The sequence below is a fragment of the Gambusia affinis genome, linkage group LG16 (assembly GCF_019740435.1).
Source record: "Gambusia affinis linkage group LG16, SWU_Gaff_1.0, whole genome shotgun sequence".
Classification (NCBI taxonomy): domain Eukaryota; kingdom Metazoa; phylum Chordata; class Actinopteri; order Cyprinodontiformes; family Poeciliidae; genus Gambusia; species Gambusia affinis.
In genome coordinates, this window is record NC_057883.1 from 8,597,460 (window position 1) to 8,669,548 (window position 72,089).

At 38.8% G+C, this 72,089-nt stretch overlaps 4 protein-coding genes across 21 annotated transcripts in view; all 4 read right to left on the minus strand.

Moving 5' to 3' along the window:
* Nucleotides 1–636: 636 nt before the first annotated feature.
* slc7a14a (solute carrier family 7 member 14a) lies at nucleotides 637–29,777 on the minus strand. Of its 2 annotated transcripts, none has more exons than XM_044143849.1 (10): nucleotides 29,631–29,777; nucleotides 15,973–16,504; nucleotides 15,417–15,653; nucleotides 13,246–13,463; nucleotides 12,364–12,510; nucleotides 8,831–9,039; nucleotides 8,596–8,743; nucleotides 7,525–8,020; nucleotides 7,207–7,443; nucleotides 637–5,873 (listed from the first exon to the last, which is right to left on the minus strand). In XM_044143849.1, exons 2-10 carry the CDS (start codon nucleotides 16,277–16,279, stop codon nucleotides 5,575–5,577), a joined length of 2,298 nt encoding a protein of 765 aa, XP_043999784.1. In that variant the 5' UTR covers nucleotides 16,280–16,504; nucleotides 29,631–29,777; the 3' UTR covers nucleotides 637–5,574. The 2 variants fall into 2 exon arrangements, with proteins under 2 accessions (XP_043999784.1, XP_043999786.1); XM_044143851.1 differs by lacking the exon at nucleotides 29,631–29,777 and adding an exon at nucleotides 29,319–29,534.
* Nucleotides 29,778–58,074: 28,297 nt separating this feature from the next.
* eif5a2 (eukaryotic translation initiation factor 5A2) lies at nucleotides 58,075–61,774 on the minus strand. The gene is made up of 5 exons (XM_044143515.1): nucleotides 61,654–61,774; nucleotides 59,898–60,072; nucleotides 59,613–59,717; nucleotides 58,902–59,033; nucleotides 58,075–58,522 (listed from the first exon to the last, which is right to left on the minus strand). The coding sequence occupies exons 2-5, from the start codon at nucleotides 60,057–60,059 to the stop codon at nucleotides 58,457–58,459; spliced, it is 465 nt and encodes a 154-aa protein (XP_043999450.1). The 5' UTR covers nucleotides 60,060–60,072; nucleotides 61,654–61,774; the 3' UTR covers nucleotides 58,075–58,456.
* Nucleotides 61,775–62,361: 587 nt separating this feature from the next.
* slc2a2 (solute carrier family 2 member 2) lies at nucleotides 62,362–70,771 on the minus strand. The gene is made up of 12 exons (XM_044143538.1): nucleotides 70,686–70,771; nucleotides 70,428–70,523; nucleotides 69,459–69,664; nucleotides 69,248–69,372; nucleotides 69,044–69,159; nucleotides 68,780–68,942; nucleotides 67,132–67,238; nucleotides 66,017–66,097; nucleotides 65,747–65,851; nucleotides 65,560–65,661; nucleotides 65,081–65,284; nucleotides 62,362–64,962 (listed from the first exon to the last, which is right to left on the minus strand). The coding sequence occupies exons 1-12, from the start codon at nucleotides 70,698–70,700 to the stop codon at nucleotides 64,771–64,773; spliced, it is 1,512 nt and encodes a 503-aa protein (XP_043999473.1). The 5' UTR covers nucleotides 70,701–70,771; the 3' UTR covers nucleotides 62,362–64,770.
* A 468-nt stretch (nucleotides 70,772–71,239) lies between these two features.
* Nucleotides 71,240–72,089, minus strand: part of tnika (TRAF2 and NCK interacting kinase a) — a 63,526-nt gene continuing 62,676 nt past the window's right edge. For all 17 annotated transcript variants that reach the window (XM_044142015.1, XM_044142019.1, XM_044142017.1 and 14 more), the window contains one exon: nucleotides 71,240–72,089. This exon is cut by the window's right edge and continues 1,994 nt beyond it. The gene's annotated coding sequence lies outside the window, so the exon portion shown is untranslated.

Here is a 72,089-nt window from a genome sequence, read left to right on the forward strand (position 1 = left end):
ACTGTATTTGTGTCCGGATCTTAGCTTTTGCTTGTAGCTGGTGACTTACGGAAAAACGCTGCATTTTCTCTCGTGATTCTCTAATAACATAAATTTTGAGTGTTGTAAAATAGCTTATAAACTGATCATACTAAGGAAGTCGGCACTACTGCAGATAAAGATGTGAGATTTCTGTAAATTAAAAGTGAAAAAAAAACCTCATACTTTGGCTTAGTTGTGTTTGAGAGGAGAAAATTCACAAAAAAAAAAGAAAGAAAAAGAAAAACTGCTTGGTTGTTTCTTTAATCAGAATGCTAGAATAAAACAAACTGGTGGCCCAGTTTTTTTTTTGGGTGAGAGAAGTTCTGAACTACACAAAGAACTGATCAAAACTTCTTCAACAGGACGGAATAAAAGCTACAAACATGTGACTAGTTTTTTTCTATGTGTCTGAGCCAAATGAATGACAGACTGTGAATCCATAGTTTGACTTTCCTTCCAGTCACCACATCTACAGCATCAGTTCAAGGTGACGTTTAGAGCCCAAAAAAATTTATCATGTGCAAAAATGTGAGCTACGTCCATTCTCTAGCACATTGTTTTACACAACCTCTACAACGCCAACCCAGTATGGTGAAAACCCACAACCAGATTGTGGTGAGTTGGTCCATGTTTTTTTTTTTTTTTTTTTTTTTTACCATAATTGACTTGGCAAATTAACCCTAATTGGTCTGTTTTTAAACCCAGCAGGTTTTAGTGTGTTAGGCATTTTATAGATGAATGAGAAAGGGTGTGAAGGAAGTCAGTCAGGAAATCAGACTGTTTGCTAAAATCTGTCAAATGGAGACATAATTTCCATGCATAGTGGAGTGAATGAATTTTAGGTTGGAATAAATCTAAATATATATTTAAAAAGAGAGAGATTATTAGAATGAACAAGAGAAACATCCTAGGCAGTGCTTTTGGTAGCGAAATAAAAAAAAAATTAAATAAACAAAACAAACTCCAATAAAAACTACCTATTTCATCCCCTGAATTAAACAAACCAGGGCTCCAAGGTAGAGAAGAACTAAGCCTGAATTTGGTTTTGCCAAATCTCTATCATGTCCTGTTGAGATCCATAACCACATGCAAGTACAATATTTAGAAACTGAACCTTGTGCACAAAAAACATGCTGGACATTCACCAGACAGTCACATTTAGGCGCAGGCGTGGACCATGAGCGGACGTCAGAACACAGTTACATACGTCTGCACTGCACATGTGTTCACAAAGTCTTTGATTCAAATATACAGACCAAAAAATAAATAAATGAAGAAAAAAGATGACTGTACAGTCCAGAATCTGAGACACGGAATCAAATGAATCTGCATGTTTGTTTTGGCTGGGCTGTGACTATAAAGCTTTTGAAAGTTTTGAACAGAGACGGGAGGAAACTGATATGGTCATGTAAGATATTCCAGCTGAGCAAAGGGCTGGATGATATAGTCAAAATGTCATACGATTTTTTAATAGTAAAATCAAGAGGAAAGATTTTCCACGCAAATGCAGTTAAAGAAAAACAAAACATTTAGACAAGAGAACATTACTACAAAGATATTTTTCAGTTTACCATAAAACTTAATTTCAAAGACAAAAGCGACACCACTGAAATAAAAAAGCACTTTTTCTACTCAGTTGTGATGTAGTGGTACACAAATATTATATCATGATTAGTGGGTTCGGTCTGAACACAAACTGAATCGGGTTCAGATTATTCACAATTCATCACATTACCAATTTCATGTAATCTAACATTATCAAAATCTATATATTCTCAAATGGCTCCTGGCAAAATGCATATTATCCCGGCAGCCCAGAAGATCAAAACAGAAAATGAGGCAGATATTAAAACATACACGCGTCCTTTGAACTGTTTTCTGAGTAAAGCTGTGTTTTAGTGACGGTTTTATTTTTTTATTTTATTTTATTTTTTTTACATGTGCTCTGTTTCATCCAGGTTTTCTTTCCATTAACCTTGAGATGTAAGCTGAAGAAGCTGAAGACAGTATAAAAGATGAACAGTATCAAGCGGGCAACGGGCAATTATTTTTGAGAGATTGTTTGGCTTTTGACCGCTGCAGACCACCGCTCAGACGTTTCTTCTTTCAAACTTCGAAGTCTTTAATGTCAATGTTACCACCACCTGTTCGTGAAGCACACCTATTAATTTCTATTGGTTTTTTTCCTGATAGTTTAATAAACTGTAGACATTCGCTTTTTTCCAACAATATAGAACAAAAGCCTCTAGAAGTGACGCTTTTGGTACTACAATGCTAAATTCTAATTCTTCACAATTTGACATTGTTATATCACCACCTCTAGCTTAGAGATATAAAAGACAAGAAACTGCATGTTTCAATGTGTGCAAATGCCAACACTTGCAGAACAGGGATAGTTGCTAACTCTTCATGATTTTTGAATATGTTCATTTCTGACGCAAACTTGCTTAAAGCTAGATAACTGGTGGTATTTTACAGCTATATACAGCTTTGACTGCTAAATTTTAATTTTCTTTGAAAAGGAAAATGGTTGAGAACATTCAGTCCTTGCGATAAACCAGATCATTGTGATGTTCAAGCCCTGGCCCTAAATATGACAGTAAGTTCATGAAACACAAAGATGTCTTCATTTGCATAAGTACGTTACTTTAACATTTCCAAAACCGCAAAGAAATTATTTTTGTTTTTCAAGCTTTCGATGATTACGGTAAGGGGAGGGGGAGGGCAGGTGGGAGGGATTTAGCGTGGCATCCTTAGATTTAGTGCATTAGACAAATAAGGCTTCCCTGAAAGGGACCAATGCAGCAACAGGGGCGCGCAAGGAAAATGTAGAGGGGCAACAATCGGGGCAGACAGCAGCACCAGAAGCAATTGAAGGAGCATCCCCTACCCCCAGTCTCATAGCATAACAGTGTGCTATTTGGTTGTTTGTAAAAATCCCACTTACTGTATAAAGAAATATCTCTGCATATGTTTCTCAATGCCTTTTTCTTTTTTTTCTTTTTTTTCCATATAAAGCTCTTTCTCCAACAAGTGCTTGTCTTTTATTTTTTAACTGCAACAACAAGCCCACATTTTGAATGCAATAATTAAATCTCTTTGGGACGTTGAGACAATTGTCTGTATATGCAACATACATAAAAATTGAAAAAGCACAGGAGTAAAAGTGTAGTCCATTTACTGTAGTCTGGGACAACACTAGAGCTGAACCGCCAGCAGCAAAATAAGTGCTGGTTACGAATCAGATGACAGATAGCAGAGACTATTAAATCAAAACGTAGCGAGCGAATCGACAGACCATAAGCAGATTGCTGTTACATTTCCAGAGTGCAAACCAATCTTTGGTGGCCTATTACTCGCGACTCGGAGAGGTTACTTTCTGCTGACGTGGCCCGATTGATATCAAGAGGGGAGTAAGATAGTAAATGAAAGATGAAAGAGCTGGGCTGGAGAAGAAAACGTCAGATGGAAATTTGCAAAGATAAAGCAAAGGAGAGAAGAGATTGTATAAATAGGAAGGATTCGATTTCAGTTTCTCTTTTCTCCTCACCAATAGAAAAGTTAGCCAAAAGAGAGAATGAATTACTTACAGGTCTGACATAGAGAAAGAACCTCATACGCTCGAATACAAAAGCACACGGAAAACACTGCAAGTTGCCAACTAGGATTCAACCTATTCTCTAATCTCTACAACTTGATTGGCAATTCACGTTGCACATTTTGTTTTTGGTAGCAGGTGGGTTGATTTCACTTCCATGCGAGGGAATAATAAAACGTATTTTGAAAATTAAAATTCTGAAGAGCCCACTGAGTGCAAACACAGAGAAATTCACATAAAACTCAAGTTTGAGTGCACTTACTGTACAATGCCTTGTAAAAGTATGTACACTTTTCTTTTTTAACATTTTGTAAACTTCCACCTTCTGTATTGTATTGAGAATTTGAATGATAGACAAATACAAAGCAGTACGTCATCAGGAAACATTAGAGAACAAACAGCATCATGAAGAGCAAGAAAAATGCCAGGCAGGGCAGAAATGAAGTTGTAGGAATGACTTAAGCATTTAAAGATTACACAAAGATTCCATTGTTCAAAAATGGGAAGAATGACACAAATGCAAACATTTGAAGACTTGGCCACAAACCTAACCTAGCAGGGGAGTATTATCAGAGAAGCAGCCAAGAGGCCCATGGCAAAAATGAAGGAGTTGCAGAGACCCACACCTCAGGAATAAGAATCTGCTCAAATGACAACTATTAGCTGAGAAGTCCACAAATCTGGCCTTTAGGGAAAAGTGGCGAGAAGTACTAAGCACTAGGAAGTCCCATTTGCAGTTTGCCATCAGCCTTAGGAGACACACCAAACATGTGGAAGATGGCTTGGTCAGATGAGGTCAAAATGTGTGAACACCCCTCTGCCGCTCCACCCGCCCATGGTGAATAATGTTGGTGGCAGCAAAAATGATTTTCTTTAGCGGAGCACATAAGCTAGAAAGAGTTGAAGGGCAGTGGGTGGAGTTAAAAAAGGAAACCTGAAAGTGAACCTGTTGAAGGATTCCAAAAACATAAAACAGAGGGGAAAGACTCCCCAGCAATCCCAGATTTTCCAACAATCCCAGCCAGAGCTGCAGTAGATTGGTTTGACAACAAATTCTCTGTCACTTAAAATCCAAATGAAATAGGGTGAAGCCTGTAATTGGAACATATCAAAGTATGGAAAGTTCAGGGTTTGTGAATACTTTTGCAAGGCACAGTACAACAGAACGCACACTTACACAGGCCAGAAAAGAAAAAAAAAAGTCAAAGTAGAGAACTGACACGACCAGAAAAACACACATAGTTGATGAAGGCACTATTACAAGCAAAGTCCAAGTACTAGTCGTCACAGAAAACATCGACACCCTTTGCCCCAAATCCCCGGAGGAAACCCCTCAGGCTAGATGTTCAATTTAGGACTAAGAATGTGTTTTAGACAAATTATTCAGGTTTTTCTACAAAAGCTGAAAACAGATAAATTCAGACTTTGCCATCGGAAGGCCTTTGTGTTGATTCTACTGCCATTATAGTTTCCTGTCTGTCTGCCTGTGCTGGAACAGGAAGACAGTTGCTGACTCATCTTACGACCCTCTCATCACCCTTCTTTTCTCTTCTGTGCCAAAGTTCTTGGCTAAACAGTTAAGTTGCTCAGTACAGTATGTCAATTCTGCACTTTGTCAGCAAAGCACAAATCTCTCACTTTGTTCACACTTTTCTCACATGCCCTCCTTTGTTTGGGAAGTTGACTAAAGAGTCTGGATCTGTGAAAGCGTGAAGACATTTATGTCCACATTTGTGTGGGGGCAGCATCCCAAGCGAAGTCGACTAAGGTAAAAGACAAACCGTTCTACTAACCAAAAACCATCTAGCCCGGGGGGTTTGACACATAAAACAAATACAAGCATGCAAACACACTGGCACGCCCGCAATCAGTCATGCACTCACACACGGCTCCCTCCCCCTCCCCCAGGCAGCAGACAAGGCAGTACATTCAATGTAACACAGAAGTCAGTCCCTTCAGAAGTCCATGGGATCCTCCTCCGCAAGGCCATTGTTAGCAATGGTTCTGCCTCCACCCTTTGATGAAAGCCCATCACTTTCGGGTTTCGCCTTTGGAGGTGGAGTCGCCTCTAAATCCCCACCGGGTGCGCCCCAGGCGTCAGTGGTGGGCGGGTAGAAATCGTCGTCAAAGCCGCAGAAGCCTTCGTCCACGCCTTGATCGTAGCGCTGGTAGGTGGAGGCATGCACCTCGTTTTCTCTGGCCGTGATCTCCAGAGTGCTGTTCCACATGCCGTAGCCGAAGTAGATAAGCACACCTGAAAGGATACATGGAAACATCTCGCTGAACATAAAAGAAACAAAGTAATACCCCATATGAAAGAGTGTGTGTTTTCCACTGATGTCTAAAATGCTCGAGTATAAAATTTTGCACACAAAAACAATCTGCGATCGTCAAGCAAATCTAGGTTTCATGCACAATGAGGAGGTGTTCATTTTTACTGAACGCAAGATCAGTTTTTGTGATCTGCTATGACCACAAAAACTGAAAGGCAAATTAAAATCAATCTAATTATTATTTTTAGGTTTTTTTTACATTCCTTTGAACAATGCAGTAAGACACTTGTAAAGAAGGATGTGACAGTTTAAACAAGTTGCATATTTAACACTTTGTTGTAGCTTTTCTTACATCTGTAGGAAGCTTGTGATTAGCACTCCACCACCTTTGGTCACATTACAATCACAAACTTCAATGTGTTTTAATGGGATCTTATGTTGCAACACAAAGGACATCAAAGTGTGCGGTTTGCTACGAACCAGATTGACTGCACAACAAACAAGTGCAACAAGAAGGTTTGGTAAAACATAAATTTACTTTTTTGTCCTTAACGCATAATTTGCACTGCACATTGTCCGGAGCAACCACTTTGTGTTTGTATGAAACAACATGAAGTGGGGAGGCATTTCTTCAGCACAAACTGGAAAGCTGGCGTAAACTGATACAAAGTTGGACTGAATGAAATACAAGGTAATCCTGAAAGAAAGCTTGGAAAAAGTTGCTAAATTATTGTGATTTGGGCAGTGAGCAGGACAACGACCTCAAACATACAGTTATATAATGGAATTGCTTAGATCAAATCATCACCTTTGTTGAGATGGTCTAGTTAAAGTCCAGGACAACATCCTATCAAGACTATGTGGCAAGACTTAAACATTTCTGTTCACAGGTGGTCCCAGTAAATCTAAGTGAGCTCAACGTGCCACTGGGTTGTGTACACTGCCAATAAAATACAATTGAGTTTACGGCTAGAACATGATCAAATTTGAGAAAACAAGAAGACTAGAGAAAACTACGACTTTTATTCAATAATATTAATCGAGGAATTGCACAGTTTAAAAAATTAGCTTACAACTGAGGAAGAAATGAAAAGAAAACCTGATACGCCTTTGTTCCGGCTAAAAAAATATAAATGTTTGGGTTTCTTGGCAAATTGAACCATTAAATGAATAATTCTGTTATTGGAAGTAATCTGAGAAGAGTTATTGCTTGAAACCAAAACATTGCTCTTATCTGTCCTGGATAATACCTGGATTCTCTCCGCATTGAACCTTTTTCTGGCAAACAAAGTATTTGGGAAAGTGTCTGCTTACCAATGAGGCACCAGATTGAAAATCGAATCCAGGTGATGGCAGATAGCTTAAGCATGAGGTAGATGTTGACCAGCATGGCTGAAGCAGGTACGAACGGCACGCAGGGTGCCATGTAAGGCAGCCGCTTAGGGTTTTCTGGCTGCTGGAGGATAATGACGATCAGCAGGGCAATGAAGATGATGAGGAAGATAAGTAGCAGCAAGGCCCACCAATGACCCTCTGTGATAAAGTTTGCTCCTGAAACAGACGGAACAAATAGTGATTGGATGTTGCAGTACCCTTGTACCTTGGACTACAGCATTGCTGATTTGTTCTTACCAAAAATGATGAAGGAGCAGAAAGCGAAGAACAAGACGAACAGCAGTAGCACACACACGGTGACGGTTTTCCCCGTGACCGGAGTTGGCCTGTCCATTTTTCCAGGGAGGCCTAGACGGATTCGCAAGGTGTAGTAGTGAGGTCCGATCAGCTTCTTGAGCCGTCGAGACATCCCTCCTTCTGACTCCTCTGCTTCGATGCCGGTAGTCATATCCACTGTGCCGTAGTTGGGATGGCTGGCGCTGTACGTATTTTTATCCGGTTTCCCAATCAGCATCTCGTTGTCGCCAAGCGATGGCAGGTTTTTGGCCCCGCAGGTGTTGGTGGTCTGCCCTCCGTACTCGTCGGCCTCGCTGGTCGGCGAGCAAGCGTCTTTCTCGCACTCAGCCAGAATGCCTTCCTTTTTCTTCTTGTTCTGCTCCTCAGAGAGAAAGTTTACAAAGCCGTGGATGTCGCCCTCGGGTTGGTAACGCAAGAGGAGCACGCAAAGGCTCACCTGTGCAGAGAGAGGGAGAGAGAGAAGTTTGTTTCTTTCATAGACAGAAATCAAAATCAAAGACTGTTTTGTGCGGTTGTGTTACACTAAAACCCAAGTTTTTTTATATTATTACCTCTTAAGTTAACATACACATACAAAAGCAATCCTGCATTTGTTTTAAATTATTACAGCTGATTTTTGCTGATATTTTATTGGCCCCACACAGATCAAAATGTTCCCATTGCTAAACTCAGTTCAATTTGCATACCATATTTGTATACTGTTATTGTGTCTTGTACCTTTATACATTTCAGCATTTAAAAATGACAAACTTCTGTTGTTTTGATTGGGATTTTATGTCTTAGACAAACACAGAGTAGAACATTATTGTGAAGAGGAAGCAAAATAACGCACTTATTTGAAGGTGCTTTGAGTTGGCTTATCACAAGAAATTTTCAATAAAATACAATAAAATTTGAGTCTGTGGTGTGATTAAAAAAGTGAGGACAAAAGCAGAAAAAGAATGCATCCTCTTTTGTGGTTAGATATTGCACATATAAAACATGTTCCCAGCACTGGCACTTGTCACTCACTAGAGTGTAGGCCAGCAAGGTGCCAATTGACATCATCTCTATCAGGTCTCTGAGGCTGACCAGAAGGGACAGAAGGGCAGCCAGAAACCCAGACACTACACAGGCCACAGCAGGGGTCTCCGTGTATGAAGAAACGTTGGCCAAGAACCTACACACAGAGTGGTAAAGATACAGAAGATATGTCATTTCTCCAGACACGAAAATTAAACAACATACAGTAAGAGCTTAGACTTACTTAAACAGAAGACCATCCCCTGCCATAGCATAGATGACCCTTGGCATGGGGAACAGGGACCCCAGGAGGGACACAGTGAGTCCAGCTATGGACCCCACAGCAACTATGTATTTTGCAAACATGCAGCCATGCAGGGAAAACATCTCCATCAGCGGGGCATCTGTGTCGATTTCATTGTATGGGACCATAAGCGTCAGTATCACAGAGACCTGAAGGAAAGGCACAAATATGGTGTTGCCATTTCATGAGAATGCTACAGCCTTTAGCTTTTGACAAAGATGAGGACGTTTAGCCATTTTATATGCATAAAATACACAAAAGTAGAGCGACAAACCATCAAATTCTTACTGAAATATGAAGCAAAAACTTTTCATGAAAGAGAAAATGTTGCAAGGTCCTGTCTTGACTCAGTCGAAGGACATTTTATCAGGCTCTGGCTGCTGCTGAATGAAAACTACAGACTTACAGTTTGGCTTTACAGTAATATCGTGCTCAGCTCTCCCCATCGCATGCAAATTGCTCATTAGTCATTATTCGGTCTCTTTCTGTGTGTGTGTCTGTATGTTTTTGTCCTTGCATCTGATGTGTGAAATCACGCAGGGCCATCTGTCACAGTTGCTGTGCTGCAAAAAGGCTGGATTTGCATAGCTGCTCCAGAAAAGAAAAAGAGTGATTAAAAAGACGAACCCCACACAGCTGAAATAAAGAAATGTTGTTTCAGTTAGAGATTTAGCCCCTTGGCAGGAAATGCCATTAGCAAATTTTTCACCACTGCTCTTTCTGGAAACTACTAATAGCTCAGTGAGAATGCATGTTGGATTCTAAATGACAGCACTGTGCACATTCATCCGTACCTCTGATAAAAATGTTAGACAAATTGACAGGTATAATCTCACCCTGAAATTATTTTTATTTTTTTAATTCTTTTTGTTTCAGGGCATTTATTTAAACATGACAAAAAACAGGAAACAAGTATTCTTTTGGTAAAAAAAACTCACTTGCTAGCATTTATTACATGTTCTCATTTACTTTTTTTTTATATTACTTAACTATTTAAGTTGATTAAAGTAATAAATAGGTGCTTTCTGTTTCTCTGGAGTTTAAATATTGTGTAGGAGAAAGGCAAGTTGTTTTTTTAAACAACTCTCCAAAACAGGAAACATAAAAGAACAATAAGGAAGATCTATGATGCCCATAGTAAATCAGAAACTGGTGGTTTAACAATAGGTGCTGTTTTAATCTTGCCTACATCCACAGCCAGAGCAATAATAAAAAAAAAAGTTTAAAACAACCAGAACACCGGCATGTTTACCTCATCACCACACAAGTCAAGGTGGTTCAAATGAAATACATGAATAATGTTAGAATAAAAATGTAGAAAAGCGGTTTATGCCTTATCAGGTGTTATGACATGCATGGCTGTGCAAAATATTAACAGCTGGGGTGATGCATTTAATTTTATGACTGAAAATTACATCAGAAATGTACTTCAAAGTAAAAATTTCCAGAATTTTCAGTGTGACGTTATTCTACTGTAATAAAACCTGCTGAGTCTTTAGCAGAGTGTCAGTAAGTCTGGCGACACAATTATTACTGATTGATTTATTGTATTCTTAGGTTTGGCACCACAATTGAACATAGTAAATATTAGCAAAAAAGACTTCCATCTCCTGTTTTACATTAGATGCATATGTAATAGCTAAAAATATAGTTGCTAAAGATAACTGCAACTGATTGGAAGGACAATTGGGGATAATGCTCTGGAGCTGTGCACTTTATGACCGTTCTTAAAAAAATAATTACTCTTATAATATAAACCTTCAGACAAGCTGGGGTTCAATCTTTGGATTTTTTTTTTTTTCTCAGCAATGACGTCCTCACCAGTAAACAAAGATTACATAGGATCTTACTTCCCCTAGCAAATGCAATCGACTTTCTAAAGCATAAAATCGTCATAGTTATTCCCTAAAATCAAGATTCATTCTAAAAACCTTCAGTCATAAGAAAACGCATCGACCCATCATGTTATGCTATGATTGTTTCAGTAGATATTATCCATAAGCCAATTAATTTTTACAAAACAACCAATATTAGAAAGTATTTACTATAATACAGCCTTCTTTTTTTTTCACGAAAAAGTTTAAAGAAGACCTCAGCTGTCAAGCTTAAACTCAAATTGGATTCATTGTTTTGTAAAAGAACAGTTTGTCCCTGACTACCTTGATGAGTTATTTAATAACAACAACCAAAGAATATGATTCTGAAAAAGTATACCTGGAATACTCATCTGAGAAAAAACTGAAAAGTAAGAGTTTCTACCATTGTTAATGAAAAAGTTAGCTACAGTCTGTAACTCAAGCATATTTCAGAATATCTGTCTCTAGGGAAATGAGTTAATAGCTTTACTCTAGATCTACAGTAACCATCATGGGAGCAGGAAAGTTTCTCCCAGATACCGACAGCGTGAGGCAGATCAAAGAAAGGCAAAGGTTAAAAATAGGGGAAAATCATTTTTCGAGCTCATGGCAGGGGTAATGTGTGGAAGCTGATGTGACAGTGAGACATGATCTAAAGCTGATGTAATCTTTGCTTCAGGTAAAATTTGAAAAAAAGAAAAAAAGAAATCTTGTGTTATAATTGGTCGATATTCCCCGGAACCCACAGCAACATCCACTCACTGTACAAAAGGCAACACTAAGCTGTCTGAGCTGAATACATGATTGTGGTGGAGATGCGCACTCCCACATTCAGCGTGCAGTGAGAGGCTCTCTTCTTCTCTCTGTCAGGAATACAACATTCTGGAGAACCGTCAAAGTTTGTATCCATGGGACGACCAACAGGAACTCAAAGTAAAAGTTGAAACTTTAGTGTGAAGATCAGGAATAAACATGAATTTATTACTGGAAATAAAACATTGCTTTGTATATAAAAATATATTTTTTTTAAAACGTAGGACACCCATACACCTATGTTTTCCTATAATATTTAGACGTATTAATGTTGTACTGAGACATACAAGTAAGGTTAAAGTGACATAAGTAAGCAGTAAAAATAAAGACTATTCTTTTCTTCTAACAACTGTACAGTATGTCTGTTGTGGGAAAAAGTTAGAATAACACATTTTGATTTCATTTAAAATTACACACTAACATAACACCATAAGTGGGGATGATTAGAACATCCGTACTTAAACTTCTTAGTTGAACTTGGCGTACTCATTCCTATTGAAATGGGAATGGCAAACTTGGTGATATTACGGTTTTCAGAAGAAAACTTTGAAGGGAATAATATTTTTTTTTTTAAATTCACTGCATAGAAAATCCTCAAGTGGAAGAAATAGAAAACTACATCATATTGTGCCATATTATCATAGGTAAATCATATTGACATCTATTTATAGCAAAGTCTTATACGAAAACTCTTTAAACTCACAGTAAGAAAAGAGTTTGACTGCAGCAGTGATGCTCGATAAAGAAAAGAAAAAAAGTTGAGTCCAAACTACTCTTAGAGAATTACAAATTGAAGTAACTCACAGAGACATAGGCAGTGAGGCAGGTGATGAGTGAGGCAGTGATGGCGTAGGGGATGGAGGTGTTGGGGCTTTTGGCCTCTTCTCCTGTTGTAGCGATGATGTCAAACCCAATGAAGGCATAGAAGCAGGTGGCTGCACCCTGCATCACCTGTAACCAAACAAAAACAAAGCGTAGCTCATAAAAAGATGACTGGCCCTGCATGTACTTGGACATTTCGGATTGTATACACATTGTCACTCGCATCCATGAGCACCCGTGGTAAACATTGTTAAAAAAGATCTTATGATGAAATCGGGTTTTTACTGCAGAATCAAAATCTCACGCAGAAAAGATTTTTCACACACGTGAGCCAACATTACTTTCCAATGGATGTAAGTTACTTTACTGCTAAACCAACCTGCAGTATTTGTTGCTGGAAAAGTCTGCAATGTTGTGATGGACAGAAAATGTCCAAGAATCTCTTCCAAAGAATCAAATTTGAAATAGTCTCATGCTAATTATGGAAACTTGGTTACAAAAAAAAAAAAGCCACTCTTTGCTGAAGTTCTCTAACACAAAGCTTTGACAATTTGGTACCATCCTTGACTGTGTTCACACAATGTAAAATTAAATAAATGGCTCTTTTCCATTAAAACACTTGTTGTGGGTACCAGTAATCATGCTTTGGATGATTTTGTCAAAACAATTTTGAAATCCAACAAGAAATGTCCCCAACTGATCAAATTCACTCAAATTACAGATATGACTTTTTTTATTTTACAATTCTTTCTCTTTGAAATTATACCACTGTATTACAAAATACATGTACAGTAAGGCTTCTTACACATGTTTACCAGTGTTGCCGTGATGCAGATAAGTGTGGCTGCGAGTGTGCATGCATACCCCTGACCAGCCAAAGGGTAGGAATCTCCCTTCATCCCAGTTCTCTCCGTTGACAAAGAACAGCCCAGCAATCATCATGAGAACCCACACGATCAGGTTGATGATGTTCAGTGCATTGTTGAAGCCAACAGAGTTCTTCACTCCCAAAGCCACGATCACTGTCACCAGCAAGGCTATCAGAAGGGCCAGCAGATCTGGGTATGACTGCTCCCCTTTACCTAGAAATAACACACACACACATGCACCCCAAAGCATTATGATGTATCAATGTATTTCATTAGGCAGCTGTGGTAACAACTAGAATAAGGACTCCATATAAAAAACAAAAAGATGGACATGATTTTTTTTTTCATATAAGGGCTGTAGCAATGTGCTAGCACTGTTGTGCGGCAGCATAAACGTCCTGCGTTCAAATCCAGGGCCTTTCTCGATGAAGAAAACTTTTTCTACATCCTCTAAGTTCCTCCTAACATCCTAAAGTATGTATGGTGAGCAAACTGCTTCCTGTAAGTTCTCCTTTGGTATGTGCGTGTGCAGGTGTGTGTGGTTTGTCTCGTGTGCTCCTGTGTTACCCTGATATAGACTGGCAACGTGTAAAGACAGCAGATACTGTGTGAGGATATGTTATCCTGAATAATAAATAAAATACAGTTGATGCAATTCTAAGAGTAGAATTTTCCAGAGGTAGACTTCTAAAATTATAAAAAGACATTTTGAGTGGAATAAATGTGCTGTTTTATCCTAGCCTCTAAATTTGTTTTTAACTAATTAGCAATGCAATAAAATTAAGAAATTGCAAAATTGACAGTGAAAGATTATATTAGGCACTGTATGTTGTCAAGAAGTTAACAAAATCTGCTATAATATGTCACAACATTTACTTTATTATATTTGGCAATAAAACAAATCCATAATGTTTTAATTGAAAGGCATAAAGAGAATTGTTATTTTGACACAACTTTTTTGAGTGCATTACAAAAAAAAAAAAAGCAGCAAACAAAATTTTATCTTGTAATTACTTCATGTGTAACACAAATCTTTATATTTGTGTTGGACAGACATTTTAAAAACCCCAAATTAAGAGTACATTCTCAAACATGATGAGTCTGTTCACACGTTTCTCCAGAACTATTTATTTTTAGCAAAATTCCACAACTTCCCCAGGGCGGGGAGGAACAATTCACCAGCTGGAAAGGGAAACAACACTTTTCAAATAAACCATGGAACAGCTGGCCATGCTGCAAGCCATGTGATCACTCCCACCATGTTCTCAGTGTCCACTGGTAAATTCAACTGGGCCTACCAGAGGCATGTGCAAAGGGAAGGGCACTTCATGGTTTAGCTGTTGAGCTAAGGTTACTTTGGGTCAGATGGTGGAACTGCTTTTGTCTGGCTGTGCTCATCGTCAAAGTAAGAATCTGATAAGTCAGTGACAGTGAGGCTGACAGAGCAATGGTTCAGAAACAAAGTTGTTTGCACCAAAGAGAGCAGCCTTCTTCACATGGCTTCAAACTGGAGCCATGTGGAAAGCTATGTTTGAGGATTTATTTTCATAATTCAAGATGGAGCAGCAGATGCTATTTTTCATTAGGTCTTGGCTTCTATGAGTGGCAGTAAGATGCCATAAAACTACTCCTGCCAAAATTTATGTTTAAAAAAAAAAAAAAAATCTCAGCTTGTATAGTTTTGTTTTTTATCATCAGGATCCAAAATATTTAATTTGGACAAATCCAACCAAGAAATTTCTGCTTTTAAGTACACAAATAGCACCAAGGGAGAGACTTTCCTAAACCTATCCAACCAGGACTGTTTTATCTGCCATTCCAAGGACTTGTTTTCTGATTCCCTGACAAAAAAATGCCATATCTTTGATAAACATTTTATAAACCAAGCCTGTTGTTTCAAATGAACACTGGGCTGGATCAGTCTGTGTCTTTTTCAGAACTGGGTTAGCAAAGATAACAAGCATAAGGTGGAACCTTGAAACATCTGACGTCAACCGACAAACTGTGTGTTATGATTGCCCTGCTTCTATATTTCCCAAATATGGCAAAACTAAAAACTGAACCAGTCCCTATCATTTCCATTTCATGAAATTCATGAAACAGCCAACATAAAATAAAACCAATGAAAACAAAAAAAATAAATCGCAGTCAAAAAGAGCCTCTCACCCAAGCCGTTGAGTGTGCCAATATGTGAAATCATGAAGTTGCTGATGCTGTGATTGGCCAGAGAGTCCGCCATGCTGCTGAGAGCCGACGCCCCCGCCGCCGTGCCGATCAGATACTCCAGGATTAAGTTCCAGCCGATGAAAAAAGCCACGCACTCTCCCACGGTTACGTAGCTGTATGTGTAGGCAGAACCTGTGGTCTTAGGCACACGCACTCCAAACTCAGCATAACACACTCCTTCAGTAAAGAGAAGAAGACACACACACACACACACACACACACACACAGACACTCTCTCTGATATATTGCAAGGAGTAAAAGGCTGAGTTAAGGGAACTGATTAGAGCTGTAGTGTTATGTTGAAGCATCCCTTGAGGAGCTATAAAATTAAAACTATAATGGCGTTGACCTTGTAATAATATGCACACTTACTGAAGGCTCTTCATGAATCAGAGAGGTTTAATAATGGCATAAATGTCTGCATTGTATTGCTGCTTTGATCACCCAAGTGTATGTAAAAGACAGAGATGGCAAAAGACTGCTTATCCTCTCTCACCTGAAAGTATGGATGCCACAGCTGCGATAATGAAGGACACAATGACCCCAGGGCCAGCCATCTCCTTGGCAACAAGCCCCGAGACCACATACATCCCCGTCCCGACGCAGCTGCCCACACCGAGCGACACCAGATCCACCGTGGACAACACCCGGGCCAGTCTGGTGCCGTGTGAGCTGGTGCCAGACACGGCCGAATCCAGCATGGACTCCACGGGTTTGGTCCTCAGCACGCGCGACGTGAAGGTGTTCCATGCTGCGCCCCACTGTATCCTGCGAGGGTCCAGCTTCCCCGCCAGTCCGCTCATAGCGAGGGCGTGACGTCGAACAGTGGAAGGCTTATGAGGAAGACTGCGAGACGGTTGTTGGCTGATGCTTCAGTTCAAGTTCTGGAAATTCTCTGTAGACGGTGACGTTATTCTTCATCCATGTGGTGGAAGAGGATCGGATTTTCTACCGCTTTCTGCGGCTTTCTTAGCAGTCTAGCGGAAGGCCTAGTTTGGTTCTACCCACATGACGACAGAGAAAGTTACCTGAAAGACAAAAGAGAGACCGTTTACTTTCACACATAGCTTCTGTTACTGTGTGAGAGGTGCTTATATTTTCACAACACGAGCCTAAAACTAAGGCGCACTTTCACTTTGACCGCAAATGATTTGTACCTTAATTAGTGAGCAGCCAAATTAAAAGGCCTTTCCCTGTAGCTCTGTTGCCATGGCAGCTAAGATCATCCACGACAACCGCAGTTCATCATTTCCTTTTAATGTTTGTGCCAGGAAGAGAGAGCAGTATCTGCATGCTGTGATGTTACCAAAGGGCTTAAACGGACATGCTTGTGTAATGTTTACTGAGCAACGTGAGATTAAAATGTTAGTGACAACACTTTGTGACGTCATTGATAAAAAAAAAAAAAAAAAGATAAAAAAAAAAGAAGATTGCTAAAAAAACAACAAATTAAAATGATCACATGCTGATAACTTTTGGTAAAATCCGCTCCATTACTAAATACAATGAAGTGTTTAACTAAAATTAAACAATGAAAGGAACACACGTGTGAAAGCAGATATGCGTGAACATTAAAATGCTGTTAAATCTCAAATAAAACAAAAAAGCAAGAGGAAAAAAATTTCAAAATCAAACTCCAGCAATCTCAAGCTGTTTATTGGTACTAAGAAACTAAATGTTTTATTTTTATTTTTAATGAAATCTGAAGAATGTCCCAAATTAAATGTGATTCTAAATTATCAGATGGTGGCACAGGGCCACCAAAGTGTTTATGCAGCAAGCAGTATGACATAATTGATATCATGTCCTATTAAAACTAAGCATTGTTCAGTGACTTTCAGAGGATCTACTTTAACTTTTACACTTTTCTCTTTTTGCAAATAATAATGAGCGACTTCAATATGACTGCCCTTTAGGCACCGCCATCCATCTTCACATTACACATAGTGGTTTGCATGTAGACCAAAAAGTACAACTTTAATTTTAACTTAGCAAGGCACAGTCTTCTACGCCTTTTCTGTATCCTTGATGTGAGTTTTGATCAACTTTAAGCAGATTAGGAGGGAAATTCTTTATTAATGCTCTGAGCTTTGCATCGTAGCAACTCATCCAAATTTACCTTGGGCCTCTTGATTAAAATACACACAACTAAACTCTAATTACTAAAAAAAAGCAACAAGTGGATTTTGTTAGAATTAGAATACAGTATGTCACAATGTTATGCTTTTTTATTTTTATTTCACAATTATGCAATACTTTGTGCTTCATTGCACAAACTAAAATTAAAATCAGTATTTCAATAGTGTCGAAGTGACAAAATGCGAAAAAGTTCAAGGGGTGTTAACACTTTTGTGAAGGCTTGAAAGCGAATAAGTGGAACGATTAAATATTGCTGAGTAACACTGCTCTATAATTCCTTCCTCTCACAACGTTTTTGTGGATAATGATGAGATTAGGTAGCCTGCTGAAAGGAGAGCTATTACAGTCCTCAATTGGAGCCCTCGTCTCTCACTCCCTCTGAGCGACGCTGGACCGACAATCAGCACTCATTTACTTTAGGCAGTAAACGCAAAGTTACTGAACAAACACTCGTACGCGGCACACCCACGGTGCCTCTCAGCAATGATGACTGCCATTATCCAGCTGTTTAACCGGATCACAATGGGGGCCACTATTGGAGCTGCGCTCAGTGGAAGCACGGGCATGTGAAGCGGTAGAAAGGGCTCCGAGGGTGAAGTAATGTGAGCGTTACAGTGAGCACTGAGTGGAGTAGGAACACTTCCACTGACACAAAGGGCAACATATGCACATGGTAAAGATGAGCTTACAAAGCAAGCCAAGTCAGCATATTTACACAGCAAAATAAAAACTGAAGTGTTAAAATAAAGTTCTTTTTTTAATAACATAGTATGATCTCGCGCTAAAAGTGTTTGACCTTTGATTTGAGATGATTTATGAGATGTATTTTATATGTTTGAAAGATGGCAGTAAATTTTTATTTGAAAAGTCAAAGTATTTTGGTGAAGATTTTCTAACAGTGAAGCTTTGCAGGGAGCTTTTTACCTATATTGCCACTGAAAGCCAAAGGTATGACTTGTTAATCAAATACCTTGAGATAAAATTTGAAACATATACATTGAATGCATTAATAAATGCATCTATTGCAATGTTTTGGTAACTTATTAAATGCATAACAACATAATATTGTCTTAAATTAAGAAAATATTAGTTTTAAGAGCATTTATTTTAGACAGGATTTTAAAAACATTTTGTTTCTGTTAATAATCTGGAGTTAACCCTGGCTGGACAGTTGATAATGCCATTGCCTTGCAGCAAGAAGATCTTGGGTTTGAAACCTGGAGTGGCGTCTTTCTGCGTGGAATTTGCTTGTTTTCTGCATGGACTCCAGCTTCCAGTTAACCAATCAGATGTAAGGGTCTATTTGGTTTTAGTAGTGGTTTGTCAAACAAGCACCACGAGATTTAGAAATCACATACTTTATGTCACTAAATGTCGGGAAGAATCAAAACTAACACTAATCAGATTCTATTTGATTTATTTAACACATCATCAGATAAGGTACTCAAATGCTTTATAAAATGCTGTCCTTTAGTGTCTAAGCAGTTGTTAGTCGCTAAAAGCAAAAACATATTCACTCTCATAAAATACAGAACAGTGAAAATCTAACTGTATGCCATGTATCAATCTTAACAACAAAAAACCCAACACCAATACATTTTTCTCTAGCTGAAACACAAACCATAGGATGACAGAGATTGGGTTATAATGCAGCTCTCCGCTGGGCAGCCTGTGACAGAAACACCCACCTAAACATTGTTGTAGACTGGCGTCTCGCCCACCTTTGCAGTGGCACACCCTGAAAGCAGGAACTGCATCCTGCCAGACGATGTGCTCCAACACAGTGCAAAAAGCCCCAGTCTGAAGGATCCTGATAAATGCGTCACAGAGTCAGAAAGGCACTGGCCTGCAAACCCAGATCCCAGTTTGATGGAGCATCTGGTGGCCGTGCCAAGGCTCCACCCTGCAACGCAACCAATCCGCTGCCAACACTGAAGGCTCGGTCATTGTGGAACATTTCTGAGCTGGTCAGGTACAGAGGGTTTTACTGCACCTGATCGCCATCAACACAGTGATAAACATAGTTAACAGACTTGTGTGTGTGTGTGATATTGGAAACAGACTTTAGCAGCTTTAATCTGTAACACTGACTGCTGCCCACGAATTCAGTCACCTTCACCAAAACACAGACAAAAGCTAATAAATGAGTGTGTTATGAGCGCGGCGGACACCTTCCAGGCTGTCATATCTCGAAACAAAGCTGCTCAGTTTTTACAGCACCTGCTACATGTTCATCTTTCAACCCCCCCACCCGCTGTCCTCCCAGCTTATTTTACAGTGACCACCACCTGCCCTGCGCTGATTGTATATTATTTGAACAGGCACACACCAACCAAACAGAGTTGAACAAAGGAGGACGGCAGCAGTTGTCCTACCTGTTCACTACTGCAGCAAAGACTGTAATAAAGGCTACTTAGAGAAAGTGTCTGCAAAACATTATTTCCAAAAGGGCAGAGTTAAAACTTTCAGTGCTTCAGTGTTTTTTATTTGTTTGTTTTTTTATTATTGTTGTAACAAAATGAAGCATACAAGCTGCAGAGGTAAATGCCACTCAATCTTAGTTATGTGAACATCTTACAGGTTTGTTAGAGAACATCAGTGTTTAGTTTGAATGGCCTAGTCAAAGTCCAAACCTAAAACCAATTGAGAAGCCGTGCCAGTTTAACAATTAGGTGTCTTCTGAAAGCAGCAGGTTGAACTGAATTTGATTTAGGGTTATCAGAATAAAGTAGGCAGGATACAAATGCATGCCAACATCTTCAGATTTTTATTCATAAAGACTTAATCCATGTATTGATGTTAATCCCTGTGACAAAAAAAAAAAAAAATCAAATGAAACATATCAAGATTTGTGGTTGCAATAGCTTAATATATCTGCAAATTCGGAAATATTAACTTGAACCTAATGGACAGTAATTATTTCTGGAAATACTTAGGTACATCACTACGCAAAAAGTGACCAAACAGCCTTTGTTGTTTGTTTTAAGCATTCCTGTAACTAAAAAGAATGCTAATTGAAACAAACAGCTCACTGTTATGAAAATTATGCATCACTTCCTTCTACATGAAGTACTACTTTGTCTTGGTCTCACACAGAATCTCCTTCACTCATTAAATGCAATGAAGTTTGCAGTTGCAGTATGACAAACTGTGGAAACGATTGGTTTGAATACTTTCAGAGAGCACTGTAAACTTATCCAAACTTGAAATCAGTGCACACGGGTCAGTGAAAGGATGGCAAAACATGAGTAAATTCACAGAAGTACGAGAAATTTTGCTGATTTTGGTATTCTGCCACGGGCCATTTCCCCTTCTGTCAGCCAGGTTTTGTTTTCGCGAGGGCCGGAGCGCTCCAGTCTAGGCAAGACGCCAAGTGGGTTTAAAGCTATCAGATAAGCTCTCGTGATTATTAAGTCGATGCAGGTTGGGTTTGGGAGAGCAAGATTTTGACAGAGGACATTTTTAGCAAATATATGAGCAAATTCTTAAATTCTACTAAATGTTTGTAATGTGTTTGCCTTCTTCAACTAGAAAAATCTAGTTGGAGAAGATTTTTCTAGTTTTTTCTAGTTGCCTTCTTCAACTAGATTTTTTTGCTTCCTTAACAAAGAAGCAAAAAAAAAAAAAAAACCCAAAACACTATCATTTATTTTAGCCAATGTACAGTACCCTTACTTTGAGAAACTTCTGTCACTCCGCACAGTAACACTGATGAAGGACACCAAAATGATTACTGTGCAATATCCCAATCCTAATGCATTACGCTGCGTTAGGATGCAAGCACAAATTACAAATGCAAAAAGGGTCAAATCTTATCCAGCCACCAAGAAATTTTAGATCTGTTGCTTCTTTTTCTTGTCTATTACAAACAAAATATGTTGAACATTGCCTTTAAACAAAAAGTACGTGAAAATAAAGATCGTACTGCCTTGTACAAGTCGAGTCTGTTTGCAAGGAGAGTAGCAACCGAGTGAAGAAAAATGTGTTTTTCTTAATCAATGTTGAACTATTGGGAAAAAAAAAGCATTCATTTTTGCACTTGTTTACTGTAATTTGTTTGGGTGCTAGAGCGTCCAGTTTAAGAGGGCGCCTGGGAAACGGTCAGAGGTGCAATCCCACTGACCGCAGAGCATGTGCGATTACAGAGAATTGAAAAATCACAGCCTTTCCTCAGTGCATCAAAAAGCTGTTTCCGTGTGCAACAGAATAGTCCACAGTCTATTTCTACAGTCTCATTACAAAATTATATACCTTACCAAAACGCAGAGCAGTGGTGCTTTCACAAAAAATTGGTAATTGAATTTTTGTCATAATCATCTCCACCGGTGTTAGAGTGTCTGCTCTTGTGATAAGCCGTCAGAACATCTATACTTGTGACACATCAGCAGTGACTAAGCCTGTCTCTCCTGGAGTCTAATGTGCTGGTTGAATAAATGGATTGAGCTCTAGTCCGCTCACAATGCATTGACGTTTACAGCAAGAGCTGCATTTACCTAATAAAGGTCAGACGTCTTCTAATCACTCAAAACCAAACTTGTAAAACCGCTTTGCATTTAATGGATTGGGGTAAGACAAACCGGCCCCTGTTAAAAGCCCTGGCACAATTCTCACAGAATGCAGACAAAGCAGCACGAGTCTTGAAACATGTTATATGAAATATGTTATTTAGGTGTCAGTCTGACTGAAGATCGGTGTGAATATGATAGCAGCATAAAATATCAGACGTGAACAAGGAATGCCAAAGACACAGATTTTTTTGTACCACAATAATCTTAACATGTTTGAAAAGGACTATAAAGAAATAAAAAACTTATGAACTCCTACCTTATAAACTCATACCATGTTTTCAGATGGGCCCTCATTATTAGATTAAATAAATAAATAAAAAATATAGGTTAATTAATTTTCCATTTTATCTTTTTTTTTTTTTGCCATGGACTCACCAAACACACGTATGTCTAAATATATGCATCCATATATAGGTACCCAAAACACACTCATATGAGTTAGCCTCAATTTACATATTCACATTTGTGTTATCTCTCACCCATATTTCTGTCTTGTGAAAATAATTTCCTAATATTCCCTGTTAAATTTGATTGACTTTGTTTTAACTCCTCACTTAAATACAAAAGCTCTTTCTTGTTGTGCGTATACTGCGAATCCTCAAGTTTGAGTAACCCCTTAAACATATGCTTTAATTTCTAAGGTAAATATTTACTGTAAGGGTTTCTGAAATAGGTTAGTTGCAATGACTGCATAATGCCAGATCTATTGAACTTCGGACAAATGAACACACAGAGGGAAGAAAAAACACCGGCAGCTTATTTAAATGAGAAACTATTACTGTGCATAATTCATATGCCTTAATGTACAGCTGGATGACAGTTGCTTACACTATTAAGATTTATGAGCGCTTAGAGCTTCCTACAATCTGTGTGCAAATGTCTTTATCCAATGGCTATCAGTCTCTATAATAGAGTTATGCACGTTTACTTAATTACATTTCGGCAGACTGTTAAAAAAAAAAAAAAAGATTGAACAGATTTGTCATTTTATAAAGTAAAACATTTTGACATCACAATTTTTGGTTAACAAAGGTCATATTCTGCAGTCATATGCATAGGCAAGTATTTAAAGGGAATTTCCTCCTGAAACATACCACACTAGATTTGTTACCACAATTGCTAATTGGCTTGTTAGAGCGTGGAGTTCCCCATTTAATTTTCCTCAGCCGAACCAACATTTGTTACAGTGTGGTTGATTTACTGCCTTGGCAGGCTGACCACTGTATCTCTGTGTGACACGCCAAATGAATCTGACATGGGAAAAAAAGGGAAATTGCAGGCTGTCAGAGTGATTCGATTGTTTGGTTCATCGGCCACGCTCCGACTGTTCAAGTCAGTCGAAATTCTCTGGAGGCCAATTTCTCCATAAGAATTTTGACGTTCATATCCGTTTTATTAGCGGGCTGTCAGACAGGCTGAGGGCATTTCTGATGCAAGAGGTATATGATCCCTCTGAGAAATAAATGAAGCATCGCCAAAGGAAGGATCCATGAATCCATCACAGTTTTGCTGTTGTTTCTGATATATACTTTTCAGCGTATACGAGATGGAAACTGGCCTTACAACAATAAGTATCCTTTAAAAATTTAAAGGCTCTTGCCAAAGAATAAATCTTTTATTTCATATTTTGTTACACTTCAACTTCAAAAGTCAGTGTGTTTGCTTGGAACTGTATGTGACACTGCAACAGGAAGTAGCACACAATGGTGAAGTGCCAAAAAAATAATAATAATAAATAAATAATAATATATAATAAATAAATAATAAATAATAATAATAAATAAAAGTATAAATTTGATCAGTGCACCAAAGGTGACCAGATAATGAGCAGAAAACAGTTCAAATTACAAGTGGTTAGACTACTGAAAATTTCTTTTCCTGGTTGTTGTCAGCGAAGAACACATTCATATTTTATGCCAAGCAAATCATCTTTGTAATTCGGCTAATTACTGAGTTTGTTAATTAGATCAAATGTTTAATCCTGTCTTCTATTTTTTTTTTTTATCTCTGATGGCCACAGTTCAGAACTCAATAAATTTGTTGACCATCAAAAAAAAGAAGAAGAAAAATTAAGTAGACAGTGATCCCAGGAAACAGACCAGTTGCTCCGCATGAATGCTCTGTCTCCAAAGCTGATTAATCACAGTTTGGGCCGCCACAACCTCCTCTGTCTTCCCTTATTGCAGCACAGTGGCAGCTTGAAGCTTAAAGCAAAGTAAATCTGCCTCCTGACTGTAAGATAAATAGAAACAACAGTGCCACTCCCTGGGGCTCCAAGCTCACCAGCCATAATGGTGACATCTCTATTTACCCTCAAGTGGTAAATGAACAACAAGGTCATTTAGCACTTAAAAAGACTACACGGCACTACTTACTGCGCAAGTGTAAATCTCACTGTGGAACGTTCATTCGTAAGACGGCAATTTATGAAGGAAATTAGGCATATTCTCTTCAAGTTTTCATCCCCTTTTGTTCGATCAGAAGCGTTGTTTACCTCATCGCTGTCACTGACGAGCAGTCTGTCAGAGAGCATCTCTTTATCATCACGCTCTCTAACCTACCCGGTGTCTTTCTTATTTCAATTGCAAATCTTTACACACTTCTTCTCTGACAGTGGGTTGTTTATCATCTTACATACGGCTTTCCAGCAAATGAGGTCTTACTGCCTGGCCTGCTTACTGTGTTTAGTCTGCTGTCAGCAGAGGGCTTTGTGCTTGTCTGTCTCTGTCCTTCCACCCTCTTTCACTTTCTTGCAATCTTTTTAAAAATAAGTTGTAAGTATCTCTCATTAATTTTTACAGCTTTAAAAGTAATGAAAGTAATGTAAATTAATAAAATGTGGTTTTATTACTTTACATTATTTTACGTCTGAAGGCCAAAGCAAACCTCCATCAAAAATATAATTTTTGTCATGCTAAAAATTAAAATGAGTTACCATAATATTCCATGCAGTTCTTTGAGTAATTAGTAGTTATATATTTGCAACAAAGGTCAGACTACTATGTTCTGGTAGTTATCAGATCCATCAGACGCACTGAATTTAATCCTGGATTCCTTTTTTATTATTTTTTCTTTCTTTTCCTTTTGTCCTGTGTTTAGAGCCTACTGTAACAGGAGGCTTCATTGTGTGCACTTATAGACATTAAACAGGCAAAAACACAACGTGAGTATCTCGCCTTTATGTGCAGGCAGGTCCTCTGACGTCAGTCCTAACCAGTCTCTGATTGGAATAAAGGAAGTGGTCGTCTGCCAGCCATTCATAAGTAAGAGTTTGTGTGCGTACGTGTCTTTGTAGCATCTGCCACGTATCCAGTTAGCGTTCCAGGCAAGAGGCGAGGCCACCCTGGACAGGTTGCAAGTCTGTCACAGGACAACACAGAGACAGACAGGACATACAAGCCATGCTCACACACACACTCACACCTAGGGAGAATTTAGAGACTGATTAACCTAACAGTCATGTTTTGGACCATGGGAGCAAGCCAGAGTACGCGGAGAGAACCCGCAGATGCACAGGGAGAACATGCAAACTCCATGCAAAAAAAACCCCAGAGCTGGGAATCGAACCCAGGACTTTCTTGCAGAAAGGCAACAGTGCTACCAACTGTGCCACTGTGTTTTTTGCTTTTTTTTTAAAAAAATCCACTAAACTCTAATAGAAAAAAAAATACAAGCCAGTGGTATAGCAGAATATTTTCGGACACATTTTTTTCCCCCATCTTCAGCTTTATTATAAATATGACTGACTTTCTTTTCTTTTTTAAAAAAAATTGAAAAAAAAAAATATTTTCCATCTGAAATGCTTTCAGTAAATCCAAGGCTTGGCCTTCTACAGCTTTACTTGGTTTGATTTGATAAACACATTCTTATTTATGGGACGGATGCTCAACGACTAGCAAAGTCTGAAGGTCGGAGGTTTCCTCAGAGAAGACTGCAGATCACTTTATGTTAATAAGCTCTGAATAAGAAATGATTTAACGTTACTGCCCTGTTTTACGTCTGGGGTTTGGTGTTGTGTTAGTATTCACAAAACATTTTATCTATAGGTTTATTTTTGCTTTATCTGAAACAGACTTCATGTGGGAATTTCTTTGGAAGTTGTTCTGTTGTGGCTAATTTTTCAAAGGTTCTAAGGCTGATGTGGATTTCTTAATTTTCCCCTGTCTTATTTTTAGACAGAGCCAAAATGCAGACAATCAGGGAAAAATAAGACAATAGTTCAACACTGAACAAAATCCTGAGCTTAAAATACTGAGGTGAGGTTATAAAGTGACTAGAGAGGTTGCTAAATGAATCAGGGTGGTACAGCTGTGGGAACAAGAAAAGATGGAGACTGAAGGAGGAGACTAATTAACACAGAGAAGATAAAATAAGTTTCAAATGATGAAAAAACAAAAAGGAAAAACAGCCAGACAGTGATCTAAGCAATAAATACAAGAACAAACTAAAAACTAAGCATGAAGGAATGACCTAATATGGTAACTCCTAAGGAACAATAACAAACAGAAAAACGGCAGAATATAGCAAGTGCTACCGAACATTAATAACCCACAAGAAAATGATCAAAACCACAAAAAGAAAACCGAAACCCAAACGGCAAAGAAACTTGACACTTCCTGTCTTACCGTGATCATCTAGACTGCTTTTCTGTAACAAATGTTCTCAATATCCGGCCTGCCAGTATAGGTGGGCAGCCAAGTTTTCATAGGTCGGAAGTTTCCCCATACTCTTTCTTTCTGTTTTATTTATTTAGATAGTGCAATGTTGCCATTACACACTCCACAACACGATCATCTAGTTTTCACAGCACCATTTCCTTTCACACACACATACCAGGCATGAAACTGTCTCTTAGAAAGCAGCGGCTGCATTATAAACCTCCGGCCCTGCATATGATTCTGTCTTCTTGGTGAAGACCTGCGTGTCTCGGAGGCTGTCTGGGACTTAATGTGAGAGATATTCAGGGAGACAAACTGCAGTTGCTAAATTGGGTGGTTATGTAATCATCTGTTTCTGCCTCTCATTGGCATTGCTTCAGCAAATTCATCCTCATCACGTCAACATAGAGGTCATAATGTTTCTTCTATTTCTACATTTCTTTCTGTGACATATCCTTTTTGTTTTGGCGAAGTTCTAACAGGAAATCGCTGTGTCTTTTGATTTCATAAGTTTACAGGTGCCTGTAATGTTCTCAACAAGAGAGGCACAAATCTGAGGTTTTTTAAAAGATATTTTGAAACAATTTTGCAACTTACATTAATGAGCAGAGCAACTAACATTCCTGGAGAATGCAGGACATTAGCTAATCTCACAATCCATCATTCGCCATCACAAAAAGAGTTTAAAAAACGAAATAACAAAACAGTTTTGCTGTAGATCTTTCAACCTTCATGTTATTTGTCTTAAGTCTCTTTCTCTCTCTCTCTCTCTCTCTCTCTCTCCCTCTCTCACTCTCTCTCAATTTCTCATAGAGGAATTGATCACAGACATATCAGGAACATATCTGAGGAAATAAATAGTATTTCATGTATCTGATACTTCATTTTAAACAGCTTAAAGATAGCCAGGACACATTGATTAACTCCGAACCTACTGCCCTCTGTAGCAACTTCCACAACGAAGAGTATTGCTGTCAGCACACCCTGGTGCCATTGTTGTGTAGTACTGATTGTTCTCATCGCCTCGTCTGCACATGTGGGCCTGTATGTGTTGGAAAACTACAAAACAATAAATAAATAAATAAACCATGCAAGAGGACAACCTTAAGAATTTGGTTGACTAATGTAAAGCGTACTGATTCTTATTGTTCAAACTTGGATTCAAAAACAACTATATGATCAACTACTTTTGAATGTTTCTCAAGTCTTAACATATATGTTTTGGAAAGACACTTCTAGTACCGTATCTAAGCGGTTAATTTATTCATAATACTGCTTATTCATTGTCCCTAAATGTAGACAGGAAGGTATTGGTACCTCTCAGATGAGGCGATTTGAAATATTATTTTACTCATATGTCTGTTTATTTTGATTGGTCATATTTTGTTAACCTTATAAAGTTTTGAAGCAACCGGACAGAGTCTTGTGTCCGCCTCTTATTTAAGAGAGAATTGTTTGAAGGCGCTTGCCTGAGCAAGGCCTGAGATCCAAATGTTGCTGAGTTAAATCTCAGAGTTCTGTCAGCGTCAGAAAATGCTGTCTTTTTTGTTCCCTGATCGAAAAAAAAAAGGTTGTGACTTTGACTTTGCAGTTGCCCACTTACTGGCCACGCCTGATCAAACTATCCCAACCAACTAGTGAATTCCTGATGGATCTCTAGAATGAGCTCTTTTCCAGTACGAAAGGCAAAATACACAATGTCAACCGAAACATTTCCCAACGCGACCTTGTTCTTCGCCATCTTTAAAATCCTTGCCACTTGTCTGTGGCACCTGTTGAGCAGTGACAGGCCCGTCTAGCTACACAGTATCACCGAGCCATCTGCTGACGCCTGCTTTCAGCACCACGGACAGCACGTCGTCACAACTGAGTAAAAACAAAGAACGGAGAGGAAGGGGAGGAAAAGGAGACAAGACCTTATGGCAAATTTTTTAAAAAAAAACAACAAAACAGAGATAGATGGAGGGAGAAGGTGGTAGGGGCGGTAGAGAGAAAGAGAGAGATCTGTCCATGTCATTAGGGATTAGCCTAGTTTGACTGCTTGAGGCTGTCGGTGTCTGAGTGCTCTTGTCCTCAAATAAACACACGCAGGCATCCAGATGCACAGTATGTTTCCTTCTTACAGACAGACAGACATAGATAGATAGATAGATAGATAGATAGATAGATAGATAGATAGATAGATAGATAGATAGATAGATAGATAGATAGATAGATAGATAGATAGATAGATAGATAGATAGATAGATAGATAGATAGATAGATAGATAGATAGATAGATAGATTTTCTCTCCTTCTACTTTCCATGTTCCCCCACTGCACGACTCACCCCAATATGCTCACTAGCAACCAAAAATGTTTTTAATTATTTATGTCAGCCTTTTTTTCTTTTTTTTTTTTTTAAGTTATGCATCTGGCTATATAAGCAGTACAGTTCCCTGCTGCAGCTACAGTCCGCTGGGAGAAGCGACACCCACCCTCAACTCTTTCCTCCTTTCTCTTCCGCAAAGAAACATCCCTTTGGGTGGGGTGTAGTAGTAACGGGAAGGGACAATTCCCTGCTGCTATACGGGCTCGCGCTGTTTCCGTCGAGTTTATGCGCCACCCCCTTATGAAAAGAAAGAAAGGGAAGAAGAAGAAGAAAAAAAGGAAAACTGCACAAAGGAAGATGGGAAAACAGCCGTGTAGGGAGACGACAAGGGGAGATGATGGTTGAGATAGCAGCTAAGTTTAGGAAAAGCGTCACTGGGTGAGGGTGCGCAGGAGAGAAGTGGAGGTAAAACACTCACTGTGCCGCGGCCGGATTAGAGGATGCCCATGTCGGATGCTGCAGTCGGTCGCCAACATCAGCAGCAGGAGCAGCAGCAGCATCTCCGGGCTGCTTGCGCGGCGCATCAGCGGGAGGCAGCGCAGGATGGAGGAGGGGAGGAGGGAGACAGAGGGAGGGAGGGAGGGAGCGAGGGATTTGGGGAGGGTGAGGCCGATGATGTAAAACGGTTTAAATCATTCAGGACGCCGCGTGAAAGCAGACGCGGCGCAACGCGCATCCGGTTTGTTTTCCTGTCCGGACAGGATGTCGTAGTTTCGGCCCCACCCCTCCCTCTTCCCCATCCCGTGATTTTATGAAGGTCCGGCAATGACACAAGTAACGCCGTTATTATTTGGACCAGGATTCCCTAGACTGCAGGATTATAAACAACGCTTTTTTTTTCTTCGCTAACCTAGTAAAGTTTAAGTTAGTTTTACACCAACAAAGTTATGACTTTAATTCAGCATAATACACTAAGTTTTCAATAATATTCATTATTCTAAAACAGGTTAAAGTCACAAACATTTATAAATGACACAACCAAAGTTGAAAGACCAATCAATTGGATGACTAAACTAGTAAATATTTGAGTTAAAGAGCCATTTTTCAGGTTTAATTATGAAAAAATGTATCAGAATAAAGACACTATAATGTCAGCAAAGGCAGGTATTTTTTCCTGCCTTTGGCCAATTTAATAATAATATTTAATATTTTTTGGCCAATTTAATAAGCTACAAATGATTTTCCCCACGTTTTCGACACATTACACATAACTGTTTAGTTCATCACCTGAAAATGAAGAGTGTTGACAGATCGACGAACTTATCAGAGTTAAAAGTCCAAGCTTAATTCTAATTGGGAATTTGTGAAAAGAATTGAATATTGATTTTAACAAACGTAATCCATAAAATCTAACTAAACCTGAGCCCTTCTACAAGAAAAACAATAAACCTTTTTCTACGTATTGCATCTGCAACAAAAGTGTGTGCAAAGTACATTCCATATTTCTTTAGTTTACCAGGAAAAAAATTTGAAAGCCACACATCGCTTTCCTTTCACTTCCCAATCATATATTGCGTTGTGCTGCTGGTCTGTCAGATAGCATTGCGGTAAAATAAATTAGAGTTTTAAGTCGTAACATGAGAGAACGTAGTAAGGTTTTACTTAAAGTATTTCCAAGAATCTGAACAATATTTGCTCCCACTGAGGAGGAGCTGTTCCGTGAACATGTCATTTGGTTTGGACTTACAGGGCAGAAATCAATAAATTGCTAAACCGTCACAAATGACTTTCCTTTAAATTACCCTGCCCAAGCAAGGGCGGCGGAACAGGTCAGTCGGACAGTTATCGGGCATTTTCTGGTCATTTTCCACTGAGAAAGTGGCTTAAGGACATCTTAAAGTGCATCACTGGTGTTTAATACACCATGGTTAAAGACCTTCACTGTTTGTCTCCAGCGGCGGAGTGAGCGAGAAAGAGACATGCAAAAGGCCAATTGCTAAATTATTTATCCTATGCTGGTGAATGATCAAATATTCAGCAGTTGACTAGGTTTTCTCCTTTTTTATTGCCACAGAAAGCCTGTTTATGTCAGCTGCAACGTGAGCATTCGTGGATCCAGAGAGAAAAGGTAGAGAAAAAAAAATCTATATGGATTTACTTTGATCCATTATGTCTGGTGGTCTGGCAGTAAGATTTCCTCTCAAATACAGTTACCACAACCACATACCACAAACTCTGCTCAATATTCATAATTTATGCTCAGAACCCAAATGAAAGTATGGAAGCCTATTTCTGAAATTGTCATACAAAAAAATAAAGGACCTTAAATGCACAAAAATCATTATGTCTCCAAACAATTTAGGAATGCCAAGGTGATAATGTAAGGATGTCAAAGAGCCAAAAAAAAGAGAGAGTAAAGTGCAAGAGCTTGAAATCTGTTGAAGTTTTAAATGATTGGATGTTGTTTGATTCCGTGTATTCCGTTACACAAGTCACTTTCAATAACTTTAAAGAGTTTCTGTCTAGGAACCTATACTTAGTTCAATTCAGAAGCTGGACACAGAACTGACATGACACTGTCATAAACATGACAAAACATCTGTCATGAATGTTTATGACTGTTGTCATAAAGTTTCACTCGGTAAATAATGACACTTTTAAGGCAAAGTTGACATTTTAGTGGACTTTTAATGCAGGTTTTAAAAGAATTTTGTATTAAAACGATCATTATTGTCCGAATAATGCAAAATTTGCACTTTTAATTGCAAAGTTGCAACTTTGCATTAATAGTGTCATTATTTACCAAATGACACTTCATGACAACAACTGTAAACATTCATGAAGACTCCTTTATGTTCATGACCATTGTTATGTCATGTTCATGTCAGTCTTTTGCACAACCCTTCAAATAAAGGGTTGCCAAAAGATTTGGTGCCCAAAGTGGGTCCCCGAAGGCCAACATCCTGCATGTTTTAGTTGCCTCCCTGGTTTAACGCACCTGGACCAAATAATGGCTCATTAGAAGAACATTGACATGCTGAAATGGCCGTTTCTACCACCAGGGACAGAATTAAAACATGCAGGATTTCGGCCCTCGAGGACCCACTTTGGGCACCCCTGGATTAAGGTATTGCCTGAGCTGCACACGTTTCGCTTAAATGCTAAAGAACGAGGCGAGTTACATTTTGACCGTCATCTTTTGTGCGTGTTGGACACCGTTGTGGTTGCTACTTCCATTTTTTTTTTCCCACCTCGGCTCCCACTGCTTTCTCTTTCACTGCTAAATGTCAGCTACCCTGTGGTCCGGCTGCTGTGTGAGTCTGGGACTTTCTGTGAGAGCACGTGACTGCGCATTAGAGAGGGAGGCATGAGTCACTAACCCGACGCCCCAAGCAGCGAGACAGACCTGTGAGCAAAGTGTCACTACCCATAATTCATTGAAATTTGATGAGGTCATTTGACTGCAAGGCAGGAGTGAACCCTCATTTCTGTCAGATTTGGTGCAAATAAATAGCATCTTGATGAATGTGTATTAAATGTCATCATGGGCATGACTCCCATATTAACATAGGGCCTTTAATGATGCATCGGAATATTTTTTTTAGGGTTGATTGATGGCTACAACAAATGACATCCAAAAACAAGAATCTGATCTATAAGCTTGAGTTTGTTGAAGGTTTTTTTTTTTTTTCTTTTAATGCAACTGTGGTTAAAAGTATGTATGCATAAGCCCACCGATATTTGACCATCGATCAGACATTTGCAGAGAAGCTGCACAACTTTTGCAGCTGAATAAACTTTTCTGCACAGTTCTGGCTTCATGTCTGATCACTCTTAATTCGAGAAATGGTGGAGTTTATTTCAATCGATTGATTTCCTGTCATGATCCTGTCTTTTAAGAATACTTCACAGATTTTCAATTCAACTGCGGTTTAGATTTCCGACAGTTTTGTCCATGTTTTTATAATCTGATAGAATCTTCGACCCCAACATTGGTGCTTGTGCACCCAGTTCTTGTTTTAAATGCCTTGAAATTTGTTATTTAGGCAATTATATAACAGTTCAAATCCATTTCTTAAGGGTGAATCAATAGATCTATGTTGACGGTATGTTTCGAAATCTTTGGAATGGTGCTGCCTCTGTGTGCACAGAAAAGAGTAAAAAAAAAAAAAAGAGAGATTTTATTACATTTTCCTTCCTTGAGTGTAAATGTATTAGATTGAAAGACTCTCATGTTTTCTACCTAATAACAAAAGTGCCTGCTCATATTTCATCCTGATAAATGTTCCACCCTTACATGCTATGAAAACTTTATATTCAGCTCAGTCTTCTCTCCTCCATCTGTGTCGGCCTGGTTTGGTTTGCTTTAACGGGCGTATTATTCACTGAAACCTCCAGAAGTGCTCTTCCTTCACTCGCTGAGTGAAGCCAGGAAGAATGAAGCTTTTGAACGAAGAAGCCAAAGCAAAAAAAAAAAAAAAAAAAGACAGATCGCTGACAGACACCAAGTGAAAAGTGAATCTTAGAGAAATGGGTAAGGTGTTGAGACAAGAACGATAAGAGAGAGTGACAGCGTTAAAAAGTCGCAGAACTAACAGCACAAGCAGAGCGAGATGTAAAACGGATAAGAAAATAAAGGAAGAGAACTAGAAAGGAAGGAAACGCGGAGCGTGACTGTCTGATGTATTTCTGAACCGTTTCGTTGCGAGGCTGCACAAGAACACAGCAGTTCTCTCTTACTTGAACATTTTGTTTTATCTCTTTCCATCTGTACAGTGCAGAAACACATTTATTTTTCTGTTTGCTTGTTTCATCAAAACAGGACTCTCTTTCCTCAAGCACAGGAGAGTCAGGATGTTGTGGTCCTGCAATGGTTGCTGTCTTCTTATCTGCTGTTTCCTGATACCACAGGAGCATCTGTCTGGATCGTCCCTTGAGTGGTCAACTGACCTTCAGGCCACGTCCTGGTTTATAGCACCATAGCGACACTCACCTGGCAAGCGCACCTCTCTACACGAACATAATTCTCATACTGCACCTTAATGACCTTGATATGCAGTGCCTTCCAAAGACAGCTGGACATTAGCACAGGGCTTGCTATTTTCAGCAGCTGAACAACATCTAAAACTGTCTGAAGAAGTTAAGTTCCAGGTGTTATCTGTTTCAGGGCCTAACAGACGTGTCAGAGTTGACATATCTACTGTCTGCCAAATTCTCAGCAAATAGCTATTTGGGGATTGATGCATATACAGCGTTAAATATTATTAACTTGTCCCACAGTGACACACTGATGTGGTATACTTAATAGACTCAGGTAAGGAAGTGCAAACAAACTGTATCTTTGTTTCAAACTGATTTTAACAAAGGGGCCAAACATATATTGAAAAATGATGTCTTGGCTTCATTGCACTTAGACATAGCAAGGTTTTATCCCTCGCACTCAAAAGCCTTTCTGATTCACAGCTGAAACAAATGAACAAACATCCTGAAAAGGTGAGGCAATGGACTGAAAACCTGCTGGATATTTACAGAATGTAAACAACTGTTCCACATGGGCATATTAGCGATAGCATGTTAGCCTTGTTACTAATAAGACTAGTATTATTAGTAACAAGTATCAACTAAACATGTTGATACCAATGCTGTTCCTTCTTGGATTTGTTTTAAAAGTAAGTCTTTCAAACCACCACTGGTTTGATTGGCTACTCTACTGCAGTCAACACGCAAACATGCTGAGTCTAATCTTGTTAAGTCTGTGGAAATTAAATTTTACAGGGTCGTGGTCAACAAAAGAAGAAGAAAAAAAAAGAAGCCTAGAGGCTCACATGCAGAGGTGCCGTTAAACACTACGGTTTTTTGGGGGCATGGTGACCTCAAACCCATGATCCTCTTCAGTCTTTGAGGTTGTTTTTCATCCACAGGTGTTCACACATCTGGTCATTAGCGACAGCCTTTGCTGCCATTGGAGCAAAAAATGTCAAGCAAAAACACACGCAAACACATGAAACAGGACAAATACACAACTTCATCTGTCAGCAGCGCAAAATGTGCTCTTGGGCACGTTTTAGAACCGTTACTATGCCGATGAGCTCTTCACATTTTCTATAAGGACGGATTCTGTGTTTTAAGGGGAATCATTATTCCCTGTGTGCGTGTGTGATATCTATGTGACAGGCGTGTGTCTGCGTGCTGGTCAGACCAGGTACATTCTAATTGCCCTCGGCATTTGAGAAAGGTTGATGATCAGTGATACAATGACATATACCTGGCACATTGAGGGAACAGCCATGGTAACTGTGTGTGAGGGGGGTTGGAAATGAATGCATTCATGAGTGTGCACAGTTTGTCAACAAGCAACATATTCATATTTTATGTATCGCATGCATTTTTCAAAAGTATAAATACATTACGCTATAAAAATCTGAAGTTTCAACACATAACAGTAATTTTTATGCGTTCGACATCCGGACTGAGTTATCAAAGCTTGATTTCATATCGTAGAGACTTATAATGAGCTGCTTTGGTGACAATAACCTCATAATTTTATGTTTTAATTCATTTAAATTAGTTGTAAAATGGGTTTTTATTTAAAATTGTACATCAAGAAATTGTTTAGAGAATTTAGTTTTCAATTTAACTAAAATATATTTTTTAAAGCATTTTCTAAAAGCATTTTCTAAAAATTTAATCAAGGCAAAGTTATCTGCTTTTTAAACAGAAAGAGCAGAATTGGAAACAAGAATAATCAAGATTTATCAGTTTGTTCCAGCTGTGTTATTTGTTTTTCTTCTACGCTTTCAAAGTGGCAAATGACAAAACCTTATGACTTCCTGTAGCTGCAGTCAGCAACATGCAGCCCACTGCTCCTTATGCAGGAACATTTCAACATAATGGATGGCTCAATTGGATTTCAGCTTATTAGTGTCCGTGGGTGTGGCTGTGTCTCATTCATCTGGGGCATTATTTCTCCATGTACTGTCCTCTGTTTAATCTCACTGAGACAGGACTAATGGTCAATGTTCCCGACAAGCTTCCTATTGATTTGATATTGACGCGGTGCGTGCAGGCAGCTGCGTGATGCACAACCAGCAGGAGAGAAAAATTAGGTGCGAGCAACACGAAGATGATTTTTGAATTAAAGTCGCTGGGGTTGCTTTTTTGTCACAATTGCTGAGATACAGCAGAAATCTTCATGTTGCGTATCCGTTTGTGTACATATTGGTTACCCACTAATTAAAAAAAAAAAAAACTGGGCTTGACATGGTTTACACACAGTTACTTGACATACTACTGGCTGGCATGTGCAAGGCAGCCAATCAAGGAATGACATTCATTTTCCTAGGCTCTGATTGGCTGTATTCCTAAGAGCTGAGATAAGGAAGACTGTGGACTAAGATGCTCATTTTATAGTATTGTATAGTCTTTTCTCAACGTATTGCATGATATTTTGTTGTTAATTTTAGTGCTGTCACATATATATTTCCATTTGCTGTCCACTGGTGGACTTGTTAAAGCACTTTTTCTTGTCTTTTTTTTTTAAAACATTAATTTCAAATAAAAAATGTTTTTCATGCCTAAAGATGATTAGAACACTCAAAATGCAAGCCTGATGTTTCAAAAACATTTACTTTAGTTTGTTTTATATATTTTCCATTTCAACCTTTTAATATTTTTGCTTGTTTTCCTCTTTCTCTAAGTGTCTTCACCCTCTCAGATTACGTATCACCATGGAGACGTAGGCAAAAGAGAGGGGGGTGTTATATTTTATTCAAATGTGGATGAAATATTGCCATCATTCACGTTTTTAATACGTCTGGAATCTCCCCTCCTGTCGTTAACCTCTCTTTTTTTTCTTCCTGATGTCTCTGTCTCATCCCACTTTCTGCACAGTTTTCATTGCCATGTTGGACTTAATCCTCCAGTCTCCTTCTGTTGTACCCTCTTCTGTCTCATCATCTTGTTTTCAGATCGCTGCGATAAATATAGATGCTGCTCGTCCGGTTAATGAAATCCACCGAAGGCAAACGTGACTCGTTTAACCTGAGTGATAACGAAGGAGTCGGCTCTATGCATCACGTGTGCACACAGACACACACACACAAACAAGAGCTTAGCACTGATGAACTTCTTTGATTTGTAACAAAACATGAATGTTTCTAGGATTGCTCTGGTCATTTTAAACCCGTGGCTTTTGTTGGTTCCATGTTTTGAAATTGTTTTAATGTTAAACTTACTGGTTTATCTGTTTGTTGTGTAGGAATTACTGGAACAGAAGATTTTATTTAATAAGCCATTCTATTTAAAATTCATCTTTTAAGAGTAAGATCATCTAGTGAATAGCTCCATAAATTGTAGTAATTTGCTGTAAAGTGCATGCTTTACAGCATGCACAAATGCTTAAGTAGACACAAGTACACGTGGATATTAGTCAACAGTGCACCTTGTAGGACTTTTTATGCTCCATTTTCATAATACTCTATTTAATCCTATTTCCAGCAGCATGAGTAATATGTTCTTAAGAAGTTTAAATTTTTCACACTGTACTGGTGCAGCACACCAGTGATTTCATATCCTGTATGGACTACTGCTCTCGTGTACACATGTGCCTCATTTCCTGTTAGTAACCTGATCACCAGGGATGTTGTTTAGAAGCAAAAAGTTAATCATCTAAAAAACAAATGTTACTGTAATTATTTCTTTTCATGCATCCTTTCTGAGTAAGATTCACGCAGTAGCCAAACATTTCTCCTACATGTTCGTTCACTTGACGGTAGAAGCAACTTCGTTTTTTCTTTGTTTTTGTTGGGTGGGGGGGGGGTGGGGGGGGGGGGCGGGTTGTTGTCGTTCATCTTTGAGTTAAACAACAAAAGATTAGATCTGCACAGGTGAAACATTTACTTTAGGTAGTTTTAACCAGCTCAGTCAAAATCTGGGTCAAACCACAGTTTAACAGTAGACCAACCCTAACACAACTACCGCATGAATTACTAATACAAAGCATTTTAGTGACACGGTGGTTAAAAAGAGTGAAGTGTTAATGCCTCCAAAGTTTTGTTTTTTAAAACACAGTTTTGATCACATGTGGCCAGTCGTGATTTAAAGAGACACTGCGCTTGATATGCAGTGCATTTCATTTCCTGGATAGACTCTCAGTCTGTTAGGTTGCTATCGAGCTTCTGCCACGACAATAATTATCTTTGTGCTGCAACAGCAAACCGAGTCAAAATGAGAATGGTGTTGTATGCTATTGAGACAAATATTGAGGAAAGAACCAAAAACTAAACCTCCATTACGAAACACACAAGGCAGACATTCTTTTGTTGATGAAAGACATATATTACAGTATCATAGCGCAGGATCTTTGCTAAATGCTCACATTTATGCTCAACCAAAGCAAATACAGCACACAAAGAGATTGGGTCATTGAACATCTGCCTCCCAGACCCATGTCTATGTTTCCAAGCCAGGTGCAAACAGATAAACATTTCTGTCAGGGTCTCATTACAACCCCTGAAACCAATCCAAAAGAGTCTTACTTCTCTCTTATTTTCAGCAGCTCTTGTAAACCATCTTTGTTGTTTTTTTTTTCTTCCCCTCTGCTTGTAGATGATCCTCTGGTTTATATAGCTAAATTTTGTTGCCGGGATTGTTTGTTTACTTTTACTCATGCAAACACTCTGTGAACAAATGAACCAGAACATCTTATGGTGAAGCTTGTGCGTCCTCTGTCCTGACACACGCCGTCGTGGCAGCCAGTGTTTCCTGATGGTGAAAAATAATCACTTTTAGGCACATCGAGAGCAACTCAACAGACGTGTTGTGCTTTTCCGGTTAAGTGTTTTAATGATTTCAAATGTGACCACATGTCCAGTTGGTCATCTTTACCCCGAGGGGGTCACGACTGACCCAGTGTTGTTTAGGTAGCAGGAGGAAGGAATTAGAACTGCAGTCCTGGGAGGGTCAGAGGTCAAACTGGAAGCAGCAAAACATGGATGTTAGGATCACCAGCAGTAATTGCTCTGTCCCCCCTGAACCCAACTTGCTTTTAGTATTATGTTTCAGAGCTTTTCTATGAGTCGTTGGTCTGGTTTTGCTTGCATTAATTAATGAAAATTCAATGCTTTTAAGTATCTAAATAATTGAGCTGTTTGTGTGGCTCCTGTAGTGCCGTCACTTCTTGTCTGGTTATAATGACAACTATGAACTTGAGTATCTCTGATATTAAGAGGATGAAATTTTGCAAATGCCACAATTTAAGAAAAAAAAAAAGACATCTCTAATTTACTGCATAAATATAGGACAATTCTGGCAAGCACAGCTGCTGGTATTTTACAATCAATTACTCTTTTTTTTTTTTTTTTTTTTTTACAGTGCATTGTTAAACTAGAATATTGTGATTTGAACCTCAGCATCAGCTCTGGGTTTTAATCAAGGTGTTCTTCAAAGGTTGTATGACCATCCATGACCAAACACAATTTAATGATCAAATATCTACAAGTCAAAGTGTTGAAGTTGGAGCAAAGTCGAGTCATTGGCATTAAAGTCCAAGTTGAGTCCCAAGTCTTTTGTGATTCCAAGAAGCCAAGTCTAAAGTCATCAAACTCTTGGATTAAGTCCCAAGTTAAGAGACTCAAATCAACACCCCACAAAATAAAAATGTAACAATTGTAATCCTGAAGAATTACACTCTAATTATGCACATCTTTAACGCTGTTGTTTCTGGAGCTCATACATGGTACTCATTTTAATCAAATGTTGGACTAGGACTTGGCATCAGTGAACGATTTTTCCAAATTGGGCTTTCCCAGATGAACAATGCCTACCATAGAGGGTTAGCAACAATCACATATGTTTCATTAAAAAAAGGAAATGTAGTAATTAAACTTATTTTCCACCTGAGTCATGTTGAGTCTAGAGCCACTTTAGCTCAGGTCTCCAACATGAAATGAGTTTCACTAATCTAATAAGTCAATGAATTCACCCACTTCATTTGATTATACGGAAAATCATTAACATCCTGGAACATGGGGTCAATTGAGAAGTGAGTGTGCCGGAAATTTCTCTTATTTTTTCTTTTTGGTCTCACTGCCGGTGCAGGCACTCTGTGCGTGTGTGTGTTTGCTGTATAGCTTAAAAAAGCAGAGAGTGAGTAGCAGACCAGGGGAACTTTGATCAAATCAGTCTTGAAATGGGGGTCTGTCTAAACCAAAAGCAGATGAGAGGGATCGGCTTACATTGGCTGAGACTTGACTTGCAGCTCAGACTGTGTTTTCACATGTGTATCTCCGTAGAGCCTCTGCATGCGAGTTTTTGCCGTTTTTGGGTGAAAATTCTGCATCCATAGATTTTCTACCTCTTAAAATTCACCCAAAACAACACTCTAATTACCGCAACACACATGCCTGTGGTAATTAGTTTTCAGGAGTATATTGCTTGTGCTTCAAAAAAAAAAAAAAAAAAAAGTGTTTATCTTTATTCCCTTTAAAAATGCCTGAGGCGAGGAATAAGACAAACATATTGGGAGGTAAAATCCCCCAAGCCTCCGTGTCAGAAATGTCTGTGGTGAACAGCCCTCCATGAAATGTCTCTGTGAAGTTAAATGCAAACCAATTACTATTACTAAGTCAACAATTCAAGAAAAATTCAGCCAGTAAAGAACATCCCCCGAGATGCTATCTCCAGGCTGAAAGGTCAACACAGACGAAAGAATGCATCAGAGAGGGAGAAGGAGGTGGAAATAGTAGCAACTGGCCTAACATCTGCATGTGTGTACATGCAACACACTAGGTGTATAAGTTTGCAAAATGGTCTCTCCAAATAACTGCTTTTGTTGTAGAATAACATCTGTAGTTTTGATCTTTTTGGTAGTGGACAAAGCAGCTGCCTGATAAACATCAGAAACCACTGAAGCCAGACTAGCATAGCAAGCAGGCTGCCAACGTAAGTACACCAACACAGCGCGAGCAAACACACGATAAAAATAAAAACAACAAATACAGCCGCGCAATTCCTCATGATTTATTTACGCTCATTCCCAAACTGCTACGACGTCTCGCGCAAAGATTTAAATGGCCGAATATAAATCATTAAAATATGCCTCCACTGGCGCTGATAGGCACTCAGACTGAGGAGAATCATATTATACGGCTCGCCAAGTATAGATGCTATCACCACTCCGGAGTGTTATATTCCTTTCACACACACATACACACAGTCTGCAGACAAAGGAGCATTATTAAACTTGCAGCTCAGGCCTAGACTTGATGTCCACCTACCAAGATCAAGGTGTAGTTTTTTACGTTAAGTTGTAATTTTAAAGGTTTAGCGTAAGGAAAAGAATGTCTATGCAAGTACACAACAACAAAAAAAAGTTTGGTAGCAGACGCTGAGATGTTTCTTGTAACCTTTACTTTGTGAAAACAAAAGAAGGTTTGGATACTGTTCCACGTTTTGCATTTACCTTTACTGTAAATATTCAAAAGCAATAACTTGACTTGCAGCTCAGACTATGTTACAATAACTATGGTTATTGTAACATATTGTTACAATAACCATAGTAACAATATGTTGTTTTGTCTACGAAAGTAGTAACAGCTGATGTCTCTAAACCTGAAATATATTAACAAATTGCATTCCTAAAACACAGATGGGTTAAAGAGGAGACGTTGTGGACACGCAGCAGGAACGGTTTCGGATCTTTGCTGTTCTTTTTTGTTTTGCAGATTGACAAGATTTCAAACTCTACGGCCTTTAATTTTCTCAGAGGACTTTTGTGTTCTGTGCTACTTCGAAGTGATAATCCATAATAATGAAATATTCTTAGACTCTCAGTGATAACGCATGAACCTGTCTTTGTTTGGTGTGAAAATATGACAAATAAAAGTCCCGAATGTCCATGAAAGAGTTTGAAAGTTGGAGCGTGGCAGACAGAATGAGGATGCTGATGATACCTCTGTTCTATGGAGAGGTCAGGCTTTGATCATTAAAGTACCCAGACGTGAAGTGAGGAAAAAAGAAAGAACTGAATAAAGGGATGGAAAGAGAAAAAGTAATGGGAACCAAAGTAAACAACCAGAGAAGTGAACAATCTACCACTTATTTTGTGTATTGGACATATGCTTGGCTCCTATCCCACACTTTCTGCCACGTGTAAAAAGTGCACAGTAGTGTTTTTACTGGTACTTTTGTAGCGGGCATGTTGAGATAAGCACATGCATAAAAATGCACGCACACGCTGTTCTATAAACACACAGGGCCACAAAGAGATAGCCCCGCTCCACAAATAAAGCCCCTGGAACTGACACTTTGCATGTTATTATCTCTCAGATCCAGAACCTGGCTGTGTGAAACAGCCTGCCGAGGAAAACAGGTTTTCATTTTTGTGGTGATCCATCCCTACACAGCTCTGTTGTGTGCTTAACTTTCTTCCTCACTCTTAAAAAATAAAAAAATAAAAAAATAAAAAAATAATAATAATCTGGCCTTCATGGATCAGAAGCAAAGAAACTTTGAAAAAAAAAATGGACTTAAGAGTTCCTAAAATGTGGAAGAATACGCTTTGGTTACATCAGGCCAAAGCTTAGCTTTTTGTTTTTATCAAAATGTGTCACATGACAGAAAATAAAAACTGCACATAACCAGAGAACCCGCTATCTGCAAAGTTGTTTCTTTTTTTTTTCTTTATTTCTGCTTTTGTTTTTCTTCTGCAGGATGTAGCAAAATACAAGACAATCCAGGACGAAAATCTGAGGTGGAGGTTACATTCTGCGGATGAGTGGGTAACTCAGGTTTTGACGAACACACAGAAGGCCTTGTTAACCTGTTTGCCCACATTACTGTGACTTCAATAATTAAAAACCTTTGAGATCAGGGAAACTGCGCAACTTCCAGTGACTCTAAACATACAACCAGAGCTACAACGGAATAGCTTAAATGGAGCCATATTCATGTGTTGGAATGGCCCAGCAAAAGTCCATTCCAAAATCTTCCTTGGCATGAGTTGAAAAAGCTGAAAATTAAGGTTCACATAATGCAATCTGACTAAACTTGAGTTATTTAGCAAAGAAGAATGGATAAACATTTTAGTCTATGGTTGTGCAAAGCTGATAGAGACACATCCCTAAAACATTTGCAGAGTTCTAAAACCTAACCAAATCTTTGATGATCTTTTAATAACTGGAAATGAAGACATCTTCATTACTGGGTCTATTTTTACTTGAGTCACTGTACAGCACTTTATCAACAAGCACTTTATTTAGCACTGCACTTTAAGCATAGATGTGCTCATAAATAACAATTTGCACACAAGAAGTTTTAACTGTATTTATTGAGTATTTTTAGTGGTTAGCATGTAGCTTTTTGTTCTGGGCTCTGCACAGCTGCTCCTCATTGAGAAGGGAGGTGGTTGCCTGTGAAGGGAGGATAATTGTTACTCAGAGCAATGAGCTGCTGGTGGGTAAAAATGAGCAAATGTTTGTGCATAATCTGTGTGGAGTGTGGAGTGCTGATATGAAGTGACTCACCTGTCTTTTTGGTGCCCTGGGGCCCAGACACTATTTATAGGTCCTGGGAGAGGCCAATGAAAATGATAAAGTGGGAGGGGTGGAATTGTTTTGTGGTTTTTGTGGTGTTTCGTTATGGTGTAATGATAAAACATAAAATATTTATAAGAAGCAAGTGGGAATGTTTGTATTTGGTAAAAGGTATTTTATTTAAACAGGTAGAGATTGGTGAATTTCTGTTTTTAAATATTTTTCTAAGTAGGTCCATTACTCAGTGCTACTTGAGCTACACAAAATCTGGTTCAAGTGCATTTCAAGAAGACTAACTCATGTTTTGGCCACAATAATCCTCTTCTGGTGAAACGTCAGAGGTCTAATATCCATTGCATGTACCAGATTTGTTAGTTCAGATGTCTCATCATTGGGTTAGGCCCCTTGCAGACCAAAAATCAAAGCTTTTGACATTTTCCCATCCTCCACAGCCCGTCCTTTTCTTTCTTTCATCCTTAGAGTCATTCTTCCTCAAACCCAGTAAATCTCCCAGGATCTCAGTATAAAATTTGAAGGGGGCTTTGTCACCCTAGCAAGAGCCACAACAGAGATTAACATGTTCCATAAAGTAGAATATGCAATATGACGAGGCACATTTGTCACATTAAGATTACATATCAAATTTTTTTTTTTTAAATTAAGCTATTATTTGACATGAATTTAATTAAGATGACATTTCTGTATTTTTTTTCTCTTGGTCTGGTGCCATATTCTAATCTTAAATTCTTACTTTCTTTACTTACTTTCTTTAGCAGTAAGCAGAAAATCATCATAATTAACAGAAATCTAGGGATTAAAAACACCAGTCTGCATGAAAGTAACCTATATAATCAGCTCTACTAAGTGAGTTGACTTTTCAGTAACATCCCAATGACCTGGAAACATGGTCAGAGCGAATGGAATCAGCTTTCAGAAATCTAAAAGACAAGTTGGCTGTCCTTCACCAGAAAACAAAAAATATGTCATAATTTTATCTGGATAATGAGAGGGTACTGGATAGTTATGAGCAACTATTTAATGCTGCCACTGGGATTCAGAGAGGGTAAGAAACCTACAAACAAAATTGGGCCCTAATCAATTTATATTATATATATATATATATATTACCTTCCAACTTAACTGTATCTAGACAGTTTAAATTTAATAAAAGAATCATATTTCAAAACAATGAAAAGAGTTTGCACAACATCGAGAGTTAGGAAAGTACTTCCAGGAAAATGCAGTATGGATGGATAACATTCTCAAATGAGTAAAAAAAAAAAAAAAAAACATACATTAAAGGATGGGGCCAATATATCAAACACAGTAAATATGCCAGTGACCTTTTTTATTTTCAAAACCCTAGAACATTGGGTTGATTAGGCTCATGTTAGCATTCGTCTGCATTTAACTAACATGAATGTTTCCGTCTCATAAAAACTACTCAGAGGTGATAATAAATTGGTGTCCCTTAAAATCCTGCAGATTCAACTGAACAAAACATAATGTTCAGAAAAAACAACACTAAAAGATACAAGATGTAATATCTCACAACTAAGTTATCACATGTTGCAGTGTTCCAATATGCAAGACACATCTAATCAGCAATCCCAGCTCTACTCCCACATCTGCCATTTTCTTCCAACTGTGGGGAGAAAAAAGAAAATACAGAGTCAGACCTCGTCAAGTGAGCAGAAGATCGTGTTTTTGGTTGTTTCAAGTACATCCTAAATGTTTATTATTGAATACAGTGAAGGAGAGGCTGCTCACTGACCTTCAGCTCATACAGAGACGCACTGTAACACATGTTTATTATTAGATGCAGACAGACTGGCAGTTTAGCAATAGAAGACAGGGAACTTCCAAGTCCTTCACGCTAACAGCCTGAGGCAATCACAGGTGTGGGGTAAAACACACGTTCAACAGAGGAACCAGCCCTTCTTGGTTTGACGTTTTCCTCCAAAAACTGAAAAACAAAAGTCACTCTACCCTCTACTCTCTATTAATTGCGCAGTTGCATGCTCTCTTGGCAAATACTTGTGATATTCACTCAATCACACCCAAGTCTTCGGCAAGAGATTTTGTGAACTAAAAGTAAAAGCTACCCAAATTTATATGAGGGGCGCTGCACTTACTCAGTTTTTCATCTTTAATGTTTCAGTGTCTGTCAAAAAAAAAAATGGTTTCATAGAAAAAAAAAGAATGATTGTGCTTTCTACACAAATATCCGTCTGCCATCAGAAATATTTATAAAATTCATATTTTCGTAAAGGGGTGCCAAATGACAAAAAAAAAAAAAAAAAGTTGGCCAAAGGAAAAAAGCTTTTTGGAACTTCTCAAGAGAGGCGACACGTCAAGAAAAACAATTCTCAAAGTAAAACCAACACTGTTTCAGACACATAGGTAATTAAAAGTTACTTTAGATTGGGTCTTCATTTCATGTGTGTAAAGGTGATGTCATAGTATCTGAACAAAGACTACGCTAATGTGCAATAATTCTTGTTTCTTTTTTTTTTTAGGCCTTTTCGCATTTTCTCCTCTTAATTTTTTACATATATGTAGCTTTCTACAAAAGTAATGACAGAATATCAAATTCTTACATCTAAAACTTTGTAAGCTTTGTAAGCTATTAAAGTTTTGGGTAACTTTGTCACTTGAAACAATGTTTTATTTAACTGAAGTAAAGGGTAATAACATCATTGGATTTAAAGTCAAATCAAAATCTCTGAAAACAGGAGACTGAAACAATGTGTCTGACTGTGTGAAAAGGAGACGTGAGATGGAAGAGCAACAGAATGACAAAATGTCCTGAATCAGAAGATGATTAAAAAAAAAAAAGATTGCACAAAAGGTTCACCATAGCTCCATCAACTCATTCAATGGCCTGAAAATGTACGTGGGCATTTAAAAATAAGCCTACAACTTATAAGAGCATGATAAATCACGTATTGTGTTCTGGAAGCTTTTGCTTCTTCGGTTTTTACATAATTTTGATGGAGGTAAGCCCAGAATTATCCGAAGCCCTGGAAGAAATGCATTTAAAATGATTTTCATTCAAACAGAACATCATTTCTGACTCTTGAAAGATGAAGTATCACATTGGACAAAACGTGATTCTAGTAAAAATGGCAGGCTCACAATTATTGATACCCTTTACAACAGTCCATTTAAAAATATATATTGACAATAGCAACACCGTCTTGTAATTGTTGACCTGTTTTTGGTATTTTGATCAACTGTCTTTTGTGATGAGTTCCAAGTCTTTGAGGTTGAAAGACTTCTTGCCACGTCCCGAATCTTTAACCCCACTTCTAGATTTGCTATCAGAAGTCAAGTCAGGACCCTGGTGGGCCACTCTAATACTTTCATAATACTTACAGTCAAAAGAAACAAAAAATTTTAAAAAATTATTTAAAAAAATATCTAACAGTAATTCTATTTTTTATTTAACCACTATATATGTAATTTAGTTCTTAAGAGGAAACATCCTTAGCTGTTACTTCCAATCACATTTAGCCTTTAGGTGTAAACATCCCACTTGAATGGTTTCTGACCAGACTCAGGTGCAGCACAGGGCAGCTCCCTTTAAAGTGTAGATTTATGTGACTCATTGTGGCAGATCCCTCAGTCCTCCCGCTGCCACGGCAACACAATTTGGAAAACAATGATTCAGAGAGGCCTCAAGGATGATCCAGCCGTTTGTGCAAACAGAAACCAACGGCCGCAGATAAAAGCCCGATACTTCATTATGTGCAGCCCATCGCTAACAAGTTACTATGATGAGAGTTTTAAAATGTCTCTTGATACACATAGTAGACTGATATCATTTATGTTGTGTTTCAGTTTTATTATAACGTGTTTGTGGGCTGAGAATGAGTCCCCACCTCAGAAATGGAGGTTTTCAACTCAAGGATGATCCACCTTTGACTCTTGATCCACAGAGGAAAACAGAATACGGGAACAAAACCGAAACATCTGCAGAGAGAAATGAGTTTCTACCAGTTGTTTTACGTTCCCACACGAACATAAAACTATGAGCTGTGGGTCAAGACCACAGGAAGGAGATCACACAAGCAGTGGAAATGAACTCCCTTCATGTTGATTGAGTTTGTGAAAAGCATGGATGGTCAAGGATGGATCTCTTTTGAAGCTCCTGCTTCGCTACACTGATAGGAGCAGAATGAGAATGAATGGATGGATTCTAGGTGGATGGATGGAAAACTGTACCTTTAACTTTTGGCTTTCATATGTACATGTGAATGCCTTTGTGAAAAACATGCAGTCAAGCAAATTATCAGTGCAGATCTCCATGGGCTGCAAACACTTGAACTTCTCAGAGACAGAGTATAGATTGTGAGAGGGCATAATCAGAATTTCAGTACATTCTGAACATCATTCATTCACAGACAGGAGTAATATCTACCATAAACTTACATCTCTGGATAAAACGAGGCTCTAGATAATGCAGTCTGATTCTTCCCGATGTATCTGAATTATGGAGGAAAGTATGGAAGAAATGTTATTTTATTTTCCCTTTTCTTGCACTGTGCTGGAGATTAACTTGAGATCACAGTTCAAAGCATCAATCCAGAATCTGTTCATTTTCACTGATGCAGGTAAATACTGCTTTTAACCCCGTTGCACCGTGACAGGTGCATCCCAGATGTTAGGAGTCGTTGGTTTGGGGGGTGGGGGGGATGATCAGAGAAGACAATAAAACCGTCTGGAGAAATGACACAAAAAAGACAGAGAAAGGATATGTATTAACAGAAGTTAAATTGAGTTAGTTTACAAAAAATAAACAGAATAAGTTTATATCAGGATTATTTTGGGCGGATATAATGTTACTTATCTCAGTCACTGTGGCACCACCTGGTGTTTGAAACAAGACAGGGTGCTTCCTAGTAAACGGGGGAAAAAAATGCATTTGCTGTTCAAGGTTATGTGCTGAACCAACGGAAAGTTTTGGAGCCCTCCTTTACTTATTACATTTGACAGTTCCTATTCTGACTCTGAGTGGAACAGTCACCATATTTTGCCCATTCAAATAAAGCTCTGCTGCTGGTTGCATCAGTTCTCATTAGAGCTGAGCATGGATGGCTAAATAGTTGATTCTCCTCAACAGCAGAACAGGGAAAACATGGCAACCTCAATCAAACCGAGTCGCCATTTATGGAAGGAAGCTATTTTGTGTCTCCTAGTACAGCGTTCGCAATGCTGAAGTAGAAAAAAATATTTGACACATCCAAAATGAGTGAAACAACAAGTAAGTTTGTCATCATTTCATATTTATTGAAAATATAAGTAGCTTAAGGGCACAATTCACCATGAGTCGGCCAAAAATTCTCTTGGATCAGAATTGGCATCTAAACAGTCATCCTCATCATGCTGTTCACATCTTGAAATCATGAGGCCAAGACGATACGTGAGGATCAATTTTAAAGACTCCGATTGACATAATGATCATGTCAGAGAAGCCATGCATTGCACATGGAGAGTATGGAAACTCCATGCAAAAATATTCTATATTCTTTAGTTTCCCCAAAATCCCAAAAAGACATCACAGGACAGAATTTCTTGAACCACAGGTGTTAACTGGAAAGCTTTTATTTGCAGTTGATATCTGTTCTCTATTAAAATTAGTTAATATCTCAAAGGGAGCAAAGGGAATTGCTGCAATGGACTTATGGCCTTCATACTGGATACTTTCTATCTAATCCATGGCAAAATATGGTGCATTTCAGCGGGAAGCCACTCCAGAGAGAGTTACTACAGCAAATAAATAGATAGAGGAATTTTGAACTGCAGCTTTGCCAGCAAATACTTTTCGTTAATATGTACTTTTCAGCTTGGACACAAGTACAGGAGCAAGGATATCAGCAAAGACAATTGAGAACAGCTTTATCTGATTTACCGTGATGTCACTAATGTTCACCTTCTCTTCTCTCTCTCTCTTTTATGGTCAGTAAAACATTCTTACATAAATACTCACTCACACACACACCCACGCACACCCACTCGCACAACTCACTACACTATCCATTTCCTACAGTGGCCCAACCCATCCCACAATCCCCTGGGGCTGTAGCCTGTGATCCAGTGGAACTGTACCCTGGGTAACACTGTTTTCTCAAGCGCTCCCATCCCCTCAGTCCGTAAACATACACAACCGCCGAACATATGCACCGCATCAGATTCTCATTAGCTCACACATACACATATGCCAAAAAAAATAAATAAATAAATAAAAATATAAACAAAAAAAAAGTGTGCCTCCAAATTTAACACTGAAAGACACATAAACACTCAAAACTGTTTGCGCTCAATCTATCTTAGGCGTCCATTCAGCAGACACACAGTGCAACGTTAGAAACGAGCGTCTGTCATTGTGTGGAATCAGGGCTTTTCCCCTTTGTCATTCTCTAGAGTTAACGTCAGCTCAATCCACAGGTGCAGATGAAGAAAAATGTGTGTCTACATAGCATTAGTCACTATTACAGTCACTTCCAACAGCAAAGATAAGAGCTCTGCATCAGCTGCATCCCTGTTTTCTCACGGCGCTCCCCTTCGGGACAAGACAAAACAACATTGGTTCATTTCAACAAAGAATGGGAAATTACTGGATATCCTTGAGATTGTTTTTGTGGCTTGACAGACCATAAATCCCAACAACAAATGCACACGCAGAAAGGAAGTAGGAAGATAAATCGTTTATTTTGTATCTATATTTTATCAGACTGTCCTGAATGCAAACTTTTGAGTAAACAAGCAGATTTTTAAATGTGTGATTCTTGTGGATCCAACTGAGCTGGTTAAGGATATAAATGTTTTTAGGACTTTTTTTTTTAATGATACCATCACTACTATGGCCAGCAGATGCCCTTATTACCACCTGATTTAGTATGTACTTAGTATATATTTGTTGCACTGTTTCAAATCTAAATGATTTCTTTTTTGCTGGTTTGTTTTTCTTCTGAGCGCCACCTTAAGGAAAAATTAAGCTTGCGTGTCTGCACATCCACAAATGCAATATAGAAATTGTACGGGTTGTAAATGACACATAAATGTTACCTTCTTAAATATGTCGCTTGTGCACTCTGCATCCAGCTGCTGCCATGCGCGCCTGTCCATATTTCTGCACTCGCATAAATCTAGATTTGATGTACCGTAAATAACTCACAAAGACAACAAACGGACATGTTTGTAATGTCATTTTATGGTTTGGCTTTCGAACCCGAGAGAACGACGCCAGTGGTCACGCATCGAGATGGCTGCATCATGCTGGCGCATTGCACAAAGGAGGGTTAAATGGGACAGTTTGAACATCAACATAAAAGCAAGGGTCTGAGAAACACATCAAAAGTGGTGTAGGAATTAATAAACCGGCTAATATTCAGGTTCTGAACTGGCTTTCCCTGTCCATTGACATCACACTAACTCAAATGTCATAGACTAACCTGAACCTAAAATTCAAATATATGACAAAACTTATTTAAACAAACTCCAAAGCAGAAAATTCCCAATGAATTCAGAATTATCCCATTTTTCTTGTATATTCATTATTCTTCCTAAAGTATCTTACTTTATAGAACACACCTGAAAAAAATGGCCATTTACTCCTAAACTGAACAAAACAAAAGTGAAAGAAAATACAGCGTGGTGTATTTTTATATATATATATACCACTTTTATGAGAAGTTACCCCCATCTGGTTTGAATAATGATCCGACACACCAGCTCTTCTTTATGCTTCTTCTGGAGTCAGCCTCCAGATGTTGGACGCCGGCTCCGAACATTCCAGATACTAAGTCTACTACCTGCTCTGACAAATATACACTCATACACTGTGTGCTGCTTGCACACAGTACATACGCCGCAGACACACAGGGTAGTTCAAAGCTGTGCCAGGAACAACATGCAGCAGCGGGAGGTTACAGTCCGGATCAGACTCGATTCAACCGAGACAACCAGTCAGAAACAGAAGCCTCATTGTTAACCAGGCTGAGTATAAATGAGAAAAAGGAGTGATGTGTTGTCACAAAAGAAAATAATGCACGTTAGACGAATTAACAATATGCAATAACTTAGCTTAAGGCTTTGAGGCAAATAGTAGTTGTTAATATGTAGCGTTTAGCTTTCCTAAACTGTTTTACCCACAAAGTGAAGTCATCGCCTCACTGCTGCACAGAACATCGTCACAGCTATCTGAGAGTAAGATTAAAATAGGAAGCATGCTGTGAGCCCCTTACTCAAATGAACACATCTGTTATCATAGCCATTTTTGATGAAAAGCTCCCTTCTGGTCTTAATCAGTTTCCTGCACACCACTCATACACAGACATAGTTGAAAATAAAATAAAATAGCAGGTCCAGCACAATTAAAGTAAATATATATATATATATATATATATATATATATGGTTTTCAATAGTATCCTGCATCTACATTTGTCCTCCCGAGGTGATACTTGAGAAGCCATCTTTCTCTCAATTCCAACTCCAAGTCTTCACTTGATTTTCAGCATAGACTGCAATTTTACAATGGTCCAGTTTGGCCCCCTCACCACAGACGGTTTGTGCAGGTTTATTAGATCAACATTTTTAAGCACAAATTAAACTATTCACAAAACGGAAAATGTCTTCCACCTGAGCTGGCGATCTCTGTAGCCCTTTCAGAGTCACAAACCTCTCAACTGCTTTCCCTATTAACACTCCTCAAGATGATTTCCAAGACAAATTCTTTTTTTAGGGTTAGGGTTAGGGTCTCCCAACATTTTGAAAACCGTGTATTGTTATCCTTCCACTTCCTAATGATGCACTAATTTGTGTCGGTCTGTCGCTTAACATCTCAACAAAATACACAGAAGTTTGTCGTATCAAGAGAAAATGTGCAAAAATCTTCGACAGCCATAAAAACTTGAACTGGTGTCGTTACAGGGGACAGGGGGGAAGCTGTCCAGCGAGTGATAAATGGTCACTTATGTAAAAATATCACCATCCATCAAAGGCTCCTCACCAATACGCTCGTTTCTCCTCCCATCTGGCACACAAACCTCCCCCAGCTGTTTGTCTCTCGGTGGGACACAGCACATGAAAGGAGCCCAAAATGCCTCCTTCTGTCCTATATCAATCCTCCTGATTGCTGTCAAAGATGACAGGGTTTCCACTCGATTTGATTTGATTCCAAAAGGCAATCTGGATCCTTTTGGATCCTATAGCAGATTCAACCTATACTAGCAGAAAAGAGGTGAAGGAAAACACATATAGGCCTATAGGCTATATGTAAAAAAAAAAAAAAATCTCTTCAAGTTTTATGAGCATTCCCTTTCATGCATGCAGAAAGACAAGTCTGGTTAATCCCATAGTTTCAATAAAAGCACGGTTCACACGCGGGCTTTGATCTCCTCTGCCTCCCCTTTTCACGCTGTTTCGAGAAACAGATCCCGCCGTTACGGAAGGGCCCTTCCTATGCTTGACCCAACCTCACTGTTGATGTAAGCAGCCGATGTGTGTAGAGCACTTCTTTCCCCGACTTAAAAGACAAGCCTTGTGCCACAAAACTCTATCAAATACGGAGCCATTTCAGTCCGGCTCATCTCTCCCATAAACCAGAGAGGAATCCAACAGCTTTGGCGTCTGCATAAACAGGTTCAGGGTTCTGCGGGATGGTTTGTAATACCTCGGCCAATCCTCTGTGCAATCCCGGCTTCACTTCCCACGTGAGCCTTGAAAGAGTTCTGCATATCTCGGTAAAACATTCTTGGCAGAAATAAGTGCAGGAGTTTCTATTGTAATGACCAAGAAGCCTGTTACTGAGCCCGTACTCACAGGTAATCCAACGCGGTTCATCCTGTGGGAAGGATCACCGTTTGTATGCACTTGGAAGGGTGTCTGTGGCAGTTTATAGCAGTATTATCACTGCTTTTTGACAATTTTCTCTATAAAATCCATGGCTTTAGCACAGATAAAATTGGGTGTCACTGAGAGTTGCACCAAAATGTTTAAAATCGTGTCTAATTATGCACAAATTAAAAAAAAACTTTACTCGCACGTGAAAGACGTGCTAACACTTTTAGCACTAAAAACAAGATTGTAAATACATGAAAAGGGATGTTTTACTGCCATCTACTGTTGAACTCAGAGAATGTAATAGAAGTACAGTACAGTTCTGTCGTTTGATTTCAGAAGATTTAAGTCAGTTTTTTTTTTAACCCCACTGACTTAAATCGTCTTTCGTAACATTTTGATTGATTTTAAAAGTATGGAGCAGAATTTTTCGCTTCATAGTAGTTGCAGTATTAGAAATACTTTCCAACTGAACACTAGAAAACCATACTGAAACTGGACTGAATCCATACTTTACACGACAAATTCAATTTAATTTATAAATATGCTGTTGGTAGACGGTGGGGTTATTTTGAAGTGAGATGAATGGAGAACAACTCTATTGAAATAAAACAAAATTAATTTAATAACTTGTCAGTGAAGCAAAGACTGGGACATCTGAATGGACTTTATTTTGCAAAAACAATGAAAAGAGAGTATTTTCAGGACAGCACCCAAACATTAGTCAGAATAGAGAAAATAGGTATCCAAATATTATTTTCCAGAGCAGGCCAATTTCCCCACTAAAAACTGCAGACATATATGACACACCAGCATAGGTTGCCTGTTTTCCACTTTCAGATACAGTATGTAACGATCGAAACAAACATATGAACCAGTTTTGCTTTGACAAATAGAAGTAGCCCTATCAAAAGCAAAATAATCTGCAACAATGTCCAAATCTTATTACATTTGAGACAGACAATCGTGCAAATACTAGAAAATTCACAAGATCATTATTTGAAGGCAAAAAGATCTCAAACAGAACCAAAAGCAGTCTAAGCTGGATGGATTCGTAGCGTGGAGGTGGGTCATAGCAACAAAAGATGTTCCGTAGGATCATTTGAAACAAAAACTCTCACCATTCACACAAATTGAACAAAACATGGTCTGGACAACACTGACCTTGAAGATCGACTGAATTAGCTACATGACTAAAGGAAGCAAGGGTCTTTACAACCAGCAGACAATGGATTCATAGGCAAAAACCCAGCTGGAACGTAGCTGTGCATGATTGGATAGTTTAATTCATGAGCACTCAAACGTGGAAAGAAGCTGAACGACCGGAGGCAGCTTTAAGAGGAGATCATCTTTGCAACCAAATGATGAATCCATTTACCAAAGTGAACAGCCACATTCAGAAAACACTCTCAAGCCTTCTGGCCATCTCTTTAGCCCATTTCAGATCACAGTTTCGCAATAAACACGTAACAATGAAGCCGCCATTATAGTTTACTTTACTCTTCCATATCATACAAGCCGATCAGTCAGGATTGCAGGTCTTGTGTCCTTTTACAGAATGCTCTGTGATTACCCAAAAGCCTTAGTTTGCAAAGCGCAGCATTCCCCTGAGCGATACGCAAGACGTGTAATACCGCCGTGTTTACGTTGTGACGTTCATGCAGGCTTTTCTAACACGCTTAGTGCTTTAAATAGAAAACATTCCGTTCTGTGTTGGGACCTTGAAGTCGAATAGCAATACCTGTTAATCAGAATGAATGGATGATTTGAATGAGCTTTTTGTTGTTTCTGTAGGAACTGATTTGTGTAGAGATGGTTGAAGGAAACCTGCGGACGTTATGTTTCTGAGGTGGCGGGTCAACAGTGTCCTAACGGTCGATTGTGCCTCTTGGCAGTGAGTTACATTTCCTCAATTCTAACCAATAATGCACACCAAATTGAACTGAAGACAGAACACTGGACTTTAGCCATTGGTACTTTATTCAGCATCGACGCTGGATGTGGATAAAACAAAAGTGAGAACGGCGACAACTTATGGATATGTGGTCAGAAGCCTGCGTCTCCAGTCTTGGATAATAATAATCACAATTTTTTGAAGAGCATGTTGTATACCACCTTTGTGTTTTATCAACTAAAAGACAAACATTTAATGCAGGATTCTAGATGACTCATAAAGTTAGCTTAACTCCTGGAAGCCCAGACAGGCATTTTAGGTTCTTGTAGGTAGCTTAAAGAGATGCATCTCCTTACGGCTGAATAATGGAAACATCTGGCAAAAGAGACTAAATGAAAGAAATCAAACAAAAATCCACTTCCTTACACATACACAGATGAGCACTAATGTGTTGAGGAAGACACCTCCTCTTTGAATCCCATGAGAATAGAAGTTATTTCGAAATTAGGAATTTGTAATACATTTTTAAAGAGGCAAAACTTTATTTTTGTACAGGCACATGTACACACAAAATAAATAATTAAAATAAAATCGGACACGGCAAAGTGCTAGAGAGTGCTTAATTAACATTTATACAAGTTATTCATCTTGCAAAGTTCAGAATGAGGGCTCATAGACATACTTTCTCTTATTTATTTACAAATATCAAACTGGTGCTTCGACTTAAAAGCCACTTTTTAAGCTACAAATTCTTTATAGAATGTTATGGAAATAAAGAAACTAAACTAGAATGAACGCAAATAAAAAAAATATAGCAAACTATGTTGGTGTTTTGGTGGAATAATACTAATAAAAAAAAAAAAAGAAATTAAACTAAAAATCAAATACTTTGGGATGCCTGAAGCCCAGACAAAAGTAACAGACCAGCTGCTGTTGTACAAAAACTGAACAGAATACCTTCAAGTGCCCCATTACAATCTGCATCTTTACACAAATCTAAAAAAAAAAAAAAAAAAAAAATCTATTTATGATTAACTTTTGAGCATCATTAAGCATCATGTAAACATTTTCCTCACCCATTCTAAGGGATTGAGGGATTCTGCTACAGAAACCAGTTGCCTTAAAACTTTTAAGAGGATTTAAAAACAGCACTATGGTGGAAAACTTTAAAAGTACCTTAAAGTATTGCTTTCATTCCTTCTCGTGCAGCAGAAGAACTTCCTCTAAATCTAAATGCGTCATTTCCACATCTCACTGGCAGCAGTTTCTTTCTTCTGAACACATGCAATCGATAAAGACAAACTCTTTCAAAACTTTTTATGCTCCTGTCAGAGCACTCTAACCAACAACTAAATATAATCCTTAGGCTACACTGCTTCCAAGATACTATTAATACAATTAGAAGATATTTATATTTTGGGTTTTTATCAGGCGGTAGGGTAAACAAACATGCTTGGAAAAGCAGGTTCTCTTGCACCCAAGTGGATCCAGCACCTCGCAAAGGTCAACGTACTTATTGAAAATTTTGTCCAATTACAACTACAAACCTCAACGTTTCTTTTTATTGTGGTTTTATGTGACAGAACGACACAAATTATGTATTCTCTACAAAGAAAAATCTTAATGGTGTGACTTTTTAAGTTGCCCTTGTCCTCTTCAGATTTTAACCACACACCGCTCTGTATTGGTCCATTCTAAAAAAAACAACAACGACAAAAAAATACATTGAACCTTGAGGTTGTAATGTGAAAAAGTTTTAAATATCTCGAAAGCACTGTTCAGCAGGAGACTCAAACGTCCTGCGTTTCCTACAGCTCTCCCACAAGTCGCTAAGCAGCGACAAGATATTCCTTCGCTTCCCTTTAACTATGGATGCATCATGCAAATCTAAAAACTTAATTTCCTCCTGTTTTGTTTTTTTTTTGCTACACATTCCGATCTTATCTTCTGCAGATGCAGTTTGCTTTAGGTAAGATTTGCTAACATTTATATGTATATTTAACAGCAATTTGTTATGTTTCTTAGTTTTTTTTCTTCAAAATAATATCTATACGTTTGCCAACTTGTGAAGGCCTCAAGTGAAAAAAAAAAACAACAACAAAAAAGACATTAAGTTTCATAGCATAGAGCAGTGTTTCCCAACCCTGGTCCTCAAGGCACACTGTCCTACATGTTTTAGAGGTTTCCCTGCTTTAATGTGCCTGATTCAACTGATTGCAGTTCAACAAACGCCTGTTAATCAGTCATCAATTGAAATCAGCTGCACTGAAGCAAGGAAATACCTAAAACATGCAGGGCAGTGTGCCTCGAGGACCAGGGTTGGGAAACACCGGCATAGAGGAAGAAAACTGCCTCACCCTGCCTACCTCTGTCTGCTCCAGCCTGTTTGGGCTGCTGAGACAGCACAGTTGTCTGCTGGAAAGCACTGACCTTGGGACCGGGCTACATGCAGTAAAAAACTTGCCTGCAGATCTGCAGTGCGAGTGGCGAAAAAGAAAGAAACTCTGTGATCTACATAAAAACCCACAGATGCTTGAAGCGTGAGCTGTGCGAATGTGAACGTCGGGGTGTGTCAACTGCGTGGAAAGGCAGAACCCAACTTAATGGGCTAATGCGGAGTTTATGCAAAGTGCAAACAGAGACAGATTCTCGTCAGAGTGCAGCTGCAATATAGCTGATGAGATTTATTTTATTTTTTTTTACTGAAACTGAAGTTAGCTAGCTGGCGTGCGAACAACACACCCGAGTAGGAATGATATGATTTTGTGGAACATGGTCAAAGACTCCTCCTATAGTACCTGGCATGTGTTACACAGTGGTGCTATGAAAGCAAAGGATGGACAGGCTTGTCTGAGTGTGAAGTGCAGCTGAAGCTGACTGAGTCCAGTTTCTATTTCTATTTCATCTTACAGCAGGAGAGGGGAGGAACGAAGTGGGACACCGGTTGAGATGTGTGATGAAGGCCAGTAGCTGTGGTGAAGCTTTAAAACCAAAGAGGGCGATAGGAATCGGAGGTCTCCACTGTTGCCATGGTCTACATAGGAGTCATGTTCTTAATGCCAACTACAGCCTCCTCAGCCACAGCTCTCCACACAGTCACCTGAAAACAAATAAACAAACAACAATCACTTTAAGCAGCGAATTCCACAAATGTCGCTTCACTTTATTGTGAACCAAGAATCACCTTATTACTCAAGAAGAACATCTTACAGAGCCATTTAGAAATGTACATACCATCATCTCTCGCATGATTGTCCTTTAATGATGGAGACGGACGTTTGTATCTAATCCACACATTTTGAGTAAGGTTGAGATTTAATTTCACTTCTCTAGAACCATTCAATACAAGCTCAGTGCTAATGTGATATTTGTGCTGATAACGAGTGTATGTTAACCTTTGACTGTATTGTATATGATGCAGATCCTAATTAGCTACGACTTTGTGTAAAAAAAACAAAAAAAAAAACAAGAAACTTTACCAGAAACTGGTCTCCACTCTCTAGTTTTTTCACAATTTCTTTGCCCATATCACCGTCTGGCAGCCTGAGATCCTCTCTGGTCTCTCCGTTGTCTTCCATTAGGGTCAGGAAGCCGTCTATGATGTCAAGTACCTAAAATGTGCCTCCAGGCAAAGCAACCAAGAAAACAGAGAGCACAAATAAAATAAAATAAAATAAAATAAAAAAAATAAAATAAAATAAAATAAAATAAAATAAAATAAAACTGGCCGATGTACCTGGGGAAAATGTTTGGCAGTTCAAGTTTAAAATTTACGACAGACATAAGAAGATAATTGCGAGGTGGGAGAAATAGGAATCTGGTTTTCAAAGTTCTCAAAAAGTTCTCTCAGCAATATGGCAAACACGTTCCGATGAGGAAACACTGGTAACAATATCCATATTGTGTCACTGATACAACAATATATCAAGCTTGATTTACTGGCCTAACATTAAAGATACCCCTCTGATGGCTAGATGAAGCTTTGTCTACTTCATATTTCCATGAGGATCTGATATGTAAAATACAATTTAAAACGTCACTGAAATATGGATCTAGAAATTATGCAGAGACACTGTGTTGATTTGGAGAACAGGTACTGGAATATAATGTCGCTTCAACGGATGCAACTACTTCTGGGTCGTACAAACATTTCATAAATACCATAACCTTCTCCAAAAGGGTTATCTCACCTGATAGTCCTTTCTTACCACATTTGGGACATCCATGTTATGTGTGGAGGGGCAGATATCTTCATACTTCTTCGCAGTAAAAATATCAATTCCAGTAAGATGCACCTAAGAGTAAAACTCATCTTTACTAAAATATGACTTCCAGAAAAAAGCTTAAAGAAATAGACCTGGGTCTTACAAGAAATTCTGAGATCGAACAAGGATAAAAAAAAAACAAACAAACAACTAAATAAATAAATAAAACATTTCTTTCACTCTGAAGCCAATGGAGGAGAAAGGTTTTACCTTGGCATGCCCATGCTTTCCAGTCTTGGAGGTAGACATCTCAACTATCTTACAGGGACGTCCTTTCAACATAACAAAGCCATTCTTCCTCAGTGCAGAGCACTGAATGGGGAATGTAGCTGAGGCGCCAGCATCTGCGGTGGAGAAGTCATCATCTGCCATAGTGGGCCAGGGGCTGCTCCACGCACCAAGGAAAAGAAGTTAGTACCTTTCTTTACATCTAACAGCAAGAAAAAAAAAACTTGTCTTTATGAATATTTCACACATGTAGAAAGCTATGCAACATCAGAAATCCACTAAATATGTCAGTAACAACTTCTGTTTCAGTAGATGTGGATAAGACTGTGTTCAACACAGGACAATTAATGGAAGCAATATGGAGAAACACATGGAAACTGATTGATTAAAATCAGATCTATACTGGGGCTGCCTTTTATCAGGAGATCATAGAATTGTGATGAATTGTTCTTCTTCTCGCAATTAATCATAATATTTCCCTGTGCTCTCTGCTTCTTTTTCTAACACCGTTGCCAACATTTTCAGTAAAATGCAGTGTCTCCAAAAATTTATTTTTATTATTTTCTTTGATGAATGGCAGATTTATTTTGTCATCTGTTTCTTCCACCTTTTCAGATTGATATTGTTCAAATACAAAGGTTTCTTGTATGAATCATGCAAGCCACATGACCTTGATCATTTGATTTTTATTTTATTTCTTTAAATGGTACATCAACTCCTGCTGCATCCTATGCCTTGCTAATCTCCCCCAAAAATCTGGAATGAGACTTGCTTCAAAACTTCTGTCAATGTGCACCTACCCCTCTTGTTTCCTTCCACTTAACTTTTCATAATTGATCTTTCGGCATTCTTATGGAGGGAGTTGTGACAGTTTGTTACACTGTTGTGAAGTCAGTTTTCTTCTCCATGATTGTTCAAACTAGCATGTTCGTCACCTAGAACAACGTCAGTTGAAAGCTGCACTTTAGGATGATATAAACACATTTCAGTCAATGGAAATTTCAGCTTTTATTTCTCTCAATCAGGAGGAGCAACCAAGATTGTGTTGGGCACTCAGGCCACAAGCTAATAGCCCAGGTGTCTCAAACTCCAGTCCTCGCAGTCCTGCAACTTTTAGATGTGCCTCTGCTGCACCACACCTGAGTAGAATAATTAGTTCATTAGCAAGGCTCTGGAGAACGGATCTACACAAGGAGGAGGTAATTAAGCCATTTCATTCCAGTGTTTTGTACCTGTGGCAGATCTTAAAACTGCAGGACAGCGGCCCTCGAGGCCTGGAGTTTGAGACCCCTGTAATAGCCTATTGCTATAGACGTGTTTGTACAACAATATGCCAATTGCTCCTTTTTATTGTGGTCACTATTCAATTGAACAATGACCATTACATTAGTCTTTTCTCAGTAGTACAAACAAATGCTAAAATTAAACCAATTACGACGTGGTAATTTAGACAAAAAGAGTATAAACTAGAAACTATAATCTCAGGTTCCAACATCTCAATTTCTCGCAGTTACTGTTGCTAGCTTTCTCATTGGGGTTGTATATCCACCCTGGCTGCAGATGCTAACTAAAGCAGCACCCTCTCATTTCATTCGCACAAATCACTGCTGGGGCACCGGTGATTATGAAGCCCACCTATTATCAAATATTAGACAAAGCTATGCTATACCACCATCCATCATGTTGCTTAATGAGCAGTTACTGCCAGAACATGTTATTACAAGTCTGCTTAGCTTACCTTCTGTGTCGCTTACGCCAAAAGATGAGAATCACTTCGCATGCGTAGAGTTTCGAGGAGGAGTGATGTCGGTGAGCGGTGAACACCGGGCAGCGCCCATGTAGTGGAGGCAGCGCTCCTCCCTGACTGAGCGCGTGGCAAGCTAAAACGCTCATCTTTGGTTAAGCCCAATATATTTCTCATGAACGTTACCTATTCGTTACATATATTACATATAAGCACAAAGTTTGTTTTTATAAGGGTCTAGTTACCAGCATTGATAGTGCACTATCAATCACTGTCAATTCTCTAAGAAATTTTAAATATTAAATAAGACCAATAAAATTGATTTTTGATACAGAGACGTTATGGTATAGGTATTTTATGGCCAATATAATCAAATGGACACTAACAGTTCTCCTGTGACTGCTTCCATAATGAGGCCAAGGCACATTTGGTAATTTCTAAAGATATATCCAAGCAAATTCTTTGAAAGTTAAGTGGAAGGAAAACGTGTGATAAAAAAAAAAGGTGCACAGGCAACAGTTAATGTGAGGTAAAGCCCACTGAAGACTTTGGAGATTTATTAGGTGAGTGAAATTCAAGAGCTACATAGAGGTGTAACTAACACATAAGCTATAACCTTCACAGCATCAGGAGCATCCTGCTTTTCAGATAAACGTGCATTTTCCAGATTCTGGAAGAAGAGTGGAGAATCACACAAACCACACAATTTCAGTCTTTTAATCTTGGTTCACTGTGTTTTTCAAGTCCAAAGTCAGCCTCTACCAGCAAACTTTAAAGTACTTCATGTTCCCTTCTGCTGATGGGAAACACAAAGTGCTACAGAGATCCTGATGTTATTTATCAGCAGTCTTAACTCTGGGTTTTCCATAATCATCAAAACAATAGAAATATACACTTGTAATATAAAAACCAAAGTATAAAAGTAAAAGTGTCAAAGATATTAATACTATTGGGTGTATCATTACATTTATAAAACTGGGAAATGACAAGTAAACCTACTAAGTAAAGCTAGTGAAGCACAATAGAAATGCTTTTATTGTTTTTTCATACAGAACAAGAAATACTGAAAGCTTACATTTTCACGTGTTTTTTATATTATATAAAGATAAAGTGATATAACTACATGCCTGAAAGGTCACAAGTTTGAAGTACAAAATAGTGTTTTCTTCTGACATCGATACTGCATAAGACATTTTTTAAAGCTTGTTTGAAGTCGGAAAATGTCCAAAGATACCCTGAAAGTTTTTCTTTGTTGAATAATAAACATACATTCAGAGCTGATTTAACATAATAAATAAAATAAAAAATCTGTTTTTTTGTCTGATAATGATCAGCATTTACCTTGTTGCTCCTAAGATTGCAATATTATTGTGAAATAAAATTTTATTTCAATTAATATGATACTTTAGAACAATTTAAAAATTCTGCCTCACTTGTTAAACAGAACCGTGCATTATCTTTCTTGTTTGATCCAGAGGGTGGCGCAGGCATTGCTCCACCCTCACATTGAGTTGCAATCTTCGGAGAGGTGTGTCCTTTTCTAGCAAGCAGTAACGTAATAGGTCTCTTAAAAAGATTTGAGAAAAGCTTCTGAACTTTGCTCCCAAATCTTACAAGACAGTAGAATCTCTGGAATGTTACTCAAAAAATTTCCATTTCAACTTCAATTCAAATTATATCTTTCCCTTGGAAAACCACAACCCTCAAGCACCAAATTAGGTGAAAAAAAATATTTTTTTTCTATTTTTTTTAAAAATTTCAAATATTGAAGCTGTTCAAGTAAACTGCATTTGACTCCACTGACTAAGTAGAAGTTTTATCAAAATCTTCAACACAGGGAAGAATCCTGTCAAATTTTGCAGGAGATTTTACACAGAGCGGTGTAATTCATTTACTTGTCGGCTTTGCCTTCCAGTTTTTATGCTTTTTATATTATCCCTCATTTAGACCGACTTTATTGCTGATCACATAACACAAGCTAACAATGCTGTAATTGGAGCTGGCACAGTTTTTGCTCATAGTGTCCTTACTCCTTCAACAACCGTTTTGCAGTTTTTCTTTGAGACTCAAATGTATTGATTAATGTACATATTACTGTTGCTATGTGTTGTTTCCATTTTATGTTAGCTTTAACTGGCTTTATAACTTTTCTCCCACCTATGGTGGGTATATGGTTTGTTGTCATTGTAAAACACTTATAATAGTAAACTTTTACTTTCATTACTGTAGTAAAAATTTTAACTCGGTTACATGTAAACATTGTGAAATTTAACTGATGCCGTTGTGTAGTAAAAAAAAAAAGTGGGGGGATTGGGTAAGGCATATATATTAAATGTCCTTAACAAATGGTACTTCTTGGAAAATATTTTGTCTTGTTACAAACACAAACTTTTAAATAACTGGGATTTTATGAGATAGGGTGACACAAAGTAGTGATTAACAGTGACGTGGAAGTAAAACAATACACAGCGCTACTATAAACATGTAAAAACTGTTTGTTTGTAATTGTATTCAGCCCCGTTTACTTTAAAACACCTAATTAAAAAATCACTTAAGCAATAAATATCTATAAATTAAACTGTTATGAGAAGGCCTCAGAGGTTTCCTAGAAATTAATATTGAAGAACCAACATCACAAAGCATGAAGTTAGCATGAAGTTAGTTAGGTTCATGCTAATTAACTTCATAGTTAGCATGAAGTTAATTAGCTTCATGCTAAAAAACTGATTTTTAAAGTTGCTCGTCATCCAATCTGACTGACCACAATATTGTGGCCCTTTCTTTTTTGCAGGGCCACAATATTGTGGTCAGTCAGATTGCATCATAAACAATTCAGCAAAGAGTTAATCAAGGGGGCTGAATACAAATGCAGGTCACACAATTATTTGATAAGCAAAACAAAATTGTAGAACCAATCATATCCGCCTTTTCCCTTTACGATTATGCTCTAATTTCAGTCAGTCTATCATATACATTACCAATAAAACACTTTAGAGTGTATTGTTGTAACTCGATAATGTGAATCAGGTCAAGAGGTTTTGACCTCTTTGGGATGCACGGTGGAACAGTTGGTAGCACTGTTACCGTGCAGTCACCGTAGCTGCTGCTGCCTTAAGCATCGCTGGACGATTTGAGCTGCTCCAGTTCAGCATTGTCTTTGGGGATCCCCTTTTTCTTTTGGAAGACGGCGGCAATCTCCTCAAACGTTTTGCCCTTGGTCTCAGGAACCCGGAAGTAAATAAATATGGTGAAACAGAGAAGCAACACGGCAAACAGGATGAACACATAGCAGCCCATCCAAGCCTGGTGAGGAATGCAGAAAAATATGTATTGAAAATGCAACTGGTGTTTGATCGTGGGACATGATGTGAGGTCTGCGGTAGTTCACAGCACAGTGCACATACTTTATCTGGCTCCTTACCTGTATGTATGGGAAGGTCATGCCAATGATAAAGTTACTGGTCCAGTTGCAGCAGCCTGCGAGGGCGATGGCGGCCGGCCGAGGCCCCTGGCTGAACAGTTCAGCCACTATGAACCAAGGAATAGGACCGGGGCCAACCTCAAAGAAGCTTACAAACAGAAAGATGGCTGCCATGCTGACGTAACTCATCCAGGAGTAGTCATTCTAGAGAGAAAAGAGCAGATTTTTCCCATTCACCTCATGCTTGCACGAATTCAATTCTTGAATGAATTTTGATTGACAAATTTTAAATTTTTTTGAAACACCAAATCTTGAGGTTTCAGTATTTGTAAGCCATATCAAAATGACAAAATAAAGACTTGAAATATTTGACTGTGTGTAATCAATCTGTGCTTGTGTATCAGTTTGCCTCGGTGTCTCGTAAACCCCTGCGGGCGGTTTTAGCTGAGACTGGAAATCTTCCACTTGGTCGAACAAACCTGGAATTTGAGACCCACTGTCATGGCAACAGCACAGCAGCCCATCCCTCCCAGACCAACCAGAGTCAGAGTGCGCCTCCCGGCTCTGTCCACCAGTGCAACCTGGGACACACAAAGCACGCTTACAGACAGACTGAAATCATGCAACACGTGACGCTGGTGTTGCACATGTGAGCGCATTACTTACAGACACCAAAGTAAAGACCGTGTTGATGACCCCCACTCCGATCGTGGCATAGACTGGCTGACTGACACCAGCTTGGGTAAAAATGTCTGTAGAGTAGTAGAAGATCTGGCAGACGAATGCAAAAAGAAAGAATCGATTATCCAACATTACAAAAGTCTCATTTTAGCGGTTTGCTATACTTTATTAAACATTTCAGTTGATACCTCTACACAGATTAAACCACTACAGTTTGGTATTAGGTAAAAAAAAAAAAAAATCTTTTACACTTACTGCGTTAATGCCAGACAGCTGCTGTGAAAGGTGCATCATGAGGGCAACAAACAGCTGCTGCCTATATACAGAGGAGAAGATCTAAGAGCGAAAAGACAGACAAAAATAACATATGATATGATATAATAAAATAGCAATAGAAGCATATGGCGGAACGGTAAACCCACATCATGGAGGTGCTACCCAGAAATCTGGAACATTTTTGCAATGCTGTCATGTTATATGGCCTTGCAATATATAACAAAATACCTCTAAAAATACCTGGAAAATTTCCAGCATTTTGTTGAATTTATCCCAAAAGTAAGGCAATACTGAAGGTGAAAGGAGATCTAATATAATTCTCATGAGAAGTCCCTAATAAAATAATCAGATTATTTATATCTTAATATAATATATTATATTGCCCCAAGCAGGGATGGAACAAAAAGCAAAACAATGCAGGTCAAACTCCAAAAATCCAAAGTTTGATTCCAGACAAGAATAGCAAGTGTAGTGGCTAAATCAGAAGAGTGCTTGCTAACCCAGCCCAGTCCCAAAGTCCACAAAAGCAATTTAATACAGCACAACTTTGACAAACTGTAAAAGTTCAAACACAAACTAACAGTAAACGCATAGCTTATTACCAGTTAATTAATATTTCTTGCATAGGTAAATTTAGGTTTTGTTTATTTGTTTAAAACGGAAATGTTTTACAGTAGCATAACCTCAAGCTGGAAGAATGCTGATGTTGCAATTCTCTATCAATGAACTTTGGAGTTGTTTTGTTTGCTTTTTTTTTTCTTTCTTTTTTTTGCTTTTTCAAGGGTTTTAAGCTTTCTACTTGCTGTTCTGTGTGCAATATGTTACAACCAGTTCCTATTTTGATGGACTTTCTGGATTCATAAAGGTCAATTCCCATCTAGCCTTAGTTGTAGGGACACACTCTTTTGATTTTTCCTGTTTTGAAAAGAAGCCAAAAAAAAAAAGATGGGCCTCTAAGTCATAGCATATTTATGTCCCAGTGAAACAAAATATCATACTACCTGAAGGCTCCCCAGCACTCTAAATCAACCAAGTTTATGGTTGTGTAACTCCATAAACAGCGTTCACCTCTTTAGAGAGAGAGAGAGACCTACCAAAGAACGGATGGACACCCTCAGCTCTTTGTCTGCTTCTTCCTTCTCCCTCCTCATTTCTTCCAGATCGTGAGCAGGATCATACGCCCCCTTTAGACGATGCAGACCTGAGGAAGAAGTGCAGCATGAAAACACCCAGCAGCAAAAACCTCCAGAAATTAGTTTTGTTAGCAGTAACAGGCAACATTCTTGAAATCTTTTGCTTAAATAAAAGTTGCTCTTCTGTAATGACAAGTTCTCCACTGTGAGTGAAATGTTTCAGTTATTTTTGTTGAAGGTAGTATGAAAACAAAATATTAAAACACCTATTTTCTATATGGCTATTGAAACACATCCCAGCAGAACCTTTGCTCATGCAAAAATGTTTGCTTTATTTATTGATTGATTTATTTTACCAGGTAAGTGGGTTAAGAACAAATGATCATTTTCATCAACAACTCTGCAATACTGTATGCACTGCTAGAGCTGCCCATTGTCACCGATTCTGTTCATTACTTTCATGGACATCGGGGGCAGTTCCACTGGATTGGCAGACTGGCAGTTCGCCCAACCAGTCTACATGTGTTTTGTGGACTTGGAGAAGGCGTTTGACCGTGTCCCTCAGGGAGCCCTGTGGGGGGTTCTCTGGGAGTATGGGATACCCGGCTCCTTGATACGGGCTGTAAGGTCCTTGTATGACTGGTGTCAGAGTCTGGTCCGCAAATCCGAGGCCATGGTCTTGAGCCAGAAAAGGGTAGAGTCCCTTCTCCGGGTCGCTTGTTCTGCCCCAAGTGGAGGAGTTCAAGTATCTCAGGATCTTGTTCACAAATAAGGGAAGAAGGAAGCGGTAGATTGGCAGGCGGATTGGCGCAGCGTCTGCCGTCAAGCGGGCGCTGTACCGGTCCGTCGTGGTGAAGAGAGAGCTGAGCCAAAAAGCGAAGCTCTCGATTTACCGGTCGATCTACGCTCCCACCCTCATCTATGGTCATGAGCTTTGGGTCATGACCAAAAGAACGAGATCACGGATACAAGCAGCCGAAATGGGTTTTCTCCATAGGGTGTCTGGGCTCTCCCTTAGAGAAAGGGTGAGAAGCTCAGTCATCCGGGAGGGACTCAGAGTAGAGCCGCTGCTCCTTCACGTCAAGAGGAGCCAGCTGAAGTGGCTTGGGCATCTGGTTAGGATGCCTCCTGGACGCCTCCCTGGTGAGGTGTTCCGGGCACGTCCCACCGGGAGGAGGCCCCGGGGAAAACCCAGGACACGCTGGAGGGACTATGCTTCTCGGCTGATCTGGGAACGCCTTGGGATTCCTTTGGAGCAGCTGGAATAAGTGGCTGGGGAGACGGAAGTCTGGGCTTCCCTTTTGAAGCTGCTACCCCTGCGACCCGACCCCGGATAAGCGGAAGAAAATGAAAGGATGGATCATCGACCTGCATTTTTGCATGCTGTGTTCAACAAACTCTGGTATAAAGTTGCGTCGATTTTTGCAAAACTCGCCAAGCTGCTTTGACACTTCTGTGCAAGGCTAACCAGCAGCTCACTGTTGACCTCCAGTTGGAGGACAGAGGGGAAAGTGATGCCGTTTTTCTTATATTATGCAAGTCGTATTTACAAGAGAAAAAAAAACTAAAACAGTTAATTCTGCTTGTGTTTGCATGTGTTGGTCCTTACTTTTCCGGGCTTCCTGCTCTTTGCCCAGCAGGATGTAAAGGTAGCGTGGACTCTCCGGGCAAAGCGGCAACAAAATGGACTGTAATATCGCAGGAGCTCCGGACAGACCAAGCAGCACATGCCACATTTCATCGTTACCAAGAATAAAATCCAAACCTATTACCTGCATACAAATACATGTTAGTAATGGGTTAAATACTGTATGTTTTATTCAAGCACAAATGATGCTCTGCTTTGGTCTAGGTGTGTGAGAGTTTAACCTACCTGGCTGAGTAGGATGCCAATGACAATGGCCAACTGATGTAACGTCCCCAGAGCTCCTCTGTAAGCTTTAGGTGCAATTTCTCCAATATACATCGGTACCAATCCGGATGTTAAACCTGAAATATACATTTCAACAGATTACCGCATTTTGCTACGAAATGCCTTAGTTGTGAAGTGAAGGTGATTCCAGATGTGTGGGTTTACCACAGTAGAAGCCCATGATGGCGCGGCCCGTGATGACCATGATGTGGGGCTTCCACATCCTGGACAGACCCATCAGCAGTCCAGCCGCTACTGCCAGAACGTTGACCATCAGCATGCCCTTCACCCTGCAGAACAGAAAAGAGGAATGTTTGTCCTCTTCTTTGTTTCACCTTTCGTGAAAATGTGATGTCCACTCTTGGAAATCTCTGACCTTCCTTTAAAGTCTCCGATAAATCCCACCAGGAAGGAGGACACCATCCCGCCAATGGAGAAGATGGCCACTGACAGTGACCAGTACATGACCACGGAAGGATGCTTTTGTTCCTCTGGGGGACTTTCTCCCTCTGTGATGTTTTCTGGCAGTGCTGACCTCTCGGACCACACGCCCAAAGACAGAGCATAGTGCTTCTCAATGACCTGCAGCATAGAAAGAAAATACAACTGCAGCACGGTATTTGATGCTAAAATGTGCCTATAGCAAATGAATAGTGCAAAGTGTTTAAAACTTGTGACCTTTATCATCTTTCATCACATTAAAACTAAACATGAATTTTATAAATTTCACTTTTTGGGGTAGTTCTTTAGTACTGGCTGGTATAATTTATAATTTATATCTTTTAACAGATCTTTGAGCCGTGGATCTCTGCAGCTCCTCCCAAGCTTTTTTGCAGTTTCTCCAGATCTTCACTTTCCTTCCACTCTACTATGAAACCTTCCTTTGAGTCAGCACATCACATAAAAGTCTAATAAAATACATTAAAAGTTGTAAGGTGGTGTAATGCAAAATATTAGATGAGTGTAGATGTTTTTGCAAGGCCTTATACAGACCATGGAAATATTAAGTTAATATTTTATTGCAAATGCTTTAGAAGACTGATAAGGGTTTGCAGCATTTGTATAAAGTGTCCTGAAGAACATTTTGTCCTTGCAAAAACAGTAATGTGTCATCTGACACTCACACATGTTGTACCTTTTATTTAAAAAAATAAAAAAAAAAACTGCTACAGACCAACTTGCTTATTTTTAGTAGAAACTTTAAAAAAAAATTAAGTTACTTTTTTGTTTTAAGGGTTTTGTTATTATTTTGAAGCACCAGCGTAAATTTTTCTTTGAGAGCAAATACTTTAGGGTGTGAAAAACCAAGCAATTCATTGGCTCGGTGAAAGTGAGTGCATGTTACCTTCTGGGGTGCATTGATGACTCCTAGACTGTATCCGAACTGCAGGGAACCCAGAGCTGCTGTGAACACTGCGATAGCCAGTGTACCCGTCAGTTGCTGCGATCCAAACACAGTTTCACGTTCACAACCACATCAGCAAGCAAGTTAATGTTTCATAACAAAACTACTGGGAGAAATTTTAGACGAATCCTGGACGGTTTTTGGATAAATTTCTAAAATGCATTAAAAGAGTCTTTTTTTTTTCAAGAATTCTCGTACCTTTCCTGTCTCCATGATGCGTCGAGAGTGTTCCCTTGAGGCTGGTAATGATCAATGAAATCTAAATGCCTGATCACACAGTGTCCACTCTCTAATCGACCAACTAACACGCACACCCCCACACACGCGGCCACCCACACACACACCCACTCGCTCAGGTTCATGAGAGCATTGACAGCCTAGAGAGGTCTCATCCCCAAAGGGAAGTCTTATGTTATGTCTCATGCATAAATATGTATGTTTGTACAATATTATTTTACTAGCCCCTGGTTTTATATGTTATAACTTTAAATAGAACTTCAATAATGATGTACTAAACTTCAGATTGCATAGTTACTTTGTGTAATAGTTACTTTTTTCCCCCCTAATGTACATTAATACTTGAATTAAACTTCTCTGAGCGCATACACGTGCAAACACGCTCAAACTTGTACGTGTGTGACATTTTGTTAATATATTACTAAGGCTTGGACAAAGTCTGAGGGTCGACGCTGATACACATGTTTACACAAAATTAAGATAGAAATGCTCACAAATAGGCAAACAGGCTCCTGTTATGGTAGTCTCTTTTATTTCTCTTTTCCATCATCACTTTAAAAAATAAATCAGTCCCCAAAACATTAGCAGTGCTCTTTTAAAAATAATGATAACACAAACTGAACAGTTAAAAGTCTACAGTGGTTCTGGTTTTAGAAAGAAGAGATTTCAGCATGGTGACAATTAATGCGCTTGCTTATGCTCAACCAAAGCATGTGCATCCCAGGGAAGACGATCTGTAGCTTGGCGCTTTATTGCTAAAATCTTCGCCTGCTTAGATCAGCGAAATGCAGCTTACAGCCGCACAGAAAACAACAACAGTGTACAGTAAATGGTTTTTTTGTCTGTTTGTTTGGGTTTTTTAAGTTCTTCAACGCACAAAAAAAGATTTCAAAAGGGGGAAAAAATGCACTTAAAAACATTATGGTTGAGTTAGTATCTTGTTATGTCTTTTGTTGACCCTATAAAACAATTTACAGCTGTTTGCAGGAGTAAAGTGGCTCGAAGACAATTCTGGAGGAAATGAAAAGTTGTAAGCTCTTAGAGAAGATTCAGTTAACCTAATATCCAAAATATTAATTTTTAATAGTTTAATAATTTATACTCTGCCCTTTGTGTGCCCCCAAGTGATTAAATAATTATTTACCTTATTAAAGTGAAAATAGTCCCAAAACCCATAATAAATGTATAAGTGGCAGACGCATTCAGTATGCATAGTGTGTTTCACTCACAAATTCTGGGACAGCAGATCACGTTAGATGTGGGACAATTTCAGATAAATTAAAAAAATCTGGGCAAATCCGACACACTATTGAGGTAAATCTGCTAATCTTATAAACACAGTGTAAACACGAGGGTCTCACTGAA

Coding starts and splice junctions, on each gene's coding strand:
- slc7a14a (XM_044143849.1), bottom strand. CDS start 16,279: ATGAGCGGACTGGCGGGGAAGCTGGACCCTCGCAGGATACAGTGGGGC. Junction 15,654..15,972: donor TGTGGCATCCATACTTTCAG/GTGAGAGAGGAT, acceptor TCTTTACTGAAG/GAGTGTGTTATGCTGAGTTT. Junction 7,444..7,524: donor CTGCTCCTTCATCATTTTTG/GTAAGAACAAAT, acceptor CGTCTGTTTCAG/GAGCAAACTTTATCACAGAG.
- eif5a2 (XM_044143515.1), bottom strand. CDS start 60,059: ATGGCAGATGATGACTTCTCCACCGCAGATGCTGGCGCCTCAGCTACA. Junction 59,718..59,897: donor GAAAGCATGGGCATGCCAAG/GTAAAACCTTTC, acceptor TTTTACTCTTAG/GTGCATCTTACTGGAATTGA. Junction 59,034..59,612: donor TGGTAAGAAAGGACTATCAG/GTGAGATAACCC, acceptor GGCACATTTTAG/GTACTTGACATCATAGACGG.
- slc2a2 (XM_044143538.1), bottom strand. Junction 69,373..69,458: donor ATCGGAGACTTTAAAGGAAG/GTCAGAGATTTC, acceptor TCTGTTCTGCAG/GGTGAAGGGCATGCTGATGG. Junction 65,852..66,016: donor AGCTGTCTGGCATTAACGCA/GTAAGTGTAAAA, acceptor TTCGTCTGCCAG/ATCTTCTACTACTCTACAGA.